The 71217-nt window shown below is 41.7% G+C and overlaps 6 protein-coding genes, 1 non-coding gene and 1 pseudogene across 9 annotated transcripts in view; 6 read left to right on the top strand and 2 right to left on the bottom strand.

Annotated features, from left to right (window-relative positions):
* The window catches only part of LOC140562020 (E3 ubiquitin-protein ligase TRIM39-like), a 5905-nt gene extending 3563 nt beyond the window's left edge, over nucleotides 1-2342 (top strand). For both annotated transcript variants that reach the window (XM_072687372.1, XM_072687371.1), the window contains one exon: nucleotides 1-2342. This exon is cut by the window's left edge and continues 1252 nt beyond it. The gene's annotated coding sequence lies outside the window, so the exon portion shown is untranslated.
* A 5956-nt stretch (nucleotides 2343-8298) lies between these two features.
* On the top strand, nucleotides 8299-9807 carry LOC140562362 (E3 ubiquitin-protein ligase TRIM39-like). The gene is made up of 5 exons (XM_072687940.1): nucleotides 8299-8358; nucleotides 8948-9124; nucleotides 9202-9297; nucleotides 9433-9666; nucleotides 9763-9807. The coding sequence occupies exons 1-5, from the start codon at nucleotides 8299-8301 to the stop codon at nucleotides 9805-9807; spliced, it is 612 nt and encodes a 203-aa protein (XP_072544041.1).
* Nucleotides 9808-17433: 7626 nt separating this feature from the next.
* On the top strand, nucleotides 17434-22536 carry LOC140562019 (zinc-binding protein A33-like). 2 transcript variants are annotated; one of them, XM_072687370.1, is made up of 8 exons: nucleotides 17434-17567; nucleotides 17741-17817; nucleotides 19075-19631; nucleotides 19708-19803; nucleotides 19939-20172; nucleotides 20269-20431; nucleotides 20630-20665; nucleotides 20910-22536. In XM_072687370.1, the coding sequence occupies exons 2-8, from the start codon at nucleotides 17757-17759 to the stop codon at nucleotides 21452-21454; spliced, it is 1692 nt and encodes a 563-aa protein (XP_072543471.1). In that variant the 5' UTR covers nucleotides 17434-17567; nucleotides 17741-17756; the 3' UTR covers nucleotides 21455-22536. The 2 variants fall into 2 exon arrangements, with proteins under 2 accessions (XP_072543471.1, XP_072543470.1); XM_072687369.1 differs by having other exon boundaries at nucleotides 20907-22536.
* Nucleotides 22537-31377: 8841 nt separating this feature from the next.
* Nucleotides 31378-34901, bottom strand: LOC140562884 (zinc-binding protein A33-like). Its single transcript, XM_072688751.1, is given in 8 exon segments — nucleotides 31378-31960; nucleotides 32202-32239; nucleotides 32438-32598; nucleotides 32695-32928; nucleotides 33064-33159; nucleotides 33237-33695; nucleotides 33697-33794; nucleotides 34835-34901. Coding segments are annotated over 8 exon segments (1701 nt in total). The 3' UTR covers nucleotides 31378-31412.
* A 6636-nt stretch (nucleotides 34902-41537) lies between these two features.
* Nucleotides 41538-44564, top strand: LOC140562882 (zinc-binding protein A33-like; annotated as a pseudogene).
* A 2456-nt stretch (nucleotides 44565-47020) lies between these two features.
* Nucleotides 47021-55309, top strand: LOC140562881 (E3 ubiquitin-protein ligase TRIM39-like). Its single transcript, XM_072688750.1, has 7 exons — nucleotides 47021-47273; nucleotides 50451-50839; nucleotides 50959-51048; nucleotides 51184-51417; nucleotides 53701-53839; nucleotides 54041-54076; nucleotides 54318-55309. The coding sequence occupies exons 1-7, from the start codon at nucleotides 47189-47191 to the stop codon at nucleotides 54863-54865; spliced, it is 1521 nt and encodes a 506-aa protein (XP_072544851.1). The 5' UTR covers nucleotides 47021-47188; the 3' UTR covers nucleotides 54866-55309.
* A 1599-nt stretch (nucleotides 55310-56908) lies between these two features.
* Nucleotides 56909-56990, bottom strand: trnas-gcu (transfer RNA serine (anticodon GCU)). The gene has a single exon. It is a non-coding gene; the product is annotated as a tRNA-Ser (tRNA).
* Nucleotides 56991-57274: 284 nt separating this feature from the next.
* On the top strand, nucleotides 57275-63446 carry b4gat1 (beta-1,4-glucuronyltransferase 1). The gene is made up of 2 exons (XM_072688749.1): nucleotides 57275-58666; nucleotides 60207-63446. The coding sequence occupies exons 1-2, from the start codon at nucleotides 57566-57568 to the stop codon at nucleotides 60396-60398; spliced, it is 1293 nt and encodes a 430-aa protein (XP_072544850.1). The 5' UTR covers nucleotides 57275-57565; the 3' UTR covers nucleotides 60399-63446.
* Nucleotides 63447-71217: the final 7771 nt, after the last annotated feature.

Raw genomic sequence — 71217 nt, 5'->3', positions numbered from 1 at the left:
ACAGATTCAAGACACCCTGTGTCAGATGCAGCAAAGCAGCCCCAGAACATAACAGAGCCTCCTACATGTTTCACAGTAGGGACAGTGTTCTTTCCTTGATATGCTTCATTTTTCTGTGAACACACAGCTCATGTGCATTGGCAAAAAGTTCCATTTTGTCTCATCTGTCCATAGGACATTCTCCCAGAAGCTTTGGGGCTTGTCAACATGTAGTTTGGCATACTTCAGTCTGGCTTTTTTATGATTTGTTTTAAACAATGGTGTCCTCCTTGGTCATCTCCCATAAAGTCCACTTTGGCTCAAACAATGACGGATGATGCGATCTGACACTGATGTTACTTGAGTTTGAAGTTCACCTTTAATCTCTTTAGAAGTTTTTCAGGGCTCTTTTGTTACCATTCGTATTATCCCTCTGTTTGATTTGTCATCAATTTTCCTCCTGCGGCCATGTCCAGGGAGGTTGACTACAGTCCCATGGATCTTAAAGTTCTGAATAATATGTGCAACTGTAGTCACAGGAACATAAAATTTCTTGGAGATATAACCTGTCTTATAACCTTTGCCTTTAACATGATTGTCTATAATTTTCTTTCTAATCTCTTGAGACAACTTTTTCCTTTTCTTCCTCTGGTCCATGTTGAGTGTGGTACACACCATGTCAACGGCACAGTGGTAAAGGTAAGGGTGCACGTATTTGTCACTGTACAGCGAAATGTGTCCTCCGCATTTAACCCATCTGGTAGTGAACACACACATGTGTTAGGGGCAGTGAGTACACACACACACACCCAGAGCGGTGGGCAGCCAACTCCAGCGCCTGGGGAGCAGAGAGGGTAAAGGGCCTTGCTCAAGGACCGGGAGCAGCTTGCTGCCCAACAGTGGCAGCTTGCCGAGCCCGGGAATCGAACCCACAACCCTGTTATCGATATCCCAGCGCTCTGACCGCTGAGCCACCACTGCCTACCTGTGACTACCTGTAGCCCTATATATAGGCCCACTCACTGATTACAAGATTGTAGTCCACCTGTGATGCTAATTAGTTAATTATTTTCAGTGGTACCATCATTTTTGTCCAGGCCTGTTTAATAAGTTTACTTTTTAAAATAATTCTGTTGAATTATTCAAAATCAGTGTCGGATTTTTATTTGTGTATTTTCATAGAATTTTAATTTATTATTATTTTTGTCAGATTCAAGTCATTTCCGTGACCATTGTGGGTTTTTCATTCATTAACCAAGGGGTACCAACAATTTTGTCCATGTGTGTATGGCTGTCATTTTAATCAGCATAATCATTAGTTTATTTAGGTTTTAAATCATTTAAGACAAGACAAGATTCACCATTAGTGTTGTACACAGATGGAATTTGGCCTTCGCCTTAACCCATCCGTATAGTGAGCACACGCACATACACACAAGTGATCAAACACACACAGCGGCAGTGACCACACATGCCCAGAGCGGTGGGCAGCCATTGCTGCGGTGCCCATGGAGCAGAGAGTGTGAAGGACCTTGCTCAAAGGCCCAACAGTGGCATCTTGCTGAGCTGGGTATCGAACCCACAACCCTGTCCTCAATATCCCGGTGCCATCTCTGCCCCTAAATTTAAATGCAGATACATACTGTTACTATTTACAGAAAAAGCATGTTTAACTTTTATTGCAGGTTAATGCAAATAAATTGCCATTGTTTTTTTCAACTTCTTTTTAATGACCTAGTGCTGGGTGGATGCCTGTAGCTTTTTATTTTCCCCAGAATTCTCCTGCATTTTACCCTTCTCTCCCACTGTCCTCCCATACACATTAGTTCCCATAAATGGAACTTATTAATGTATGGTGGTGTTGTTAAGATGGCAGTATACTCAACCCATGCTCATCTCTTCACCATGATCGTTTAAATATTTGTGCATGAATAGACCGATAGAATTGCTCAAATTTCCTGGATTAAGCTGGATTAATCTGATTTCCATTCAAAGTTAAGAACATTTTTGCCTTCCCCTGTAAAGTCACCATTTTGGAGATGCATGTTTTTATTGGACAGAGACAAGACATATAATGTGTTTATAGTATATGTATAATGTCATATAGTCAAGGTGTATATATTTAGTATTTCTATTTTGTAAATATTTGGGGTCTTACTATCATGATGGACCATGCACCTTAGTGTTTCACTCACTATTACACCTGTGTAATGTGATGTGACAATAAACGTGGTTTGCTATGATTTAATTTAATGTAAGTTTGAGCTTGAAACTGAACTTGTATAAAACACAGTATTGTGTTCTGTTATGGAGATGACAAGCTGCTGCCCAAGTCGGCTAATAAAGCAACGCCACCAGCTGATGTACCACAATTCTGTGCTCCATGGTTCTTTCTTTAATGTGTTCACAACGCAGAGCCCAGCTAGGGAGCAATGTGAAAAGGGAGAGAGTGTGTTACAGTAATGTTGGTGTTTTTTCACAACATTCCCATCACTGTCTTCAAACAACAACTGAAGACTCATCTCTTCCAAGAGTACTTGGGCGAAGAGTAGTAATTGTGGTCTCTATACTGACTTCTGTGTTCAGTAGTATCTATGCTCAGAGGTATCTTTTAGATTCTAGTCTATACAAACTAGCTAAGGGTATTTTTCCCAGTAAATAATGAAACACTTTTGTAAGTCGCTTTGGATAAGAGAGTTTGCTAAATGGAGACAACAGGACTCTCAGCACAGTTCCTATAGAGGACGAGAGTGGACAGAAGAAGTAGAGCAGCAGTGTTACTCTAATTAGCAAACTCACAGTAAATAGAAATAGAAAACAACTTTATACTCTCTGCTCACAGACACAGCTGAGGAAGGTCTTGGGGATACCTATATTATTAAGACACTCTGAAATGAGTGGAAGTGAATGACAGCTTCTCTTGAAGGGTCCTCTCATGCTTAAGCAGCTCACTTCCGGTGGCATGCTTTGGAGGGGAAAAGCTGGGGACCTGGTTAAAACCAACACTTCTAGTAGGTAGTCACAGCGGTCAGATGACCTGAGCTCTGCACTTCCAGGTATAAGAAAGTCAGACCTGCGTTGTGCTTCAAGTTTCCTCCAGAAGTTTCCTCCTTTCATTCTGAATGCTCTGTGACATTGTTTGCATGCTAATGTCATGTTCACATGCTAGTCGGAAGATCTCACTTCCCACTTTTATAGTTGGAATTACAAGTGCTGAGTTTTGGGAGTGACAGGAAAAATGACGGCTAGTGTAACAATGTTAATGTGCAGCATTAAATTAAAGAAATATTCACCATCCAGTACTGATTCTTCTTCACCATGTTTGGTGAAGGGCACCTGAACTCTGTAACTTGAGTCTCAAAATGATCTCCAAATTCGTCACTAAAAATTACAACTTTGTGTGCAACCTCCAAGTCGGGAACTCATATTTACAATAATTCTGATAGCAGGTTAGCGCAGCAAAATCCCTGATCATCCTTATAATAAACACACTAAAAATGTGCTTTTAATATCTCATAAATACATAAATACATGTTTGATTGTCATCCAGTCTGTTTAAATGTAATACATATTAATACATGCTGTATTTGAGTATGTGTGAGCACTAATTCCAGCACTGATAACAGGTGAACAGGAAGTGACCTCACATCAGGTACGAGAAAGTGAAACTGACGGAATCAGGAAGTTCAGATGGAATAACAACCTTCTTATTCTCAGTAAGAGCGGATTTAAATTGCTGGATATTCAGTAACTCTGAGAAGAGCTTCAACACATATGATTCTGACACTCCAAGAAAAAGACAAAGAGAAGAATAAAGGTATGAACTTCAGTGAAGGACTCATAGATCAGACGTTTGGTCAGTGTGAGCTTCATCACAGTGAACTACATGAGTGAACAGAGTCAGATGAAGACAGTCTGCTGACACTGGGAAAGTGATCATATCCAGAGCTGAAATATTGATGTTGAAATACAGTGTGATTTTCGTCTCCAACAAGAGGACTCATATTTCCTGCTCACTGACCGAGCTCGCCAGCTGAGCTGATGAACAGGGTGAAAGGTGGGTGTGTTGTGTTCACTGGTTAAAGCAGAGTGGGGAAAAGCGAGTGCAGTAAAAACACTCATTGAAACAGAGCAGACAGTGAGACACTGTGAACACTAGTACTGAGCTGAGACCTGTGACAGTGCTCAGTATAATGAGGAGAAGAGCTTTTACAGTCTGCAGATACACAACAGTGTGATCTCAGGAGCTCCAGAGCCTCTGTGTGTGTGTGTATACATGCTTGATATAATACTTGAGTGTGTTTAAGGCAGCAGGCAGGTGTGTGTGTTAAGTGTGTGAGCTGAGTGATGTGATTTCTGCTGAAATGTGTTCAATAGGAGGAGGAAAAAGAAAATGACAGAATTTTCATCACAACGACCAAACGAAGGCAGAAGGGGGAGCATGGATGAACCACCTGTCTGCAAGTTAACCCAGTTTATCCACACATTACTGAAGTATCTCTCTTCAAGTCAGGATGATCTTCACTCTGATCCTCTCTGTATCAGTACAGTGGAATCACAGTAAACTCAGATTATTGACTACAGAATGAAAAGCTTTACACATTCTCAGTGTCGAGTTCAGGGTTAAACAATCACAACAGCAGCAGTGTGAAGTCAGGAGTGTGTCGGGTTCAGATGAACACATAGATCATGACTCCCAGAACAGACTCAACAGGTTAATTTTCATTCCACTGAGTGAGTGTAATGTGGACTAATGCTCTACACTGTTCACTGATAACGTATGGCTCCACTAGGTGTTTTTCTACAGACTGTTCAATAAACAGCTTTTTTTTTACTTGTTGTTGTTCACTCTCTGCATTAAAAGCCCTCTTAAGTGCCTATCACCATTCACAGTAATAGAGTCAGTAAAAGAGCTCCTCCAAAAGCCCCCCACTGACCAGATGCAGTATTATTTAGGTGGTGAATCATTTACAGCACAGCAGTGGCAGTGATATGATAGTGTGTGTGATGATTGTATTAGTGTAATAGACACAGTGGTGTTATTCAGTTTCAAACATCACTGTCATTGTTCAGTTGAGTGGTCCAACACTATACATATACAATATCCAGGTTCAGATATCAAGAGTGGCTCCACTGATGAACCACTGATGAAGGGATATAGGGGATGACTAACGTCTTGTGTTCTGGGCTGTTGTTTTGGGGGGTAGTAGACACTTCTCAGCCGAGGAGCACCGCTGATGTATGTTAAACCCCAACAACACCAATGTCTGTTACACTTGTACCTGTGATTCACACTACCATTATTACCACACTACTCTTACTGCTGTGCTGAGATAAATCCACTGATTGATTAATTATTCATTGGTTGAATCATTGATTGCATTAATTTATTACTGGATTACTGCTGGTTCAATTAGTTATGACCAGAATACATGGGGCACCACCTGGGACTCTCACCCAGGACTGTAGAATTGACTTTACTGGTTGTATCAATTTGGACTCCACCATAAATAAAGCTAACCTTGATTTGCACTGGTTCAGAATTATGATAATAATAATAATAATAATAAGAAGAAGAAGAATAAGAATAAGAATAAGAATAGTACATTTTATTTAGGCGCCTTTATGGACTCTCAAGGTCACCGTACATAAAATAATAAAATAAAAACTAACTAACTAAATAAATAAATAACAAACAAAACAACACAAATCAGGACATAAAATAACATAAAATCAAGGAGCAGGCTACAGACATTCTGACCTAAATAGAAGAGTTTTAAGGCGTGATTTGAAAATATCCAGGGAGTCAATATCCAAAGGGGGCAGAGCAGCTAAAAGTTCTAGATCCCATGGTGGTCAAACAGGCTGGGGGGGACAGTGAGACTAATGGGTAAAGAAGATCTGAGAGTCTGGCTGGGTCTGTTTATGTGACTGAGCTGGGTAAAATATGGAGGGGTGAAGTGATGGATAGCCTTAAAGGTGAGCAGTATAAGTTTGTAGGCAATGCAAAATTTAAGAAGGGGCCAGTGGAGCTGCTGAAGAACTGGGGTGATGTGATGAATAGATGGGGTTCTGAAGACGATACGGGCAGCAGCATTGTCAACCAGTTGTAGCCTATAAAGGGACTCGAGTGTAGACACAAACATAAGAGAATTACAATAGTCTAGGTGGGATGTGACCAGGGAGTGAACCAAAATAGCAGTACTGTCTGGAGTGAGAGAGGGACGGAGATGGTTAATATGGCGAAGATAGAAATATGCAGACCGAGTAATGTTATTTATATGGGTTTGGAAAGAGTATTACGGATGACACCCAGACTCTGTACCTGAAGGGAGGGGAAATAAAAGTGTTGTCAATGGGAATGGAGAAACTAAATCCCACTTCTGACATAATTCTAGGGCAGTGGTGGCTCAGCGGTTAGAGCTCCGGGCTATTGATAACAGGGTTGTGGGTTCGATTCTCGGGCTCTGCAAGCTGCCACTGTTGGGCCCTTTACCCTCTCTGCTCCTGGGGCGCTGCCCACTGCTCTGGGTGTGTGTACTCACTGCCCCTAGTTCACTAGTGTGTGTGTGTTCACTACCACAGATGGGTTAAATGTGGAGGACACATTTCGCTGTACAGACAAATATGTGCACATTTACTTTGGCAAGGACAGATTTAGAACCAATGAGGAGAAAATTGGAGAAGAACCAAGACTCGAACTCCAATAAGCAATTGCAGAGGGAGGAGGTGGGTATGCTAGAAAGATAGAGCTGGGTGTCGTCCACATAACATTGAAACTGAATGTTATACTTATTAAAGATATGACCTAAAGGAAGAGGGTAGATGATGAAAAGAATAGGAACAAGGACCGAACCTTGAGGAACACCGAAGAGATGGCTCTCTGGGGGAGATGGCTGGGATGTAAATGTATATGTAAATGTAAACTGGGTTTCTTTTAAATAGCGGAGACTGCAGCAGACTTTAATGTCAAAAGGGACAAATCCAGAGGTAAGAGAGGAGTGAATAATGGCAGTTATCAAAGGCAATATAGAGGGTAAACAAGTTTTAACCAGGGGTGTTGGGAGAGGATCAAGTTGAGAAGTGGAAAGTTTAGATTTATGGATAAGATTAGATATATCAGAGATAGAGAGAAGCTGAAAGTATTAAATAGATGAACGAGAGGGGCCGAAACTTGGGAAAAGTACAGGAAGTAGCAGGAAGCAATTGCTGATGTATCCAATCTATTTTAGAATAGAATTTTTTATTAGTAAATTGCAATGATCGACAGAATAGAAGTGTGAAGGTAAAGAGTCTGATCGGCAAAGGGTGGTGGTAACCAGAGAGAACAGGGCCTGAGTTTCCATCACTAGCTCTAATTAATTGGGAATAGTACTGGGAATTTGCTGTATGGAGATTGTCTTTATAGAAAAGAAGATGATTATGATATAGATCCTTGTGTATTGTGTCCAGTAGTTTAGTTTTACGTTGATGAGGTGAAAACCAAGGAGCTAAGTGGGTAAAAGAAAGAGTTTGGGTTTTTAATGGAGTAATAGAGTCCAATAGAGAATATAGTCCAGTATTATAGTGATTAACCAATTCATCAGTAGTGTCTGAAAGGCTAAGCTTAGGAATACTTTCAATGCCTAATAAAAAAGTTTGATGAATGTTTTTAATATGATGAAATGTAATGTCACATGCTGGTCTACTGAGTCATATTGATATTGAATAAAATTAACAAATGATCAGAAACAGGGAGGTCAGTGGCAGTAGAGTTGTGGGGAGTTACATCAGAACAGAGAACCTGATCCAAGGTATGTCCTTTAGAGTGGTTATATTCAGTCTCAATTCAAATGGCAGTTCGATTGCTCCAGGGACCCAATGTCTTTGTGTACACTTACACAAGAGACACCAGAATAAAACATTTATTAAAGAAACATGTAATGATAAGAGAGATCATTTCAGTTCAAAGTATTGGAGGTAGATTTGAGTTCGGTGTAACAACACTCATCTCACAGAACATTATTCCTGAGATTGTGGTTGGAATAGTATTAAGGTGAGCTGTTTGGGAAGTACACTGACTGCTGGGTTTGATCACATGGACAGCTACTGCTTTCGGTTAGAACTGGACTGGTCTGACTGATGTGATGTCATGTTATTGGTGTGCAAGACTTAACAATGTGAATGTAACATCCCTGCTCAGGTTAAACTCTAGGCACCAGTAGTTTGCACGTAAAGCTGACCACCTTACTTTGCTGCAGGGTCTGGTGCTTTGAAGAAGGTCTCGTAGGTTGGCTCTAGGCGGGAGGTCCAGTCGAGACTAGCCTTTGAGGTGTCCGAATGCCGCGCCCCGCTTACTTCCTGTCTGCTTGGGTTGTCCCTAGCAGAGAAAAGGGGCATGTTTGAGTGAAAGGGGAGCTCTTAGCTTCCCATATCAAATATCCTAATTTTGAATGTGAGGCATTGACTAACTTACATTCTCAAATGACTCACCTTGATACATTCAAACATGCAATGACAGATTCTCAACTTCAGACAAAGCTTAGATTTACTAGATCTCACTGCCTGTTTATTCATTAAAGAATTGATGCTTTTTTTCCCCACAGTTTCTTGTGACTCCAGCGGTCTCCTGTCTGAAGACCAGTTCCTGTGTTCTATCTGTCTGGATGTGTTCACTGATCCTGTCTCCACTCTATGTGGACACAACTTCTGTATGAACTGTATTAAAACATACTGGGGTGACAGTCAGCAGTGTCACTGTCCATTATGTAAAGAGACATTCACCAAGAGACCAGAACTGAAGGTCAATACAACACTGAGAGAGGTGGTGGACCACTTCCAAAAGAAATGTGGTCTTGATAAACCTAAGGTTCTCTGTGATGACTGTACTGGAGTGAAGCAGAAAGCCCTGAAATCCTGTCTGGATTGTGGTCTGACTTTCTGTAAATCTCATTTAGAGCCTCATTATAATGTTTTATTTAAATTTAAGAAACACAAGTTAATAAACCCAGTGGAGAACCTGGAGGACTACATCTGCCAGGAGCATGAGAAACCCTTGGAGCTGTTCTGTAGAGATGACCAGATGTGTGTGTGTCAGTTCTGCACTATGACTGGCCACAAGACTCACAACACTGTTCCTATAGAGGAGGAGAGTGGACAGAAGAAGGTGAGAGTTAGTGTTAGTCTAACCAGCAAACACTCAATAATGAATGTAAACTAAACTCTTTACCTCTCTGCTCACAGACTCAGTTGGGGAAGACACAGACAGAGGTGCAGCAGATGATCCAAGACAGACAGAAGAAGATCAGAGAGATCAGACACTCAGCAGAGCTCAGAAAAGTGAGTGAAGCATCATCTGTGTTCTAGTCTTTTCAGTCTGCAGGTTTGATTTTGTAAAATGGATCAAACTGACATTAATAATATGCTCATCATTCACTATGATTTGATTGAAGAGAAAAGTTGTTCTTCCTTTAGAGAAACACAGAGAAGGAGATTTCAGACAGTGTTGAGGTCTTCACTGCTCTGATGCGCTCCATTGAGAGGAGCCAGGCTGAGCTGCTTGAGGTGATGGAGGAGAAGCAGAAAGCAGCAGAGAGGCAGGCTGAAGACCTCATTAAAGATCTGGAGCAGGAAATCACTGAGCTACAGAGGAGAGACACTGAGCTGGAGCAGCTCTCACACACTGAGGACCACCTCCACCTCCTACAGGTCAGTGTTCCTCTATCTGCTCAATGGCAATGCAGCACATCACACTACAACACTGCCCATGCTGAGGGATCTCTCCTCTCTCCTCCTGGACTGTAGATTTACCCCTCCCTGTGCAGCCCCACACACCAGCACCTGGACTGACCTCAGTATTGACCCTCATCTGAGTGCAGAGACTTTGAGGAACGGAGAAACAGAGGCGGACGTACTCACAGGATATTTTAATACAAGAACAAACAGAACAGACATGCTACAAACCAAACACTTCGATATGAAACCAGAAGGATACAGAAACAGAACAAACCAGAAAAGCAAACAGAGGCACTTAAACTACCAAACAGGACAAGCCAACAAACCATGAACAGGTGTAAACGTGAACGACTAAAAATGAAGGCACACTTACAGCACATACAGACGGTAACAAGGGAGCGTGGCTACAGAGGAAACACTGGTGGACAGGCGTGGCTAGGGCAGACACAAAACAAAAGCAGACATGACAACAAGGTCAGGACCCAGGGTAAACTGTTGACGGCAAACCAAAGCTTTCTTTCTTTTTCTTTTTGTTAATAACTTTTTTTTTTAAATAGCAAATACTCAAACCACACTCATGCATATCAACACCACAGAAGGATGGGGGGAGCATCCACGTACATCATACAGTAATACACATCTTCTTTGAGAATTTCCCCACTGCGGGACTAATAACGGACTATCTTATCTTATCTTACATTCTACAAAAGCAATTATGATTACAGAGTCTTAACATAATTAATGGCTTCAGTCCAAAAACAAATCGTTGCTGCTTTGGCATTGTGAAATCTGGCAGTTGCCCATTCTAAAATAAGAATGTCCAGAAAATATCTACACCATAACTGAGATAAAAGGTTAGGGTTAGGGTTAGGTTCTGATTTCTTGGCCACAGTCAGAGCTGCCAACATGACTTTCTTTTGTTGTACAGTAAGCATTAAAGTAGAATCATCAAGAAGTAAAAGTAAGGCTGGAGACAAGGGAATATTCACGGACAAATAACCAGACAAGATTTGTATGACATACAGCTATAAAGCCATAAAGCCAAATGACCAAAATAAATGAACATAATCTCCAACTTGACCCAGCTGACATCTCTTACAGTTTTTCAGTTTTTTTCAGCTTATTCTGAATGCACACAAGTCTCTATTCCAGAGCCCTACTGCACCTTAAGAAGAATTCTTAAATCGAATAAACAAATCATACAAATGTGAGACTAAGCCTCGGGAAGATTCATGATCACACAGATGATCCAGTAGAAAATGGTTCTTCAACTGAGTATTCCATGGAACCCCGTATGCACGTAGTGCCGAGCGTAGTCTCGGGTATAGAAAATAGGAAGTACCAAGAATAGAGAAAAGATTGCTTGAAAAGAGTAAAGCCCATGGGTGCCAAAAATATCATTCAAAATACGGATGTTGTTATTAGACCAAGTGGGAAAAACAAATGGCTTGGAACCTGTCAGAAGAAAATTATTAAACCATATTACACTTAAGAAATTTAGAAACAGAGTTCCATATCTCAAGTGAGCAAGTAATAATAGTGCCATATCTTAGAAGTGAGGTCCAATGTTTAACACCAGCAAAGGGTAAGTCTTGGAGCCTGATGGGAAAAATAAGTTGCTGTTCTATTGCCCGCCCTGATACTTTAGAAGTGGAATCAAACCATGACCTTATGGCTCTTAACTGAAAAGCCTAAAAATAATATTAGCTATTACATATATATATTATATATAATAATATATAGCTATAACAGCTAGACCACCAGATGGATTTGGACATTGAAGTGATTTTAGCTCTTTAGTTGTTCCATATGAAATGTTTGGATAACTTCTCAATATCAATAAAGAAGTTGTGTGGGGGAAGAGGGGAAGCATTGCAAACAGAAAATTTATACGAGGAAGGATATTCATTTTAAGTATGGAAATCCTGGCAGACACGGAAATTTGAAGTAAAGACCATTTTTCCATATCCTTAGTAAGTTTATTAAGGAGATGAGCCTAGTTGTGCTTCTGAATAAGGGCAAGATTTGGATATATTTTAACACCTAAATATGTAAAGTCAGATGTTTGAACCTGTATCTCCAGATGACCAGGAAGGTTTAAATTACCATTATATCAACCGATGGGCATCAGAATTGACTTGTCCCAATTTATCTTATATCCTGAAAATCAGCCAAATCTATTGAAGACCAGACCCTGATACAGTGGAGAAACCAGCCAAGAAACATTAATCTTCCGCATGAAGTTCTGCAGATGCTACAAGAGCTCAGCCTGCTACGAGACCCAGGCCTGCAGTCCGCGGTGTTTCCCGATGGCGGAGCCCGGCGGAAGTGTCATCGCAAGCGGTGCGAGCGAAAGCGGAAGCGCGGTAAGAGAGCCGGGGTTCGCGCGAGGCTGCATTTGACTCCAGTGAACGACCCAGCGTGAGTTCAGAGACTGCTGTGCTCTAGTCTTTGTGGAAACGTGGCTCAGCGACAACATTCCAGACGAATGCGCTGGACCTTGTTTACACAAACATCCGCCACCTCGCGTTCTCGGACCACATGTCTGTGTATCTGACTCCAGCTTACACACCCCTCATCAGACGCTCCAGACCAGTTCAGAAGCAGGTGAAAACCTGGCCGGCAGGAGCCATCTCTGCCCTTCAGGACTGTTTTGAGTGCACTGCATGGGACATGTTCAGGGAGGCTGCAACTGAAGGCGACTCTGTTAACTTGGAGGAGTACACAGCATCAGTCACTGGCTACATCAGCAAGTGTATTGATGATGTCACGGTCTCCAAGACCATCACCACACGCCCAAACCAGAAGCCGTGGATGACTCCTGAGCTGCGACTCGGCCTTCAGAGTGGGTGGCAAGGCGGCCCTGAGGAAAGCAAGAGCCAAATTGTCACGAGCCATCAGAGAGGCAAAGCACACACACGCCCAGAGAATCCACAGCCACTTCAAGGACACGGGTGACACGCGGCGCATGTGGCAGGGCATCCAGGAAATCACAAACTACAGGACAATGCCACCGTCCTGTGACAGTGATGCCTTTCTCCCTGATGCCCTGAATGACTTCTATGCACGGTTTGAGGCACAGAACAACACGTTGGTGAGAAAGATCATGCTCAAGCGTGACTTCAGTTCAGCATTCAACACCATCATCCCACAGAATCTCACCAGGAAGTTAAGATTGCTGCACCTCAACACCCCCCCCCCCCCCCCCCACCACCGCAACTGGATCCTGGACTTCCTGACGGGGAGGCCCCAGTTAGTCTGGTTCGGGGACAGCAGCTCCAGCACCATCACACTGAACACTGGGGCACCCCAAGGAGTCCTCTGCTGTTCACCCTGCTGACTCATGACTGTGTTGCAAAACACAGTTCTAACAGCATCATAAAGTTTGCAGATGATACAACTGTGCTGGGTCTTATCAGCAAAGGCGACGAGTCAGCATACAGAGAGGAGGTGCAGCAGCTGACAGACTGGTGTACAGTCAACAACCTTCACTGGAATGTAGACAAGACCAAGGAAATGGTTGTTGACTCCAGGAAAACAAGACAAGACCACTCTCCGCTCAACAGCAACGGTTCCTCTGTGGAGATCCTTAAGAGCACCAAGTTCCTTGGTGTCCACTTAGCGGAGAACCTCCCTGAACACCAGCTCTACAGCCAAGGAAGCCAAGCAGCGTCTCTACTTCCGGAAGCTGAGAAAGGCCCGTCTCCCTCCACCCATCCTCACCCTCTTCTATAGAGGGACCATAGAGAGCATCCTGAGCAGCTGCATCACAGCCTGGTTTGGGACCTGCACAGCCTCTGACCGCAAGACCCTCCAACGTATTGTGAGGACAGCTGAGAAGAGCATTGTGGATGACTCCACCCACCCTTCACACAGACTGTTCTCCCTCCTGCCATCAGGAAGAAGGTACCGCAGCATCCGGTCCAACACGACCAGACTCTGCAATAGCTTCTTCCCCCAAGCCATCAGACTTCTCAACTCCAGAGACTGAACTGTTTTTATTGTTCCATGCACTCTCTCTCTCTCTCTCTCTCTCTCTCTCTCTCTCTCTCAGACAATATGGGAAGCATTTTTACACAAATAACTTTACTACCTCACTGGACTCAATATTTATTGCACACTATTGCACACATTGCATAAATTGCACACTACCCCCAATTATTTATTATTCTTTGTCTGTACTGTGTTGTGTTGCACTTGTGTTTTGTATGCACTGTCTATGTTGCACCATGGTCCTGGAGGAACGTTGTTTTGTTTCACTGTGTACTCTGTATGTAGTTGAAATGACAATAAAAACCCACTTGACTTGAATAACGAGTTATATGTGCTTTTTTCCTATGTAAAAAATCCAAGCACTTTAGTTCTTTCAATGAATGGCAATCATGTAGATTAAGCATTTAAATATATTTAAATCATTTATGTGACAATTATTTTGATATGCCTAATCTACATGATTGCCATTCATTGAAAGAACTAAAGTGCTTGGATTTTTTACATAGAGAGGTCATCTTTGCTCACGTTAGTGGAGGCATCGCATGGAAGAGCAGAGGCGTCGCCAGCCTCGAAAAGTTGTTTCTTCGCCTTTTTCTTTGCCACCTTAGATTAAGGAGAAGGGGTAGACGGACTCATCTCCTCGACAGCCCTTTTCTCTGGAAGTTCCATCATCCATCATGACACATCTGGTGGTCAAAGCCAGGAAGTGCTTTGTAGATCATTTTTCTTCCGTGCATTTAGAAAACATGGCATTTGCTGTTTCAATAAACTTAATGGTTTGTTCTGAATGTCCTGAACTCCCATTGCTGAGGTGGGTTCATAAATCCAGGGTTGGGCAGATTACTCCATAAGAAAGTATGAATAATGAATAATTGTAAAAAGCTCAATAATGTATTCTATTACGATTCATAAAGCAGTGATGTATTCAGATTAAATGTAGAATATAGTCAGAACACATCCTGATTAAACACAGTGGAGAAACAATGCTGCTGTAACTCTTATTAGATCCACACTGTTGCTGGTTGGCACTTTCTATTATATGATTCTTCTGTTAATAAATCTACAGGTCTTATCTTCTACAGTTCTTCTACAATCTCCTGAGCAGGTCTTTTGATAGTCCATTTACATTTATCACAGCTCTACTCCCTGTTAGTCTCTGTCTCTGTTTGGGTGAAGCGCTCAGGGTTTTGCTGCTTTTTCCTAGTCCCACATGTTGCCCTAAGCTCTATGGTGCTGCTCTCGGTCAGCACTCAGGTGACATCTTCACCAGAGAATTGTGAGTAAGGCCTTAGTAAGGATAGAAACAGGACACCCTACAGCCTCGTGGTCCTCACAGGCATGTCCACATGAAGATGGCAGGGCAGCAAGTGTGCCGTTTGGTACTGAGCTGTCACGTCAGACAGTTACCTCCTACAATCCTCCTGAGCAATGGCAGATCTCATAGCGTTTGCGTTCTTCGTAGCTGCAGAAGTGGATGAACTAGAAGTCCCTCTGCTTTTGCATGAAATTGAACACGAGGATCAACGAGGATCAAGCGTTTATTTAATGACCTGTAGACTAAACTAGACATGCCTGTTCACTGTTGTAGGTTCAGCCCAGCGTTCCACAGTGCGGACTATAGGTGAGCACAATGTGTACAACTATGCTTCTGTAAACACTTAGTATTTAATATTTTTCCCTTTCATTCATTTGTCTTGTAGATTGGTGGGAAAAGTTTGAACACATTGTTATCTGTGGTAATAAACAACCATAAATATTAAAAAGTATTCAGCAGAGTGCACCAGGCCCAGAGCTTTGGTATTCAGCATCAAAGCCCAGAGCATTTACTGCAGAAGGTGCACGCCCTTCTGGACCACAACAACTCCTCAGTGAGAATCACTTTCTTTGATTTCTCAAGTGCATTCAACACCATCCAACCTCTGATGCTGGGGGGAAAGATGGCCAGAATGCAGGTGGACAGGTCCACTGTTGCCTGGGTCATTGACTACCTGTCTGACAGACCCCAGTATGTGCAGCTGGGATCCAACCGGTCTGAGTGCTTAGTGAGAAGGACTGGAGCACCACAGGGAACTGTTCTCTCTCCTTTCCTCTTTACCATGTACACCACTGACTTCCAGTACAGATCAGAACTCTGCCACCTTCAGAAATTCTCTAATGACTGCATCAGGATGCATCAGGGATGATGAGGATGGAGAATACAGGGACCTGGTTAACAGCTTTGTCGTGTGGAGTGAGAGGAATCACCTGATTCTCAATGTGGCCAAGACCAAGGAAATGGTGGTGGACTTCAGGAGAAAGAGGACCACGACCGGTCCCATTGCCATCACGGGTCAGGATGTGGAGCGGGTAGACACCTATAAATACCTGGGTGTCCACCTGGACAGCTCTCTGGAAGGCTTTGAGGTGGTTGTGGAAAGGAGGAATCACTGCCATTCTGGAGAACACTTCCCACCCCCTCCATGATCTACTGGTCAAGCAGCGGAGCACTTTTAGTAACAGGCTCCTTCAGCTCCGCTGCAGCAAGAAACTGTACAGGAGATCGTTTCTCCCAACAGCGATCTCACTGTACAACGCCTCGTCACTGTGCCGGGACATTATTGTGCACTGAGTGTACTAATAGAACAGTCCCACTGTTTCTCAATCAGACACTATTCTGTTCATCACTATGTACTGCCACACAGCTCTGTCATCTGCACTGTCACTTTAAAACTCTATTGTTTATCACTTATACTGTACTGATACCCCAGGATGCCTTACATTACTACATTATATTAATGTAGTTACTGCACTGTTACATTACACATAATTCATTCTGTATATTACATTATATTACAGTAATTACTGCACTGCAATCACTTTTTCTCTATGTATCTATTCATTCCCTGCAGTTCGTGCTTGATTTATTCATATTTAGACCAAATGCTCTTTATCTCGAAAAGTTCATCAAACTAAATAAAGTATTCCCCGAACCACTGCAGTTACAACATGCTTTATTGTTTACTCACCATTACTCACCATTACCGTCTTAACTACAACAGCTCTTAGTACATATAAGGTAGAATTACCTGAATATATTTAGTTATTAGTACATTTCTGATAAATCTGTGATTAGAAATAAAATAAATTAATAAAGAAATAATAAATAAGCTTTTAAAATTAAACATACATTTTTTTTATATTGGGCAAATGTATATGAATTCTCTTTACAGTCTCCTTACAGTCTTTAACCTGACCAGCTCTCACTGTGAGTTATTAATAATCTTTCAAATTATACTTCTTATAAATAAAATAATGTTAGAGGATCCAATTTTAAAAGAATACAGGACTAACTTTTGAGTCTTAAGAAATACCAGGGTAAATACCAAAGCTCTTCTAGAAACTCTTTATCTCTACAAGTTACATGTTAAACCATGTTAGTTTGAGCTCCACTCTCTCCTTCAGATGATCAATAATCAATAAGTGTCGTAAATGTGTGTTAGTTCAGTCAAACTCATTATTCAAGTCTTTGCTGCTTTGATTAAATTAATTACAACCTGTATAAAAGTATTCTTGTGTGAATAAAGTCACCCTTTGCAGACAGAAAGCAGACACTGATCTTAACCAGTGACTTACACGTTTAATACTTTCATAAAGATAATGATTTACATTAAATACACATTTCAACTGAATCTGTTACTGTGCTAATGACAAATGAACAGGAAGTGACATCACACTGGAAAAGAGAAAGTAAAACTGACTGAATCAGGAAGTTCAGATGGAATAACGACCTTCTTATTCTCAGTAAGAGCGGATTTAAACTGCTGGATATTCAGTAACTCTGAGAAGAGCTTCAACACAGACGATTCTGACACTCCAAGAGAAAGACATAGAGAAGAATAAAGGTATGAACTTCAGCTTCATCAACAGTGTGATCTCAGGAGCACCAGAGCCTCTGTGTGTGTGTGTGTGTGTGTGTGTGTGTGTGTGGACGTGCTTAATATAATACTTGTTTGTGTTTAAGGCAGCAGGATGTGATTAGGACAGTGATGGGATTTTTGCTGAATGTGTTCAACAGGAGGAGGAAAAAGAAAATGGCGTCACAACGACCAAAAGAAGGCAGATGGAGGAGCATGGATGAACCACCAGCTCACTGTAAGTTAATTTACTAGATACGTCTGCCTTGTACTTGTCAAGACCACCTACAGTCAGGGCTAAAAATATCGGGACCCCTGCATGTCTTTTATAAAACGCCCAGGGTGTTGTGGAACAACACAACAAAGCTGAGAAGTCAGATCTAATATCATTCCTTACAAAACTCCAGAAACTGACTGAACCTTTTACAAACTGGATTGTAATCATTTGATGCTTCTTTCAGTTGTATTTGTGGAAAGTATCCGTTGCTGACTATGTAGAAATCACACAAATCACACATTATGTTTAAATCTAAAAAAATGTCAAGCACATCATTGTGCCTTTTACAGAAAACAAAATAAGGTCTTAGTGGAACTTCAGGATAGTTTGGGGTCGTGTTTCTGCTTCTGGTACTAGATGACTGGAGCAGTTGGCAAAATGAGAGTGGCCTAAAATTCCAGTGGAGAAATGTAAGAAACTCATTCATGGTTACAGGAAGTGATGAGTTTCAGTGATTCCTTTGAAAGGGTGTACTACCAAATATTAAGCTGAGGGTGCCAGTAAGTTTGGCCAGTGCATTTGTGGAATTCAGTGTGGAAGTGTTTCTGATTTGACGCAGTTCTTTGTGTTGTTCCAATGCAAAGAAAACAAATAAACACGTAAAAAACAAAACATTTATAACTGCAATACATTTCTGGATGAAGTTCTGCCTTTTCTGAAAGACGAGCAGGGGGTGCCATGACTATATCTTACAGGTCCACTAAGTTTATGATTATATACTGTAACCTGTTGCTTTCTGTAACTGGAGTTGTCTACTCCAGTACTGGTCAGTTTCTAACAACAGTCCTGATGCTGACCCGATATTATTTGGTATACCATTCTCAGCACTACAGTGACACTGACATGGTTTTGGTATCAATCACAAATCTGCTCTCTTGTAGCTCCACCTTGCTGGTGTAGAGTTAGAGACTGTAGCTCATCTGATAATTAGCGATCCAGTGGCCCTTCAATCTCAACATAGCAGTGTTACTGACATGTTACACAGGAACTGCTGTGCCTGAAACTCATACCAGTACCACACACACAGACACACACACACACAGACACACAAACACACACAAACACACACACCAGTGTCACTGCTGTGCTGAGATTGAACCACCACCCAAATAATACCAAGTCAGTGATGGTCTCTTTCACTTTATTAAAAAGAAAGTATGACAGAATGGTGTGAAGCTGACCAACTCAAACATGTTCTTATTTTCTACTCATACACAGTATCTCGTGACTCTAGTGGTCTCCTGTCTGAAGACCAGTTCCTGTGTTCTATCTGTCTGGATGTGTTCACTGATCCAGTCTCCACTCCATGTGGACACAACTTCTGTCTGAACTGTATTAAAACATACTGGGGTGACAGTCAGCAGTGTCACTGTCCATTATGTAAAGAGAAATTCACCAAGAGACCAGAACTGAAGGTCAACACAACACTGAGAGAGGTGGTGGACCACTTCAAGAAGAAAAGTGGTCTTGAAAAACCTGAGGTTCTCTGTGAGGTCTGCACTGGAGTAAAGCAGAAAGCCCTGAAATCCTGTCTGGATTGTGGTCTGACTTTCTGTAAATCTCATTTAGAGCCTCATTATAATGTTCCAAAGCTTAAGAAACACAAGTTAATAAACCCAGTGAAGGACCTGGAGGATTACATCTGCCAGAAGCATGAGAAACCCCTGGAGCTGTTCTGTAGAGATGACCAGACGTTTGTGTGTCAGTTCTGCACTGAAGGAGACCACAAGACTCACAACACTGTTCCTATAGAGGAGGAGAGTGGACAGAAGAAGGTGAGAGTTAGTGTTACTCTAACCAGCAAACACTCAATAATGAATGTAAACTAAACTCTTCACCTCCTGCTCACAGACTCAGCTGGAGAAGACACAGACAGAGGTTCAGCAGATGATCCAAGACAGACAGAAGAAGATCAGAGAGATCAGACACTCAGCAGAGCTCAGAAAAGTGGGTGAAGCATCATCTGTGTTCTAGTCATTTCAGTCTGCAGGTTTGATTTTATAGAATGGATCAAACTGACATTAATAATATGCTCATCATTCACTGTGATTTGATTGAAGTGAAAAGTTGTTCTTCCATCAGAGAAACACAGAGAAGGAGATTTCAGACAGTGTTGAGGTCTTCACTGCTCTGATGTGCTCCATTGAGAGAAGCCAGGCTGAGCTGCTTGAGGTGATGGAGGAGAAGCAGAAAGCAGCAGAGAGGCAGGCTGAAGACCTCATTAAAGATCTGGAGCAGGAAATCACTGAGCTACAGAGGAGAGACACTGAGCTGGAGCAGCTCTCACACACTGAGGACCACCTCCACCTCCTACAGGTCAGTGTTCCTCTATCTGCTCAATGGCAATGCAGCACATCACACTACAACACTGCCCATGCTGAGGTATCTCTCCTCTCTCCTGCTGAACTGTAGATTTACCCCTCCCTCTGCAGCCCCCCACACACCAGCACCTGGACTGACCGCAGTATTGACCCTCATCTGAGTGCAGAGACTGTGAGGAGCACTCTGTCTGGACTTCAGAAGAGTCTGAATGAAGAACTCACTAAAACTCTGAATGAGAAGATCAGAGAATCAGGTGAGGAACTTTCCTATTCAGCATGTTCTCCACACAGAAATCTGTAGCAGAAAGAATCTTATTGAAGATGCTGGATGAAAATGAAGTGATTCATGAAGATCTGTTGTGTTTCTTCATTCTGAAGCTTTATTTGAGTCTAAGATTAGCTTTGAATCAACTGTTTAAAATCTAATGAATGTTCTTTTTTATTGTAATTAGTCTCAACAGAACTGAAGAGGATTCAGCAGTATGCAGGTACAGTGGGATTTCTGATTGGTCTCTGTCTTTATTATTTTAGGAGCTTTTCTATTGTATTCTTTTAAACTCATCATCACACCACTGCAACCCACACTTTATAAAGTACTATTACTTTTAATTAACCTCAAATAGATTTTATTCAACACTCCCTTTTTAAAGTTTACTCAGTGTGATCCACTGGATGATGAATTCAGGTATTATCTGCAGACTCATTTCACACACTGTGTGTTTCTCTCAGTGGATGTGACTCTGGATCCTGATACAGCTCATCCCTATCTCCTCCTGACTGATGATGGAAAAGAAGTGAGACACAGCGACATTGAACAGAATCGTTCAGACAATCCAAAGAGATTCACCTCTTGTGTCAATGTCCTGGGAAAGGAGGGATTCTCTTCACAGAGATTTTACTATGAGGTGCAGGTCAGAGGGAAAACAGAGTGGGATTTAGGGGTGGTCAGAGAGTCCATTACGAGGAAGGGGAAGATTACACTGACCCCACAGAATGGATTCTGGACTGTGTGGATGAGGAATGGAAATGAATACAAAGCATGTGCTGGTCCCTCCGTTCTCCTCTCACTGAGAGAGAAGCCCCAGAAGGTGGGGGTGTTTGTGGATTATGAGGAGGGTCTGGTCTCCTTTTATGATGTGGAGGCCAGGTCTCATATCTACTCTTTTACTGGTCAGTCTTTCACTGAGAAACTCTATCCGTACTTCAGTCCCTGTCCTAATGATGGAGGTAAAAACTCATCTCCACTGATCATCTCACCCGTATCAAACTCTGCATAAATATTCATCAGTAGCTGTAATGAGAGGAACAGGTAGGAACAGGTGGATGATTTCTGATTCTGTACATTAATGTATCCCTGTAGTTAAATGATGTGAAATGGGCTCATAAATGAAGTTTCTTCTCTCTGTAGTACAAACAGATGATTGTGTTCTCTGAACATCACTGGATAATCTGAATTAACCATGTTCTTCAATTTATTTTTTACACAATGTAAATCTGGCAGTGGTTCTTTAATTTGTGTCAGAATTACACGGTTTGTCCTTCCCTTTTAAAGTTGCAATTTTACCCAGATTATGGGTGACCAGACCAACATACCATTTTCCTCTATTCGGGTGATTGTTGAAAGACATACCCAAAAATGTAAAGCTTGGAGGTGCAGAGAACACCAATCCTGCTTTTTCTGTGCTATATTAAAAAGCACATAGATCCCATTGAAGCACTTCAGGTGTATTTTTCATAAATTCACCAATAAGTTCCATTTTCTCACTGCAGGAAATGTGAAAGGTTGCATTATATATCATATGATATACATGTTACACTTGAGACTTGAGTCAAGCTCAATTTACAAGGGAAAGAAGTTAGTATTAGCTAATGTTATAATATGTATAGTTCAGGTCCTAGAAACCTGAAAGGCTAAGCCATGTTTGAACCTGTTTTTTAATATGCACACACCTATGACTGCCTCACAACAACTGAATTCTATATTAATGCACCAAGTGACTAAAACCATTGTGCTCCGAATGTAAATTGCTCACATGGATCCGGTGCTGACAAATGATTTGGATGATTTGGAACTTGGATGATCAACTTTGCTAGAAGATTACTAACTTATAAACCTAACTGCTCCTTCATTCATAATAATTGTGTTTGGCTTTGGATTTAAGTGTGTTATTTCCTCATTGCTGTAAGTTGTACATTTTGTACACCCAAATAGTGATCGTATGTCCAGCAGTTGTGAACATTAAGATGAACCCAAAGGACTTTTTGTTAAATATATTATGCATTTATTTGAGTCCAGTTATTTTAAGAGTCCATTTCTGTATGCACATACGTGGATAAATACGAAAATACATGTATGCAAGGCAGTATGGTGTCCAATTTCTTCACGAGTCCCCGCATGTTCCACTGCGATCCTGTGTCGTTCCTTGCACAAATAAACTCTTGTAGGTGTCAGTGTGTGTGAAGTAACGAGGCAGGCAGCTAACACAACTCCAAAAGTAAATAGTTTGTTTACCTGTTGTTCGGTCATTAGCATGACCATTTGTGCCCAGTTTAGATGCTCTTGTGTTCTTGTGTATGTGAAGGGATGTGAGGTGAAGTGTGTCCCAATTCTGCTCTACACTCTCCAAGGCCTTAACCGTTCACGGCCCTTTTACCTGTCGTGCAACAACCTCATTAATGATTATAAATAGGTTGTCACTCACTTGACCCTTACATATCTGTTTGAACTGTAATATTCATCTATATTATTAAGTTTAAAGAATCTAAATGTAGGATATAATTATAAATTAGTGTGTCTATAAGCACTCCCATCACAACCCTGGAATACCATAACGATTGTGCAACAATGGCACAGTAACAATCTGTTATATCACATCAACTGTTTAACAACAGCATAGCAACAACTTATCAACCCCATATGATGGGAAGGGATACCAGACCAATGCTTAGCAACAGCATAGCAGCCACATGGAACAGCATAGCAACTGTCTAATATTTTATAAATTTAACATTTTATTTCATTACAGCACTCAAAGAACCATTTCCCAAGGTAAAAAAAAAAAAAAAAATATATATATATATATATATATATATATATATATATATATATATATATATATATATATATATATATTTTTTTTTTTTTTTATTTCAAAATAAACATAATTCATTATAATTCACCAACATATAATCTACACTGAGGCACTGTCCCTATGAGGGTTGTTTGTTTGAGTCCTGATAATGCTGCTAGCCATCGGCAGCTGGGGTGCCAACAGAGCACAATTGGCCTTGAGATTTGAACAAGAACGGTAGGCATTCCTTCTCAGAAAAAGCACTGTGGCTGTGTCAAGTTTGCCCAGCACCACCTGGATGCTTTAGCACAAATGCATAATGCTATATTTGAAATAAAACAAAAACATCACAACTGTTAAACATGATGCAGGGACTGTCATGGTTTGGGGCTTCTTTGCTGGACATCTTGTGATCATTGAGGCACCAATGAATTCAAAGGTCTAATCAAAACATTTCACAGGAGAATGTGAAGGCAACAGTCCATGATCTCAAGCTGTATATGTATAATTCTGTACTGTATATGTAAAATAATAATGCTTGTGTAATTTCACATTTCAAACCATCTGCACTTAAAACAAACAAAGATGGATACAGATGTATCTAGAATAAAGCAATATAGCATATTGTGTAGCATGTCATGGTGTGTACGGCCAGACAAGACAGGAAGAACACTCACAGAGATGGAACTAAGCAAGGTGTTCATTTGACCACAAAAGGGGTAACAAAACAAGGTAGAGAACAAACAGAGTGCAGCGATCTAATGGGCACAACTTGAACACAAACAGAATGTGCCAAACAAAACAGTGAACACAATAAACCTGGGACTGGGAGGTAAACTAAGGAGGGGGACAAACGAAAGCTGCAAGCCTAGCTTGGGATACCGTGGTAACTAGCCAAGAAGCATGAGCAGGGAGCGATGCAACGCACTTGCCTCTAGAATCAAATTCAAACAAGTGAGATGTGGAGATACTACACAGGATCTTCCTGACAGTCCAAAGAGATTAGATTTCTACATTGATGTTATAGGAAAGGAGGGATTCTCCTCAGGGAGATTTTACTATGAGGTGCAGGTCAGTGGGAAAACTGAGTGGGATTTAGGAGTGGCCAGAGAGCCCATTGAAAGGAAAGGGAAGATTACACTGAATCCACAGAATGGATACTTCGGATGTAGGCGTAGGTGCGGTACTGTCCCAACGCCAGGGCCAGACCAGCTAAGAAACTCCATCCCTGTGCATTCTACTCTCCCAGGCTTACCCCGACGGAACGCAACTATCCTATTGGAGACAGGGAGCTCTTTGCGGTGAAGTTGGCCCTAGATGAATGGAGGCACTGGCTTGAGGGAGCCAAACATCCATTTATTGTTTGAACAGACCACAAAAACCTGGCTTATATACAGCAGGCCAAGCGCCTGAACCCTCGGCAGGCCCGCTTCCATTTTCCATTTTAAAAAACACCAAGCCAGATGCCTTATCCCGGTGGTGGGAACCCCGGGGATCCAATCCAGAGTCAGAACCAATCATCCCTGCCTCTCAGATAGTTGCTCCCCTTCACTGGGGCATCGAGGAGGACATAGCTCAAGCCCTTCAGGGGGAGCCCGACCCCGGGGGTGATCCTCCGTGTCGGCAGTATGCGCCCTCCACAGTTCTCCTGAAGTCCGAACATTGGAGTTCCTTCTGAGACGCTTCTGGTGGCTCTGACTCCTGCCATCAGGAAGACGGTACCGCAGCATCCGGTCCAACACGACCAGACTCTGCAATAGCTTCTTCCCCCAAGCCATCAGACTTCTCAACTCAACTTAACTTCTGACCTGATGTCTTTTCTGCTACATGCACTCACTCACTCTCACTCACAAGGAAAACAAGACAAGACCACTCTCCGCTCAACATCAATGGCTCCTCTGTGGAGATTGTTAAGAGCACCCAGTTCCTTGGTGTCCACCTTGCGGAGAACCTCACCTGGTCCCTGAACACCAGCTCTACAGCCAAGAAAGCCCAGCAGCATCTCTACTTCCTCCGGAAGCTAAGAAAGGCCCGTCTCCCTCCACCCATCCTCACCCTCTTCTATAGAGGGACCATAGAGAGCATCCTGAGCAGCTGCATCACTGCCTGGTTTGGGACCTGCACAGCCTCTGACCGCAAGACCCTCCAAAGCAATGTGAGGACAGCTGAGAGGATCATCGGAGTCTCTCTCCCCTCCGTCATGGACATTTACACTGCCCGCTGCATCCGCAAAGCAACCAGCATTGTGGATGACTCCACCCACCCTTCACACAGACTGTTCTCCCTCCTGCCATCAGGAAGACGGTACCGCAGCATCCGGTCCAACACGACCAGACTCTGCAATAGCTTCTTCCCCCAAGCCATCAGACTTCTCAACTCAACTTAACTTCTGACCTGATGTCTTTCCTGCTACATGCACTCACTCACTCTCACTCACAAAGCATTTGCACTAATAACTTTACTACCTCACTGGACTCAATATTTATACACACTGCAGAATTTGCACACTACCGGCAATTATTTATTATTCTCTGTCTGTACTGTGTTGTGTTGTCTGTCCGCACTTGTTTGTGTTGCACTTGTGTTTTGTATGCACTGTCTATGTTGCACCATGGTCCTGGAGGAACATTGTTTCGTTTCACTGTGTACTCTGTATGTAGTTGAAATGACAATAAAACCCACTTGACTTGACTTGACTTGAGGTACATCCCACCTTCCATGTAGGAGGGCTATGGGCCTAAAGAGCGTTCCTGGGTTTCAGCACGCTGGATCCTGGATAGGCATGATCGTGCGGCTGGTTTGGGGTTGTCGGGTTCCGTTTGGGGGGGGGTATACTGTGAGCAGGAAACGTGTACCATCAGCCACCAGCAGGGATACAGCATACACCCAGCCAAACACAATTCCCTGTTGCACCTTTTGCGAACAGTAACAGTGGTTCTAAGTTTTGAACAGTGAAGAAAAGCTGAAGTTAAAAAAGAAAGAGTTTAAGTGATGAACAGCTGAAAAGAGGGTTTGTTGTAATCAGTGGCGAAAAGTAAAACTAGAAAAAGAAAAAAGTTTTAGTTTGAGTTGAAAGGTTTAGCCTGTCCTTTGTTTGAGAACACACCACTCCTGGTGTTTCCTTTGTTTGTTTTCCCGCCCTTTTTCCATATAGCTTTTAAACAGTTTTTATACTGCCACCTCTCACAACTGTGGTGGTGCAGTGGAAATGCACTGGGCTTCCATTTCCAGGGTTGGGAGTTTGTGCCCCGCCACAGTCTCACCAAGCACCAATCTAGTATTGACTTAAGACCTTTACCATCTGTTACACATACCATAAAATAATACCGCCCAAAAAGGGGCAGTATCATTTAAATAAATAAATCAACTGCACTTCGGATTTCATTCTGCCGCTATCATTAGTTACATCATCAATAAATATTAATGAGCCCATTCCAGAAGCAACCATGCACACCCAAGCCAAAACATAACATAACAGATGAGCTTGTATGCTTTGGATGATCAGCAGCTCATTTCTTCTTTCTCCACACTTTGACCTTTCCATCACTTTGGTAGAGATTAATCTTAGTCTCATCACTCCACAAGATTGCGTTCCAGAACCTTTGTGGTTCATCTCTGTACTTCTTTGCAAGTTCTAATTGCCTTCTGATTCTTACTGCTGATGAGTGGTTTGCATCTTGTGGTATGGCCTTTATATTTTTGAACATTTGAACTTTTTCGAACAGTGGATTGTGATACCCTCACTCCCGCACTGTGGAGGTCATTTGTGATGTTACTTAGAGATGTTTTTGAGGTTTTCTTCACAGCTCTCACAATATTTCGTCGTCAACTACTGTTGTTTTTCTTTGCCTGACCTGTTTGACATCTGTTGCTCAGTACACCAGTAGTTTCTTTCTGTTTCAGGATATTCCAAATTGTTGTGCTTGCTATGCCCAATATCTGATTGAGTTTTCTTCTGTTCTCAGCTTTAAAATACCTTGCTTGTCTGTCATAGACAGCTGTCTGGTCTTCATGTTGGTTTATCTTCTTTAACAAGAAATGCAGTCTTTATAGGTTTAAACCCAGACTTAAAACCTAGACTAGTCATACTATTTAATGTTTAAACAATCAACCTAAAAGGCAACAACTTGTCAAAAAGAATCACCAGGAGAATAACTTGTTCAGCTAATGATTGAAGGCACAAAACATGCACTGTGTTCTGTGTTTCTTTGTTACTTGTCATGCGTGTTGCTCTCACCAAGACAAATTCCTTGTATGGGTAACATACTTGGTGAAATAAAGAGATTCTGATTCTGATTCTGATTCTGATGCACGCTGTGGTTAATTTTCAGTAAAGTTACTGAGTCATTTAAGAGTTCTTTATTCTGATTTAAAGGATATTATAAAAACCCTCCACAGCAGTATTTTACCCTTAGCATTAACTTATACTTTACTTCAATATATACTTTAAATGCTCTGATCTAATGTATGACAGAACTGCAGAGCTTAGGATCAGTGTAACCATTGTGTAAGTGAGTGTGACGTCCATGAAAGAATTGCATTTAGTCAATGCAGATCCTTCACCACCAATTTCAGAAAGAGCACTCAGCAATCTCCATTCCTCAGATTCAGAGTCCAGTATCCATTCTAGGGTTTAAGTCTAGTCTGCTCCTTCCTGGTAATGGACTCTCTGGCCACTCCTAAATCCCACACATTTTTCCCCCTGACCTGCATCTCACTTGTTTTCCATCATCAGTCGTTGAGTTTGAGCTGTATCAGGATCCAGAGTCACATCCAATGAGAAAAACACAGACAAAAAAAAAAAAAAGACAAACCATGGATCATATGTTGGGTCTTGCAGGCACGTAGCTGGTGACCGGCTTTTCCACAATACAAACACAGATGCTCTCTCATACGGTGCTGTCCTTCCTCTGGCGTAAGACAAGAGGAATCACACTGCATAGGTTCAGCAGTCTCATTGTGTTCCACAGCCATCTTCACTCCCATTATTGGTTGTTTAACATATCTCTCAGTTCGGGGCTTATGGTGCTGGTGTAGCTGATGATCCAATTGAATAGCCAGCATGATAAGTTGATTTGAGCTTAGATCGTCATCCTTAAAGGTAAGCTCAGTCAAAATGTCTGGAATCAGTCCTTGGCAAAACATTATCAGGAGTGCAGCTTCATTCCATCCACTAATAGCCGCTAATGTAAGGAATTCTAAAGAATAATCAACCACAGACTGTAACTTAGCTAGTAATTCCCCACTGACTTTACCTTCATACTGCTGGTCAAACACTGTCTTAAAGTTTCTGATAAAGTAAGTGTAAGGCAAATGGTTAATCAAAACCCAGCTAGCAGTAGCAAAGCTTCACAAGTTAACCCATATGAAATGAATGAAATCTTGGTTGGAAATCTTAGCTTGATCTGAACTGGTTGGAAAATTCTCAAAATAAATCTAACACTACAGGATACTTATCTGGATCTTCACCATATTTATCTGGCTTGCTCACAGGAAAGCAACAGCACATTGGCTTCGGAACAAGCTGGGGTGCTAGTAGTTTTAGAATTTGTTGGGGTGAAACTCATACTCTGAAGTTGAATGATTAACCCCCTCATGCTGGTTACTAGTTGTACGAGTTGAGCTTGTCGCTCTGATTGTTGATGATCCAAAGATTTAAGAGAATCAGTAACACCAGACACATACCTGTTGGTGCCTTCCCAGGAATTGGCCTTGCTCTGTAAGAGCTTTCTTTAGCAAACATCACAGGCAGAATGTCCAAAGGGAAAGGCAAAAACACATGGTCGAGAAACAATAGCAAAAAGGGTCATATACAAAAACAGAACAGGATATAAACGCTCATGTGAGTCAGGTGATCAGTCATGTGATTGAGTCTGGAACCTCAGAGTCACTCAGCGGATTTGTGACACAAGAGATGCAAATCAAAATACTTTGTTTGAAGTTGTATAAATTAAATGTATAAATAATGATATATATATATATATATATATATATATATATATATATATATATATATATATATATATAAAATATAATTTCATTATAATATTAGCATGTCACCCACCCTTCCCATCCACTGCCTTTCCAGCCTCTCACCACTTTGTCATACTTTTATTGTTTTGCTTTTGTCCAAAACTTGGGTGGCAAATTCCAATCATAGAGATCATAGAGCCAGATTTACACTGTGATAATATTTCCATTTTTTTCCTGAGTTTTTTTTAGACATTTAGACAGCAAACACTGTCTGAACGAATCTGCATTAATTTATATTTTACCTTGGGAAATGGTTCTTTGAGTGCTGTGATGAAATAAAATGTTAAATTTATGAAATATTAGACAGTTGCTATGCTGTTCCATGTGGCTGCTATGCTGTTGCTAAGCATTGATCTGGTATCCCTTCCCATTCTATGGGGTTGATAAGTTGTTGCTATGCTGTTGTTAAACAGTTGATGTGATATAACAGATTGTTACTGTGCCATTGTTGCACAATCGTTATGATATTCCAGGATTGTGATGGGAGTGCTTGTAGACACACTAATTTATAATTTTGTTATACATTTATATTCTTTAAATGTAGTAATTTAGATAATTATTACAGTTCAAAAGGTCTGTGAGGGTCATAGGAGTGACAACCTATTTAAAGTCAAAGATGACCATCTGTTTAAAGACTACACACGGCTGTTTATAGCCTTCCCTTATAAAAGACCAGAGTACTAACTGGTTTCTTCAGACTGAGATGGGACACTGATTGAGATTTGACATTAAATGATACAATGTAAACATGAATTACACTCCACAACTGTAGGGGGAGCCCAGGAGCACAAAATACAAATTCTTGCAAAACACTCCTTTAACACTTATTCACTCCAAACTCAACTTAAGGCCCTGTCCTACTAAGCCCTACTCACCCTAAGCCCTAAGCCACTCCTGAAGTGTACACATTAATGAGGTTGTTGCACGACAGGTAAAAGGGGCGTGAACGGTCAAGGCCTGGGAGAGTGTAAAGCAGAATTGGGACACACTTCACCTCACGTCCCTTCAAAATACTGATTTTGCCATGATGCTGGGTGGGCCCTTCACAAAAAAGTTTGTTCTGATGGTGACTCGTGAGGACCCTTGTAGAGGAATTGGACACCATACTGCCTTGCATACATGTATTTACGAATTTAACTATGTATGTGCATACAGAAATGGGCACTTGCAAATGACAAATGACATAAATGCATAATATATTTAATAAAAAGTCCTTTGGGTTCATCTTAATGTTCACAACTGCTGGACATATGATCATTATTTGAGTGTAGAATCCATAAATGTACAACTTACAGCAATGAGGAAATAACACACTTAAATCAAAAGCTAAACACAATTATTATGAATGGAGGAGCGATTAGGTTTATAACTTAGTAATCTTCTAGCAAAGTTGATCATCCAAGTTCTACTTCTTAGGAAAATCATTTGTCAGCACCTGATGGTCCATGTGAACAGTTTACATTCGGAGCACAATGGTTTTAGTCACTTGGTGCATTAATATAGAATTCAGTTGTTGTGAGGCAGTCATAGGTGTGTGCATATTAAACATTAAACATATAACATTAGCTAATGCTTCTTTCCCTTGTAAATTGAGCTTGAATCAAATCTCATGGGAAAGTTGGGATTTTAGATGATACACTAATATAAGTGTAACATGTATATCATATGATATATAATGCAACCTTTCACATTTCCTGCAGTGAGAAAATGGAACTTATTGGTGAATTTATGAAAAATACACCTGAAGTGCTTCCATGGGATCTATGTGCTTTTTAATATAGCACAGAAAAAGCAGGATTGGTATTCTCTGCACCTCCAAGCTCTACATTTCTGGACATGTCTTTCTACAATCACCTGAATGGAGGAAATGGTATGTTGGTCTGGTCACCCATAATCTGGGTGAAATAGCATCTTTGAAAGAAAAACGTGGAATTCTCCGACAAATTAAAGAACCACTGCCAGATTCACATATAAAAATAAATTGAAGAACATGGTTAATTCAGAGTTTTCAGTGATGTTCATTTATGAGCCCAGTTTACATCATTTAACTACAGGGATACATTAATGTACATAATCAGAAATCATCCACCTGTTCCTACCTGTTCCTCTCATTACAGCTACTGATGAATATTTATGCAGAGTTTGATACGGGTGAGATGATCAGTGGAGATGAGTTTTTACCTCCATCGTTAAGACCAGGGTTAAAGTATGGATAGAGTTTCTCAGTGAAAGACTGACCAGTGAAAGAGTAGATATGAGACATGGCCTCCACATCATAAAAGGAGACCAGACCCTCCTCATAATCCACAAACACCCCCACCTTCTGGGGCTTCCCTCTCAGGGAGAGGAGAACAGAGGGACCAGCACATCCTCTATACTCATTTCCATTCCTGAAAACCACAGCCCAGAATCCATTCTGTGGGTTCAATTTATCCCCTCCCTTCCTGGTAATGGACTCTCTGGCCACTCCTAATTCCCACTCTGTTTTCCCCCTGACCTGCACCTCATAGTAAAATCTCCCTGAGGAGAATCCCTCCTGTCCCAAGACAGAGACACATTCATCAAATCTCTTTGGATTTTCAGGAAGATTCTGTGTTGTGTTTCCATGTTTCAGTTCTTTTCCATCATCAGACAGGATGATTTCAGGATGAGCTGTATCAGGATCCAGAGTCACATCCACTGAGAGAAACACACAGTGTGTAAAATGAGTCTGCAGATAATACCTGAGTTCATCATCCAGTGGATCACACTGAGTAAACTTTAAAAAGTGTGTGTTGAATAAAATCTATTTGAGGTTAATTAAAAGTAGTAGTACTTTATAAAGTGTGGGTTGCAGTGGTGTGATGATGAGTTTAAAAGAATACAATAGAAAAGCTCCTAAAATAATAAAGACAGAGACCAATCAGAAATCCCACTGTACCTGCATACTGCTGAATCCTCTTCAGTTCTGTTGAGACAAATTACAATAAAGAAGAACATTCATTAGATTTTAAACAGTTGATTCAAAGCTAATCTTAGACCCAAATAAAGCTTCAGAATGAAGAAACACAACAGATCTTCATGAATCACTTCATTTTCATCCAGCATCTTCAATAAGATTCTTTCTGCTACAGATTTCTGTGTGGAGAACATGCTGAATAGGAAAGTTCCTCACCTGATTCTCTGATCTTCTCATCCAGAGCTTTAGTGAGTTCTTCATTCAGACTCTTCTGAAGTTCAGAGAGAGCGCTCCTCACAGTCTCTGCACTCAGATGAGGATCAATACTGCGGTCAGTCCAGGTGCTGGTATGTGGGGGGCTGCAGAGGGAGGGGTAAATCTACAGTCCAGCAGGAGAGAGGAGAGATCCCTCAGCATGGGCAGTGTTGTAGTGTGATGTGCTGCATTGCCATTGAGCAGATAGAGGAACACTGACCTGTAGGAGGTGGAGGTGGTCCTCAGTGTGTGAGAGCTGCTCCAGCTCAGTGTCTCTCCTCTGTAGCTCAGTGATTTCCTGCTCCAGATCTTTAATGAGGTCTTCAGCCTGCCTCTCTGCTGCTTTCTGCTTCTCCTCCATCACCTCAAGCAGCTTAGCCTGGCTCCTCTCAATGGAGCGTATCAGAGCAGTGAAGACCTCAACACTGTCTGAAATCTCCTTCTCTGTGTTTCTCTGATGGAAGAACAACTTTTCACTTCAATCAAATCACAGTGAATGATGAGCATATTATTAATGTCAGTTTGATCCATTCTATAAAATCAAACCTGCAGACTGAAATGACTAGAACACAGATGATGCTTCACCTACTTTTCTGAGCTCTGCTGAGTGTCTGATCTCTCTGATCTTCTCCTGTCTGTCTTGGATCATCTGCTGCACCTCTGTCTGTGTCTTCCCCAGCTGAGTCTGTGAGCAGAGAGGTGAAGAGTTTAGTTTACATTCATTATTGAGTGTTTGCTGGTTAGAGTAACACTAACTCTCACCTTCTTCTGTCCACTCTCCTCCTCTATAGGAACAGTATTGTGAGTCTTGTGGTCTCCTTCAGTGCAGAACTGACACACAAACATCTGGTCATCTCTACAGAACAGCTCCAGGGGTTTCTCATGCTTCTGGCAGATGTAGTCCTCCAGGTTCTCCACTGGGTTTATTAACTTGTGTTTCTTAAGCTTTCGAACATTATAGTGAGGCTCTAAATGAGAATTACAGAAAGTCAGACCACAATCCAGACAGGATTTCAGGGCTTTCTGCTTCATTCCAGTACAGACGTCACAGAGGACCTCAGGTTTATCAAGACCACTTTTCTTCTTAAAGTGCTCCACCACCTCTCTCAGTGTTGTGTTGACCTTCAGTTCTGGTCTCTTGATGAATGTCTCTTTACATAATGGACAGTGACACTGCGGACTGTCACCCCAGCATGTTTTAATACAGTTCATACAGAACTGTGTGTCCACAAGGAGTGGTGACTGGATCAGTGAACACATCCAGACAAATAGAACACAGGAACTGGTCTTCAGACAGGAGACCACTGGAGTCACGAGATACTGTACGAGTGGGGAAAAAGCATCAGTACTTTAATGAATAAACAAGCTGTGAAAAATAACTGGCAAATCATTTTGTGATGTAATTATTTCTCATAAATTGTAAAAGTCATCAAGACCAGCTGAAACCACTCTGTCATTGTCAATGAACATAGATATTTTATATGTATAGTGTTAGACCACTCAACTGAACAGTGACAGTGATGTGTGAAATTCAGTAACACCACTGTGTCTCTTACACTAATACCACCATCACACACATCATATCACTGCCACAGCTGTGCTGTAAATGATTCACCACCTAAATAATATTGCATCTGGTCAGTGGGGGGATTATGGTGAAGCCTTTTTACTGACCCTAACACTGTGAATGGTGATAGGCACTCATGAGGGCTTTTGGTATAGAGGGTGAACAACAACAAGTAAAGAAAAGCTGTATTTATTAAACAATCTATAAACAAACACCTAGTGGGGCCATAAGTTATCAGTGAACAGTGTAGAGCATTAGTCCACATTAAACTCACTCAGTGGAATGAAAATTAACCTGTTGAGTCTGTTCTGGGAGTCATGATCTAAGTGTTCACCTAAACCCGACACACCCCTGACTTCACACTGCTGCTGTTGTGATTGTTTAACCCTGAACTCGACACTGAGAATGTGTAAAGCTTTTCATTCTTTAGTCAATAATCTGATTTTACTGTGATTCCATTTACATTTACATTAACGGCATTTAGCTGACACTCTTATCCAGAGCGACTTACAAGGTAACTCGTATTACAGAGGAGGGTCAGTGTAGTGTTAGGAGTCTTGCCCAAGGACTCTTATTGGTGTAGCGTAGCATAGTCACCCAGACCGAGAATCGAACCCCGGTCTCCCACATGGTGTTGTAACTCAGCGGCAAGTAGTGGTGTTATCTGTTGTGCCACACCAACCACTGTACTGATACAATTCCACTGTACTGATACAGAGAGAATCAGAGTGAAGATCATCCTGACTTGAAGAGAGATACTTCAGTAATGTGTGGATGAACTGGGTTAACATACAGGAAGGTGGTTCATCCATGCTCCCCCTTCTGCCTTCTTTTGGTCGTTGGGATGAAAATTCAGCCATTTTCTTTTTCTTCCTCCTGTTGAACACATTTCAGCAGAAATCACATCACTAAGCTCACACACTTAACACACACACCTGCCTGCTGCCTTAAACACACTCAAACAAGTACTATATCAAGCACACACACACACACAGAGGCTCTGGAGCTCCTGAGATCACACTGTTGTGTATCTGCAGACTGTAAAAGCTCTTCTCCTCATTATACTGAGCACTGTCACAGGTCTCAGCTCAGTACTAGCGTTCACAGTGTCTCACTGTCTGCTCTGTTTCAATGAGTGTTTTTACTCCACTCGCTTTTCCCCACTCTGCTTTAACCAGTGAACACAACACACCCACCTTTCACCCTGTTCATCAGCTCAGCTGGCGAGCTCGGTCAGTGAGCAGGAAATATGAGTCCTCTTGTTGGAGACGATAATCACACTGTATTTCAACATCAATATTTCAGCTCTGGATATGATCACTTTCCCAGTGTCAGCAGACTGTCTTCATCTGACTCTGTTCACTCATGTAGTTCACTGTGATGAAGCTCACACTGACCAAACGTCTGATCTATGAGTCCTTCACTGAAGTTCATACCTTTATTCTTCTCTTTGTCTTTTTCTTGGAGTGTCAGAATCATCTGTGTTGAAGCTCTTCTCAGAGTTACTGAATATCCAGCAGTTTAAATCCGCTCTTACTGAGAATAAGAAGGTCGTTATTCCATCTGAACTTCCTGATTCACTCAGTTTCATTTTCTTATACCTGGTGTGATGTCACACCCTGTTCACCTGTTATTAGTGCTGGATTAAACTCAGGACAGATTCCGTTGTCTGTATAAATCAGATTAGAACATTTCTAAAGGTTAATAACAGTCTTCAAGTTAATAGATTAGTAAGAAACGAACAGTATGAATAACTTTACTGTTTGAACGAGTATCTCATTGCTTCTTTGACTGTAAAGAGGGATCTGTTACCTGAAAATAAATATCAGAACAGATCTCATTTACATACATTAGTCTTAAAGACACAGTAACAAAAACGGCCTGTTTGGAAAAAGGTTATTAAAAATAAATTATGGTTTTTATGAATTATCTAATTTTGGTACATACATCTACTCTCATGTCAATCAGTGGATTTCAGAGAAAGAATCCAGTATAAGAAAACTGGAGAGTTTTGGACTGATTAGTTTTGATTTTGCCATCCAAGAGTTTTTCAGCATTTAAATGACTTTTTAAAAGGTTATGAAAGTCCAGATTTTTTTCTATAAGTAATCTGTACAATTGCAGATTTACAGAATAATTACAGTTTTAATTACTTTTACCATAATACCTTGTAATGCAGGCTTGGTGATCAGGGATGTAAACAAAGGTCTTTAATGAAAAGAGTGTAATCCACAGAAACAGTAAATGATCCAGGTGAGAACCAGCAGAGCAATCAGATACATGGGAAAGGCAGAAACATAGTCAGAACCTCGAGCGGAGGTCAAAATCATAGGCAAACAGGAGTAATAAACAAAGCAGAAGGGCTAGGCACAAAGCGAGAAACCCGAAGACAGAAAACAAGTCAAAGTAAATAAATAAATCAAGTGCAGTTGATTTATTTATTCAAATGATACTACCCCTTTTTTGGGGTTATAATTTTATGGTGTGTGTAACAGATGGTGAAGGTCTTAAGTCAATACTAGATTGGTGAGACTATGGCGGGGCTCAAACTCCTAACCCTGGAAATGGGAGCCCAGTGCATTTCCACTGCACCACAACTGCTGCAAGAGGTAGCAGTATAAAAACGGTCTAAAACCTATATAGAAAAAAGGGCAGGAAAACAAACAAAGGAAACACCAGGAGTGGTATGTCCTCAAGCAAAGGACAATCTAAACCTTTTCCAACTCAAAATAATTTTCTTCTTTCTAGTTGTCCTTTTCGCCACTGATTACAACAAACTCGATTCAGGGTGGATTCAGGGTGGAAACCTGAAGTAAGGCTGACTGTGGCTCCCATCAACTGGCAGAAGGCCATCCAAAACCGGCTGGCGAATTGGGGTCTGACACTAGGTCGCAAGGCATTCCATGCACCCTCACCACGTGCTGCAACAGCAGTTCTGCTGTCTCTTGGGCCAAGGGGAGTTTGGGCAATGCCATAAACTTGCATGCCTTGGGTCCACGACCACCATTATAACCGTGTTGCCTTTGGATGGTGGAAGACCCGTCACAAAGTCCAGGGAGACATGGGACCACGGATGAGCCGAAGTCGGCAATGGGTGTAGAAGGCCAGGAGGTCGGGACCAAAGTGCCTTGTTTTTAGTACACACTTCAGAAGAGGTGACATAGGCATGTGTGTCCTTGTCCATTCCTGGCCACCAGAAGCGTCTCCAAAGGAACTCCAATGTTCGGACCACACCTGGGTTGCCAGAAAATGGGAATGAATGCCCCCATTGCAGTAGCGCCTGGTGAACTGTCAAGGGCACATACTACGTGTCGGAGGACCACCCCCGGGGTTAGGCTCCCATCTAAGGGCTTGCGCTATGTCCTCCTCGATGCCCCAGTGGAGGGGGGCAACTATCTGAGAGGCAGGGATGATTGGTTCTGGCTCTGGATTGGATCCTCGGGGTTCCCACCGCCAGGATAAGGCATCTAGCTTGATGTATTTTTTGAACCCGGTCTATAGGACAGTGTAAAATGGAAGGTTTTTGTGGCTAGTGCCTCTATTCTTCCAAGGCCAACTTCACCGCAAGGAGCTCCCTGTCTCCAATGGGATAGTTGCTTTCTGCCGGGGTAAGCCTGTGAGAGTAGAACGCACAGGAATGGAGTTTCTTAGCTGGCCCCTGGTGTTGGGACAGTACTGCACCTACACCTACATCCGTCTATCTCAACAAAAAATGGCTCAACAACCTCACTTTAATCTCTTCAAAGGCCTTTTGCATCTTCATGGACCAACGGAAGGGGCCTGGGGTCTTTTGAGTCAGTGCAGTGAGAGGAGCTGCCACTGTCCTGAAATTATGCACAAAGCGGCGAAAAAAGTTAGCAAACCCCAGGAAGGACTGGACTTGCCTCAGAGAAGAAGGATGTGGCCAGTCCTTAACAGCCTGAATCTTGGCTCGATCAATGGGGGTGCCTTTGGAGATTCTCCAACTTGATGAAAAGACACTTCTCCAGGAGCAGTTGGAGGACTCTTCTGACATGTCCCACGTGTTCCTCCAGAGACTGGCTGTATATTAATATGTCGGGGAGGTAAACATATACGAAGTGTTCCAAGGCTTTCCATAACACATCTTTGATGAGACGCTGGAAAACCGCTGGGGCATTCATAAGGCCAAAAGGCATGGCGCGATACTCATAATGCCCTGTATGCTGCAGTGCCTCAAAAGCAGTTGACATGAAGGGGAGGGGATAGCGGTCTTTCACTGTGATTGCGTTTAGGCCTCGGTAATCAATGCCGGGGCGGATTCCACCATCTTTCTTCCCCACAAAGAAGAAACCAGCCCCAGCTGGGGATGAGGACGGACGTATGAAATCAGACTCCAACGCCTAATTAATTTAGGAGTCCATGGCAGCTCGTGACCCTGAGACGGGTCGGGGTGGTAGATGGTAAGGTAATTGGGTACATCCCAGTTGCATGGGCTCAGGAGCCTCCCGTGGGGGGGGGGGGGGGGGGGGGGGGGGATGGGGGGTGTGTGGGGGGTTCCCGTTTTCTGGCCCTCTGACATATGCAATTGTCCAGGCGAATGCACACGTTGTAGAAGTCTGTGAGTGTAGAGGGCAAATCATGAGTGGCCAGCTCGTCCTTCATCCTGCCATTGAGACTTTGTAGAAAAAAAAGTGCGTTTCGACCTCACCACCACAGTTGTGAGAGGTGGCAGAATAAAAACTGTTTAAAAGCTATATGGAAAAAGGGCAGGAAAACAAACAAAGGAAACACCAGGAGTGGTGTGTACTTAAACAAAGGACAGACTAAACCTTTCAACTCAAACTAAAACTTTTTTTCTTCTTCTAGTTTTACTTTTCGCCACTGATTACAACAAACCCTCTTTTCAGCTGTTCATAACTTAAACTCTTTCTTTTTAACTTCAGCTTTTCTTCACTGTTCACAACTTAGAATCACTGTTACTGACAGAAAATTGTGTTTGGCTGGGTGTATTTATCCCGTGCCACACAGTTGGGTCTGGTCAGCATTGATTACCGTTTGGGCTTCTGGGGCTTCTGGGGCTTGGAGTTCTTTGCTCCAGCTCCACCAGCTTTCCTACTGTACTGGCCAGGCCCCCTGCTGGTGGCTGACAGTACACGCTGCCTGCTCACAACCTGGGCTGAGATGGCTTAGAACTTCTTGTTTAGTTCCGCAACTGGCATGACACCTTTTTTGTGCACTTTAGGCTTTCAGCTCCCATTGATGCCTTGGTCTGCTGTAGCACTTGATGTAGCTGCTGTGGATGACTGGATGCAGAGGACAGAGCAAGTTTGGGAACAGACTCACCAACACATTGAAAATGTCCTGCGTCATCACACAAGGCTGCCTGATTGTCATAGGGGTAACACTCCTAACTACCTCCCGATGGACTGGGTCTGGTTGCCAGCCTGGGATTTCAGGTTGTCTGAGGGAAGTCGAAAACTGTTTCTGGAATACCTTGGCCCCTTCAAAGGAATTAAATGTATTAACAAAGTAACATATAAACTTGATTACCCTGTACAATCTTGAGTTACTAATTTCTTTCATGTCTCCCCTCTGAAACCTCTGAGGAACAGTGCTGGGGTCTGTGAGAGATGTTCTGGATCAGGGTCTGGTAAAGAACTTTCACCAGTGTCAACCTGAGCATTCAGCCCCATGACCTTGGGGTTGGCCCAGGACTCGTTCAACTGACCCACAGCGCAGGAGACCTTTCGTTCATGTCCTTGGTTGCCCCGGACTCCTTGGGGGGTTACTGTCAGGTTTGTCTTCTGGCTCCAATGACGCGCAGGACTACGTTTCCCATGATTCCTTAAAATTTCCGCAATGGTCACATTCCCCATGACTGTCCGAATATGATCAGCTCCCACAACCAGCGTGAATGTATTTCTGTTCCTCATTGTGTTAGTTTCTGTGCAAAGTATTACCATTGTTTGTTGTTAGCATGCCAAGCGTTATGGTATCTTTTGCCGTCACCGTGTATTTGACTTGTTTTCTGTCTTCGGGTTTCTTGCTTTGTGCCTAGCCCTTCTGCTTTGTTTTTTACTCCTGTTTGCCTATGATTTTGACCTCCGCTCGAGGTTCTGACTATGTTTCTGCCTTTCCCATGTATCTGATTGCTCTGCTGGTTCTCACCTGGATCATTTACTGTTTCTGTGGATTACACTCTTTTCATTAAAGACCTTTGTTTACATCCGTGATCACCAAGCCTGCATTACAAGGTATTATGGTAAAAGTAATTAAAACTGTAATTATTCTGTAAAACATCTGCAATTGTACAGATTACTTATAGAAAAAAAAACATCTGGACTTTCATAACCTTTTAAAAAGTCATTTAAATGCTGAAAAACTTTTGGATGGCAAAATCAAAACTAATCAGTCCAAAACTCTCCAGTTTTCTTATACTGGATTCTTTCTCTGAAATCCACTGATTGACATGAGAGTAGATGTATGTACCAAAATTAGATAATTCATAAAAACCATAATTTATTTTTAATAACCTTTTTCCAAACAGGCCGTTTTTGTTACTGTGTCTTTAAGACTAATGTATGTAAATGAGATCTGTTCTGATATTTATTTTCAGGTAACAGATCCCTCTTTACAGTCAAAGAAGCAGTGAGATACTCGTTCAAACAGTAAAGTTATTCATACTGTTCGTTTCTTACTAATCTATTAACTTGAAGACTGTTATTAACCTTTAGAAATGTTCTAATCTGATTTATACAGACAACGGAATCTGTCCTGAGTTTAATCCAGCACTAATAACAGGTGAACAGGGTGTGACATCACACCAGGTATAAGAAAATGAAACTGAGTGAATCAGGAAGTTCAGATGGAATAACGACCTTCTTATTCTCAGTAAGAGCGGATATGAACTGCTGGATATTCAGTAACTCTGAGAAGAGCTTCAACACAGATGATTCTGACACTCCAAGAAAAAGACAAAGAGAAGAATAAAGGTATGAACTTCAGTGAAGGACTCATAGATCAGACGTTTGGTCAGTGTGAGCTTCATCACAGTGAACTACATGAGTGAACAGAGTCAGATGAAGACAGTCTGCTGACACTGGGAAAGTGATCATATCCAGAGCTGAAATATTGATGTTGAAATACAGTGTGATTATCGTCTCCAACAAGAGGACTCATATTTCCTGCTCACTGACCGAGCTCGCCAGCTGAGCTGATGAACAGGGTGAAAGGTGGGTGTGTTGTGTTCACTGGTTAAAGCAGAGTGGGGAAAAGCGAGTGGAGTAAAAACACTCATTGAAACAGAGCAGACAGTGAGACACTGTGAACGCTAGTACTGAGCTGAGACCTGTGACAGTGCTCAGTATAATGAGGAGAAGAGCTTTTATAGTCTGCAGATACACAACTGTGTGTGTGTGTGTGTGTGTGTGTGCGTGTGTGCTTGATATAATACTTGTTTGAGTGTGTTTAAGGCAGCAGGCAGGTGTGTGTGAGCTGAGTGATGTGATTTCTGCTGAAATGTTTTCAACAGGAGGAAGAAAAAGAAAATGACTGAATTTTCATCCCAACGACCAAAAGAAGGCAGAAGGGGGAGCATGGATGAACCACCTTCCTGTATGTTAACCCAGTTCATCCACACATTACTGAAGTATCTCTCTTCAAGTCAGGATGATCTTCACTCTGATCCTCTCTGTATCAGTACAGTGGAATCACCGTAAACTCAGATTATTGACTACAGAATGAAAAGCTTTACTCATTCTCAGTGTTGAGTTCAGGGTTAAACAATCACAAGAGCAGCAGTGTGAAGTCAGGGGTGTGTCGGGTTCAGGTGAACACTTAGATCATGACTCCCAGAACAGACCTAACAGGCTAATTTTCATTCCACTGAGTGAGTGTAATGTGGGCTAATGCTCTACACAGTTCACTGATACCTTATGGCTCCACTAGGTGTTAGGAGTGTAAGAGACACAGTGGTGTTACTGAATTTCACACATCACTGTCACTGTTCAGTTGAGTGGTCTAACACTATACATATAAAATATCTAGGTTCAATGACAATGACAGAGTGGTTTTAGCTGATCATGATGCCTTTTACAATTTTACAATCACAAAATGATTTGCCAGTTATTTTTCACAGCTTGTTTATTCATTAAAGTACTGATGCTTTTTCCCCACTCGTACAGTATCTCGTGACTCCAGTGGTCTCCTGTCTGAAGATCAGTTCCTGTGCTCTATCTGCCTGGATGTGTTCACTGATCCAGTCTCCACTCCTTGTGGACACACTTTCTGTCTGAACTGTATTAAAACATGCTGGGGTGACAGTCCGCAGTGTCACTGTCCATTATGTAAAGAGACATTCATCAAGAGACCAGAACTGAAGGTCAATACAACACTGAGAGAGGTGGTGGAGCACTTTAAGAAGAAAAGTGGTCTTGATAAACCTGAGGTTCTCTGTGATGTCTGCACTGGAATGAAGCAGAAAGCCCTGAAATCCTGTCTGGATTGTGGTCTGACTTTCTGTAAATCTCATTTAGAGCCTCACTATAATGTTTGAAAGCTTAAGAAACACAAGTTAATAAACCCAGTGGAGAACCTGGAGGACTACATCTGCCAGAAGCACGAGAAACCGCTGGAGCTGTTCTGTAGAGATGACCAGACGTTTGTGTGTCAGTTCTGCAGTGAAGGAGACCACAAGACTCACAACACTGTTCCTATAGAGGAGGAGAGTGGACAGAAGAAGGTGAGAGTTAGTGTTACTCTAACCAGCAAACACTCAGTAATGAATGTAAACTAAACTCTTCACCTCTCTGCTCACAGACTCAGCTGGGGAAGACACAGACAGAGGTGCAGCAAATGATTCAAGACAGACAGGAGAAGATCAGAGAGATCAGACACTCAGCAGAGCTCAGAAAAGTGGGTGAAGCATCATCTGTGTTCTAGTCATTTCAGTCTGCAGGTTTGATTTTATAGAATGGATCAAACTGACATTAGTAATATGCATCATTCACTGTGATTTGATTGAAGTGAAAAGTTGTTCTTCCATCAGAGAAACACAGAGAGAGAGATTTCAGACAGTGTTGAGGTCTTCACTGCTCTGATGCGCTCCATTGAGAGGAGCCAGGCTAAGCTGCTTGAGGTGATGGAGGAGAAGCAGAAAGCAGCAGAGAGGCAGGCTGAAGACCTCATTAAAGATCTGGAGCAGGAAATCACTGAGCTACAGAGGAGAGACACTGAGCTGGAGCAGCTCACACACACTGAGGACCACCTCCACCTCCTACAGGTCAGTGTTGCTCTATCTGCTCAATGGCAATGCAGCACATCACACTACAACACTGCCCATGCTGAGGGATCTATCCTTTCTCCTGCTGGACTGTAGATTTACCCCTCCCTGTGCAGCCCCCCACACACCAGCACCTGGACTGACCTCAGTATTGACCCTCATCTGAGTGCAGAGACTGTGAGGAGCGCTCTGTCTGAACTTCAGAAGAGTCTGAATGAAGAACTCACTAAAACTCTGAATGAGAAGATCAGAGAATCAGGTGAGGAACTTTCCTATTCATCATGTTCTCCAGACAGAACTCTGTAGCAGAAAGAATCTTATTAAAGATGCTGGATGAAAATGAAGTGATTCATGAAGATCTGTTGTGTTTCTTCATTCTGAAGCTTTATTTGGGTCTAAGATTAGCTTTGAATCAACTGTTTAAAATCTAATGAATGTTCTTCTTTATTGTAATTAGTCTCAACAGAACTGAAGAGGATTCAGCAGTATGCAGGTACAGTGGGATTTCTGATTGGTCTCTGTCTTTATTATTTTAGGAGCTTTTCTATTGTATTCTTTTAAACTCATTATCACACCACTGCAACCCACACTTTATAAAGTACTATTACTTTTAATTCACCTCAAATAGATTTTATTCTACACTCCCTTTTTAAAGTTTACTCAGTGTGATCCACTGGATGATGAATTCAGGTATTATCTGCAGACTCATATCACACACTGTGTGTTTCTCTCAGTGGATGTGACTCTGGATCCTGATACAGCTCATCCCTATCTCCTCCTGACTGATGATGGAAAACAAGTGAGACACAGCAACATTGAACAGAATCTTCCAGACAATCCAAAGAGATTCACCTCTTGTGCCAATGTCCTGGGAAAGGAGGGATTCTCCTCAGGGAGATTTTACTATGAGGTGCAGGTCAGGGGGAAAACAGAGTGGGAATTAGGAGTGGCCAGAGAGTCTGTTAACAGGAAAGGAGGGGAGAAATTGAACCCACAGAATGGATACTGGACTGTGGTTTTCAGAAATGGAAATGAGTATAGAGGATGTGCTGGTCCCTCAGTCCTCCTCTCCCTGAGAGAGAAGCTCCAGAAGGTGGGGGTGTTTGTGGATTATGAGGAGGGTCTGGTCTCCTTTTATGATGTGGAGGCCAGGTCTCATATCTACTCTTTCACTGGTCAGTCTTTCACTGAGAATCTCTATCCATACTTTAACCCTGGTGCTAATGACGAAGGTGAAAACTCACCTCCAATGATCATCTCACCCGTATCAAACTCTGCATAAATATTCATCAGTAGCTGTAATGAGAGGAACAGGTAGGAACAGGTGGATGATTTCTGATTCTGTACATTAATGTATCCCTGTATTAAATGATGTGAAATGGGTTCATAAATGAATTTCTTCTGTCTGTAGTAGAAACAGATGATTGTGTTCTCTGAACATCACTGGAAACTCTGAATTAACCATGTTCTTCAATTTATTTTTATATGTGAATCTGGTAGTGGTTCTTTAATTTGTGTCAGAATTACACAGTTTTTCCTTCTCTTTCAAAGTTGCTATTTTATCCAGATTATGGGTGACCAGACCAACATACACTTTTCCTCCATTTAGGTGATTGTTGAAAAACATCCAGAAATGTAGAGCTTGGAGGTGCAGAGAAAACCAATCCTGCTTTTTCTGTGCTATATTAAAAAGCACATAGATCCCATAGAAGCACTTCAGGTGTGTTTCTCATAAATTTACCAATAAGTTCCATTTTCTCACTGCAGGAAATGTAAAAGGTTGCATTATATGACCTACATGTTACACTTATATGAGTGTATCATCTAAAATCCCAACTTTCCCACGAGACTTAATTCAAGCTCAATTTACAAGGGAAAGAAGTTAGCATTAGCTAATGTTATAAAACGGATAGTTCAGGTCTTAGAAACCTGAAATGCTAAGGCATGTTGTGAATTTGATATACACGCCTATGACTGCCTCACACATTTTTGCTTCTACACCCAAATAGTGATTGTATGTCCAGCAGTTGTGAACATTAAGATGAACCCAAAGGACTTTTTGTTAAATATATTATGCAGTTATGTTATTTGTCATTTGTCATGAGCCCATTTCTGTATGCAAATGCATGGATAAATACAAAAATACATGTATGCAAGGCAGTATGGTGTCCAATGTCTTAAAATTTCCTCTACAAGGCTCCTGATGAGTCCCCATCAGAACACACTTTTGTGAAGGCAGTTACCCATGTTCCACTGCAATCCTGTGTCATTCCTTGCATAAACCACAAATAAACTCTTGTAGGTGTCAGTGTGTGTGAAGTAATGAGGCAGGCAGCTAACACAACTCCAAAACTAAATAGTTTGTTTACCTGTTGTTCGGTCATTTGCGTGACCATTTGTGCCCAGTTTAGATGCTCTTGTGTTCTGCGGTTCAAGTTATTCTCTTACCCACTTTAGCCACCCACCGAGCATCATGGCAAAATCAGTATTTTGTGTTTAAGCAGCAGAGACGTATACAGATGAAGGGATTTGAGGTGAAGTGTGTCCCAATTCTGCTCTACACTCTCCCAGGCCTTGACCGTTCACGCCCCTTTTACCTGTCATGCAACAACCTCATTAATCTGTACACTTCAGGAGTGGCTTAAGGTTTAGGGTGAGAATTAGGACAGGGCCTTGAGTTGAGTTTGGAGTGAATAAGTGTTAAAGGAGTGTTTTGCAAGAATTTTTGTGCTCCTGGGCTCCCCCTACAGTTGTGAAGTGTAATTCATGTTTACATCGTATAATTTAACGTCCAATCTCAGTCTGTGTCCCATCTCAGTCTGAAGAAACAGTACAGTTTGTCCTATGGTCTTTTATAGGCATGGAAGGTTATAAACAGCCGTGGGTAGTCTTTAAACAGATGGTCATCTTTGACTATAAATAGGTTGTCACTCCTATGACCCTCACATGCCTTTTTGACCTGTAATATTCATCCATATTATCAAGTAATAAGAACATAAATGAATGAAACAATTATTAATGAATATAAAGGCAAGGTTGTCTCCAACTACTCCCATCACAATACTGGAATACCATAACAATTGTGCCACAATAGCTCAGCAACAATCTATCACATCAACTGGCCTTGAATGCTCACACCCCTTTTACCTACCGTGCAACAATTTAATTAATGTGTACACTTCAGGAGTGGCTTAGGGCTTAGGGTGAGAATTAGGACAGAGGCTTGAGTTGAGTTTGGAGTGGATAAGTGTTAAAGAAGTGTTTTGCAAGAATTTGTATTTAGTGCTCCAGGACTCCTCCTACAGTTGTGGAGTGTAATTCATGTTTACACCACTGCAGTAAACAGAAATTGTGCTGAGCACCCCCTAATGTACATCTATACTTGTGCATTCGCTGACAAATGGATATGAAAGGACTTTCTACCATCGACTGATGCAGTAGACTAATATTATGAGATTTTCCACAAATATGACTCAAGTTCTAGCAAAAGGGTCTCCTGCAGCTTCACCAAAGTTACACAGTGCAGTAGCAGCGTTTCCGCCCGGAGTGTCAATGACGGAAGCTTTTAACCATGTATTAAATTATTAACTTTTTAAGCTTTCATGCTCTGAACTGTCTGATTTATCCAGAAAAGAGAAGCATTCATTGCAGCACTAATAACAGGTACAGAAAGTCATATCAGACTGGGTAAGAGAAAGTGAAAGTGACTAAAAACAGGAAGTTCAGATGAAAGAGCAATCTTCTTCACACTAAGTTCTTTACAAAGCTTCTTCACAGAAGCTCACAGTAAGAGCTGTACACTTTCTTATTGCTGTCTTATTTGAGTGTGTAAAATGCAACAGTTAGGTGTGTGTGTGTTAAACGTGTGAGCGGAGTGATGTGATGTTCTTCTGAAATGTGTTCAACATGAGAAGGAAGGAAATGGATGGATTTTCAACAAACCAACAACAAAGAGAAGGCAGAAGTAGGAGCACTGATGAACCTGGTGACTGTAAGTTAACACAGATTATCCACACATTACTGAAGTATCTCTCTTCAAGTCAGGGTAGCAATCCACACTGTGTGCACTTATATTACATTGGCAGCCAAAGAGACCCTGAGTTTACACGTTATTGTGTAATTTATTGAGGCCCACCTACCTTATAGGTCCACTAGGTGTTTAATTACACACTGTAGGCTGTTGTATTTCTTCTGCCCTAGTCATCACTGGTCAATTTCTGACCATAGAATCAATGTTGATCATATATTATTTGAGTGGTGGACCATTCTCAGCACTGTCTCTCAAAACCCCTCTCTTGGAGCTCCACCTTGCTGGTGAACATTTGGATGCACCAGCCATCAGATTCTGACCACAGAGCTGAATTTGGCTGCATTTTATTTCATGACTCTTAGTCAGTGGTGGACTTATGGTCCTATGGATCCAACAACTGTGGACAGTGTGTGGGCAGCAGTAGAGAACACTTGGATAGCTTAATACAAGTTCTGAGTTTAGGACAAGACGGTGTGAGGAGCTCAAAATCATCCTTCATATTTGATGTTGCTGATCACTGATCCTGCCCATCAGTGAAAAATGAGTGTAAAAACATGGTTGTCTCCAACTACTCCAATCATATTACTGGAATACCATAGCAACTGTGCATTGATCTGTTATATCACATCCACTGCTTAACAACAGCATAGCAACAACCAAGCAACCCCATAGGATGGAAAGAATATCAGACTAAAATATGTGCACCTTTACCTTTTAGACCAGTGCTTAGCAACCCCATAAGATGGAAACAATACCAGACCAGTGCTTAGCAACAGCATAGCAACCACATGGAACAGCATAGCAACTATCTAATATTTTATGAATATCACATTCTGTATCATCACAGCTTTCAAATAAATATTTGCCAAGATAAAATGTAAACTAACGCAAGTTCATTCAGGCGGTGTTTTACACATTTTATTTCAAAATAAACATTTCAATTCATGTCAAAATATAATCTACACTGAAGTTGAAAGTTTTAGAAAAATGTTTTGTGATCCAGCGGAAAAAGGCGCTGTCACAATGACCAGAGGATTGTTAGTTTGAATCCAGGTCATGCTGCTAGCCATCGGCAGCCAGAGCCTGAGAGAGCACAATTGGCCTGGCACTTTCCAGGGTGGGCAGATGGAACTTTCTCCCCACATCACTCCAGTGCAATGCTGGCCGGCACTGGTGTCTGCTGGCCAATGCATCAAAGCCAGGTACATAGCACTTTCCTCTGAGCGCATTGATTGCCGGGTGACATCACATCTTTGGCAGGTTGGAAAAAGAGTTGATGGATGGCTGTGCATGTGTCAAAGGAGGTATGTCAGTCTTCACGCTCCCAGTGTCGGAAGCGCTGCATGTGATAGAATATGTATGGGTTTGGTAACTGGCAATCCAAATTGGGAAGAAAAAGGGTAAAAATCAGAGCGCAGATGGTTTCAGTTAGGGAGATGAGAATTGATCAAAAATGCTTTATGTTTATGGAACGTCACAAAAAAAGGTGGCACTCCTATCAAAGAAATGAACTGTGGCTATGTCACGTTTGCCCAGCACCACCTGGATGCTTTAGCACAAATGTACAATTCTAAGTTTGGAATCATCACAACTTCTTCTTTACTGGGCAGCTTGTGTTCATTTAGGAACCAATGAACTGAATATATGCAACAAGACAATTACTCAAAGCAAGTATATAAAGAACGGTTGAAAAAGATGACGGCCAAATCCTGATCCTGATCTAAATCTTACTGAGATGCATGACCTAAAATGGACTGCATGCAAGGCCTCCCAAAAATACTGATGAACTGAAACACATCTGCAGGAACAACCTGATGCAAATCTTATTTGCAGCTACTGGAATCAGTTGGTGGACGTTTTGTTACGGTGTGGGGTTTGGACTCAAGTGCAGTCAGAATTTGTTTTATTATGATGAAATGATAATCTTATGGTGTGTGCTTAGTGACTGTTGGGCTTGAACTACCAACCCTGGTAATGGGAGCCCAGTGTATTTTCACTGTGCCACCACAGCTGTGAGGGGTGGCAGTATAAACACTGATCATAAGCAACACAAAAAGGCGGGAAAACAAACAAAGGAAAACCAGGAATGATGTTAACTCAAACTAAAGACAACACGAATGCTTTTCTCTTTTGTCTGTTAACAACAAACTTTTCTCTTCACTTTTCTCTTTTCTGTTCACAGCTTGAACTTCTCTTTTTTCTTTTCTCTTTTCAACATAAACCCACTCTTACCGTTCGCCCCTCTACAAAGGTGCGACGGGGAAGTGTGTTTGGCTGGGTGTATTTATACCATGCCACACGGGTGGGTCTTGTCAGCATTGATTATCGCTGGGAATTCTGGGGCTTGGAGTTCTTTGCTCCAACCCCACCAGCTTTCCTACTTTGCTGTACCCCTGCTGGCAGCCGGCGGTACATGCTGCCTGCTCACACGTTTCTGCTGCTAAAGGAGGATCTACAAGTCCTTAAATTTAACGTTTCACTTACTTTTTTACTCATTGTGTTTATTGTGCTCCACAAAAGACATGCTATGTGTGTGTTATTAGTTTAGTTAGACAACGACCCAACCACATTTTATTAGTAAATTATGCAGAAATACAGGTCATTCCAAATAGGGTCCACTGCATTTCCAAACCATCTGCACTTAAAACAAACAAAAATAGCCCCACATATGTATCTAGAATAAAGCAGTATAGCATACAGTATAGCAAACGTCCACAAATACTACCTATAAAGTAATCTTATATATGTTTAATATTCAATATTTAAAAAATTACAATGCACATGTCTTCAATTTTCCCAGCTCCTACCAAAATACATTTTAAAGGCAATAAATAAACAAATAATGCACACACTCCACATAGTGGACAATTACATACTGGACTACTGGTATTCTACTCTAATATCTGACCACAGGGTCACTGTTGCCCAAATGTTATTTGGGTGGCAGACCATTCTCAGCACAGCGACACTCAGACACTGCCATGATAGTGTTCATCGTAATGTGAATGGTGGTAACATGAGAGCTAGGTAGAGAGCAGGTCCATCACCCAATAAAACATCATCTGGACAAGAGCAGCTCTAAGGATTCATCACTTTAATATAAGAGCAGTTCACTTGCTAAGATTTTGTTTTTTGCAGTGTGTTCATCATCTGATGAGGAATTCACAGAGAGACCAGGACTGCAGGTCAACACAACACTGAGAGAGCAGGTGGAGCATTTCAGGAACAAAAGTGGTCTTGATAAACATGAGGTTCTCTGTGAAGACTGTACTGGAGTGAAGCAGAAAGCCCTGAAATCCTGTCTGGATTGTGTTGCGTCTTTGTGTAAATCTCATTTAGAGCCTCATTATAATGTTCCACGACTTAAGAAACACAAGTTAATAAACCCCGTGGAGAACCTGGAGGACTACATCTGCCAGAAGCACGAGAAACCGCTGGAGCTGTTCTGTAGAGATGACCAGAGATGTGTGTGTCGGTTCTGCACCAAAGAAGACCACAGGACTCACAACACTGTTCCTATAGAGGAGGTGAGTGAACTGAAAAGAATAGCTTAATAGACCTTAAAGAAACACTGATACAAGGTAACGTTTTAAACTAAGTTTCCCTCTCTGCTCACACACACACACACACACACACACACACACAGCTGGGCAAGACACAGACAGAGGTGCAGCAGATGATCCAAGACAGACAGGAGAAGATCAGAGAGATCAGACACTCAGCAGAGCTCAGAAAAGTAGGTGAAGCATCATCTGTGTTCTAGTCATTTCAGTCTGCAGGTTTGATTTTGTAGAATGGATCAAACTGACATTAATAATATGCTCATCGTTCACTGTGATTTGATTGAAGTGAAAAGTTGTTCTTCCATCAGAGAAACACAGAGAAGGAGATTTCAGACAGTGTTGAGGTCTTCACTGCTCTGATGCGCTCCATTGAGAGAAGCCAGGCTGAGCTGCTTGAGGTGATGGAGGAGAAGCAGAAAGCAGCAGAGAGGCAGGCTGAAGACCTCATTAAAGATCTGGAGCAGGAAATCACTGAGCTACAGAGGAGAGACACTGAGCTGGAGCAGCTCTCATACACAGAGGACCACCTCCACCTCCTACAGGTCAGTGTTGCTTAATGTCAATGTCATTTTTACAACTGTTGTTGTCACAAAGCAGCTTTACATTATTAGTAAAAGAAATAACATAAGAAGACATTAAAATCCAAGACGTGAAGTGAGCAAGCCAATGGCGACAGTGGCGAGGAAAAAGTCAATCAGAGCTGGAGGAAGAAACCTTGAGGAACCAAGACTCACAAGGGGGACCGGATCCATCCTCCTCTAGTCAGAATTATTTATAAATTATTAATAAAAGTCACCAAACCATCTATACTGTTGAACTGCTCTGATCATAATTATAATATTGTCAGCCCCTCGGTATCGCGCCCTTCCCTGGGGCGATTCCAAGCTGCCGCCCACAGGCCCAAATAAGGACTTCCTCCTTGTTTGTGTTCATGTTTGGTTCATGGTGTCAATTCAGTGTCTTGTTTCATGTTCATGTGTTTCACCTGAGGCTGGGGGTACTCGACGCTTAGTTCGAGGACGAGAATTCTGTCATGGCGAGTTAGGCCAGACACAAAGGGACGAACAGAGAGGAGAGATGGATTTTAAACAAGTTGTTTATTAACAAAACACAAAATAAGGCAACAGAAGCAGCAGCTACACGGCATAAACGTGAACAAGAGGGCGAACAAGAGGGCGAAAACAAACACACCTGAGACTGGGGGTATAGCTGGGGGACCAGCTACTTGGCAAGAACGACTAGGCCCACCCAACCTGGCACTGCTGCGTGAGCGTGGGTCGCCTGGCTGGAACCAGAGTCGTGGGTATATCTTGGCTGAGAGCGAGCCTCACTGAGTCCTTGAATGGCCAGGTGGCCTGCTCGCGAACGAGGACGTAGATCAGAAGCTGGCCTTAACACACTGTGAGCAGTAACGGGAACCCCTCGGGCTGCCTCAAGGCTCAAGCATGCAATTCTTGGCCTCAAACTAAGTGTCGAGGCTCCTTAAGTACCCCCAGCCTCAGGTGAAACACCGATACCGAGGGGCTGACAAATATGATAATCATGGTGTAGTATAACGTAATATAGTCATGGCAGTGATGGTCAGAGTAATGCGAGTAATGATGGCTAATAGTGGGAATATTAATAGTGGCAGATATCAGCACTTCATTGGCTCCCAGTTAAATTCTGTATTGAATACAAAATTCTTCTATTAACATACAAAGTCCTACATGGCCGTGCTCCTGAGTAGCTGTGAGATCTTATTACATAATATGAACCATCAAGACTCCTTAGATCTCAGGGTGCTGCTTCTTACTCGTTCCCAAAATTCAGAAAACCTCAGCAGGGGGAAGAGCCTTTTCTTATAAAGCCCCCCAACTCTGGAATAACCTTCCAGATAATGTTCAGGACTCAGACACAGTCTCAATCTTTAAATCTAAACTAAAAATTCATCTGTTTAGTTTAGCTTTTGGTAATTAATGTTTCCCCTTAGATAAAAGTTGCAGGTCCAGGGGTTCGCAGACACAGGGAATTGTAGTATACTGAGAAGCTGGAGCTGTCGTCTCGCTGCTTGCATGCGAACAGTCAGGTTTGTGGACGGTGGAGCAGATGGATGCCAGTGTTTCAGAGTGCTCCCGTGTCTGTGTTACCTTCTGGCTCTCTCCTTTTAATTAGGCTGTTTAGTTCAATTACTGCATTACAGTAATCTAGCCTTGAGGTAATAAAAGCGTGCACTAGCTTTTCTGCCACCTGTAGAGATAAGGAGTTTCTTAGTTTGGAGATGTTCCTAAGATGCATAAAGGCTGTCCAGCTAATATTAGCTATATGTTGCTCAAATGATAGATCTGAATCAAATATGACTTTTTAATAAGATTTTTAGCTGCTAGACCAGGAATAATGGAAGCATCAGCCAAGTCTAACATTAAGTCAGATTTTTATTTATATATATAACGAATATATTCGTTATATATATTAAGTCAGTTTATTTCTAGTGTCTTTTGGATCTAAAAGGAGAACCTCAGTTTTGTTACTGTTAAGAAGAAGGAAGTTATGTGACATTCAGAGTTTTATATCCTTTACACAGTCCTCCATTTTCTTTAATTTAAATTTATGGTCAGGTTTGGCTGATATATAGAGCTGTGTGTCATCTGCATAACAATGGAAATTAACGTCATGTCTGCTTACAACTGAGCCCAGTGGTAACATGTATAATGTAAATAATAGCGGCCCTAGAATAGAGCCTTGTGGAACTCCATTTCTTACTTTTGTGCCAAAGGCAATGCAGCACATCACACTACAACACTGCCCATGCTGAGGAATCTCTCCTCTCTCCTGCTGGACTGTAGATTTACCCCTCCCTGTGCAGCCCCCCACACACCAGCACCTGGAATGACCTCAGTATTGACCCTTATCTGAGTGCAGAGACTTTGAGGAAAGCTCTCTCTCAGATTCAGAAGACACTGGATGAGAAGATCAGAGAATCAGGTGAGGAACTTTCCTATTCAGCATGTTCTCCAGACAGAAATCTGTAGCAGAAAGAATATTATTTAAAAAAATGCTGGATGAAAATGAAATGATTCATGAAGATCTGTTGTGTTTCTTCATTCTGAAGCTTTATTTGAGTCTAAGATTAGCTTTGAATCAACTGTTTAAAATCTAATGAATATTCTTCTTTATTGTAATTAGTCTCAACAGAACTGAAGAGGATTCAGCAGTATGCAGGTACAGTGGGATTTCTGATTGGTCTCTGTCTTTATTATTTTAGGAGCTTTTCTATTGTATTCTTTTAAACTCATCATCACACCACTGCAACCCACACTTTATAAAGTACTATTACTTTTAATTCACCTCAAATAGATTTTATTCTACACTCCCTTTTTAAAGTTTACTCAGTGTGATCCACTGGATGATGAATTCAGGTATTATCTGCAGACTCATATCACACACTGTGTGTTTCTCTCAGTGGATGTGACTCTGGATCCTGATACAGCTTCTCCATATCTCCTCCTGACTGATGATGGAAAAGAAGTGAGATGTGGAGACACTAAACAGAATCTTCCTGACAATCCAAAGAGATTTGATTTCTACATTGATGTTTTAGGAAAGGAGGGATTCACCTCAGGGAGATTTTACTATGAGGTGCAGGTGAAAGGGAAGACTGAGTGGGATTTAGGAGTGGCCAGAGAGTCCATTGAAAGGAAAGGGAAGATTACACTGAATCCACAGAATGGATTCTGGACTCTGATTCTGAGAAATGGGGATGAATATACAGCTTGTGCTGATTCTCCAGTCCTCCTCTCCCTGAGAGGGAAGCCCCAGAAGGTGGGGGTGTTTGTGGATTATGAGGAGGGTCTGGTCTCCTTTTATGATGTGGAGGCCAGGTCTCATATCTACTCTTTCTCTGGTCAGTTTTTCCTTGAGAAAGTCTATCCATTCTTCAGCCCCTGTCGTAATGATGGAGGTGAGAACTCATCTCCACTGATCATCTCACCCGTATCAAACTCCATATAAATATTCATCAGTTGCTGTAATGAGAGGAACAGGAAGGAACAGGTGGATGATTTCTGATGATACCCCCATGGAAACAGAAGTTCAGATATATGACATGCATTTTAAACCCTATGAAATTCTGGTAATCTCCAACATATATTTGTAACATAAACAGATAGGGATCGCCAGCAAGTTTCACAGCTTGTGAATAAAAACGCAGTTCCTTGCGGAGTGCTCTTTCAGAAATTGGTGGTAAAGGACCTGCGTTGACTTCTAAAAGCAATTCTTGCCTAAAAGTGAAGCAATTGCCATTTGCCAGCCATGAAACCCACCAGCGGTCCTTATCCATCTGCTTTTGTCTATGTTACAGGCTAAATTTAAGTACATTATATTGTGTGTAGCAGTCAGCATAAAGCAACACCTGCTCGAAAAATCACAGAGATTAAAATGATCAGATTAAAATGATCAGATAATCCTGCCTGTATTTTCCCTCTTTCTGATGAGACAGAAAAACACAGACATGCGTGAACCATAGTTTGTCTCCAAAGGCAAGTATCTGAGATCCTCTGGTAGATATAAAATGCTTTCCGAATCGAGAAACAAAAACAAAACCAATTTCTTCATGAAACTTCGCTTCACCCCAACCTGAAATAAGAGCCAGCATCTTTTTCACCATTTGGACCCAACTGTTATGAATGTGATCATGTGACCTTTAATCTCACTTGCTCTGTAGTAACTTTATGCAAGAGTTTTATCACTGTGAAGACATACAGGCAGGCCACCTAGTGTCTGAAAAGGTCCAGTGTTTCACTAGTAGAGGTAAAACATTCTGGTCACTGTGTAGATTAAACTAATACTCAATCACACACCATCCACAAACCTTCAGCCCAGAGCAGAGCTGTAGTCAGGAACAGACTAATGCAGGGCTAGAGAACAACAACAGAGCTGATAATAAAAGTGATGAAAATGTGTGTGTGTGTGTGTGTGTGTGTGTGTGTGTCGCAAAGTGAGCATTTATTTAAGCTGATCTGTTTGAATATGATCAACATTAATACATGCCATATTTGCGTGTGTTGTTGTGCATTAGAATGAGATGATTTGCCCTTTGTTGAAATAAAACCATTGAATTGATAATTGTTACACCGCTACTAAAACAGGAGCTACCTAAGACTGTGTGCAGTTATAGCAATGATAATCAATCACTGTATCAGTTGCCTGCATGTTTCACGAATTCCTACATGTTCTACTTCAGTAGTTATGCTTCCATCAATTTTCAACAAAAACGTGTGAAATATCTTACCCTATCAGCTCTTCCCATTTACGTAGAAATGCTGCAGCCCTTTCTGAATGGGAAATGGTTTTGTGTGCATTTACAAAATATTACAGACAATTCCCAATTTCACAGCCCAGAAACAAACTTTCTGAAGTGGTAAAAGTGGTTAAAAAAAGTCCTCCGGTTAGTGTTTCTCAACCCTAGTCCTGACAGACCTCTGCCTTGCTCATTTAATGACTTACAGCTGTAACGCACCTGATCCAGTGAATCAGTGCCCAGTTTCCAAAAAGCATCTCAGTGTTAGGATCATCTTAAGTGGTAGAGAGAGCTCTCAACTAAAATGTGTAAATATGTAAGTATGTGGAACAAATACATTTGGTGCTTATCAGTAAATATTGAGTTTTTTGAATATATTTTTATTATTTATACTATTTATCTGTCTCTCTCTCTCTCTCTCTCTCTCTCTATATATATATATATATATATATATATATATATATATATATCTAATTGATCTACTTTTTGTAACTGAGTGTCTTGGTATCCCTGAATTTTGAGCGACACTGAATTTCCCCACTGTGGGACTAATAAAGCATTATCTTATCTGAACATAATGGTTGCTCGGGTTTGTACAAATATCCTTTGTGCTCAAAGTTCATTACCAAACACTTTCTGACAAAGAGTAGTGAAAATGTCAATATCTGGACCAACACTGTGAAGCCTGTACTGCTGAGCTTCTTAAAGCCTAAGATAAATGTGGCCTTTTCTACTGTACGGACACAAAACACTGTCGACGAGGATGGGATTCGAACCCACGCGTGCAGAGCACAATGGATTAGCAGTCCATCGCCTTAACCACTCGGCCACCTCGTCTCATGTAGGGCGCTGAGAAACGGTCGGCCCTTTAAACGGTGGGCCGGTATTCATGGTTTTCATCCGTTGAAATTTGAGACAGTTTAACATTATTAAATCTTGTTGGATAAATTAACAACTTTGACGAGATCAAATGAACATAAACAGCGTTAATACTTGTTGTCTCAGCTGTGGTTCATGACAGATAGCTGGCGTTAGCGTCTTCCAGCTAACTGGCTAAAGCTAGTGCTAGCACATAAACATGCGCCGGTGCCGCGCAGGCGCAGTTCACGCAGTGGTCGTGATTTGGTCTAGTGTGATTTAAACTAGCTGGATGTTAAATGGACCTGGCGCTAAAACCCCAGTTGGAGATATGGACGTAAGTCTGAGATCAAGCAGTGTTGGAGAAATAAACGTTAGCAGCTCCTGCTGCTGCTGCAGATACACGGTGGGTTTTCGCGGAGCAGAAAGTCGGTAGGCTGCTATCTAGCTAGCTAACGGTACAGCGCTCAAGAGATGGTTCTTATTAGATAATTAGCCAGGCTGGAGATAAGCTTTCCCTTCACTGATATCCTCTAAAACAACCACGCTTTGGAATGCATTTCTCCAAAAAATGCTCCGTGTTTAAAGTGGTGCTGAGTGCCTTGCTCCTCGTGGCGCTGCTGCAGCTCATCTATCTGTCGTTTCTCTCCAAGCTTCACGGCAAGCAGCAGCGCTCCACCTATTCAGAACTGTTTGAGTCCAAGAAAAACCCACAGGGAGAAAAGAACTCCAAGAAGGAGCGATTGAGGTATTCCTTATCGAGTGGGGGTATTTTCGACAGCAGTGGTCAGTACCGCATATATAAGAACCTGATCAAAAGTGGGTTCTCGACCAGTCAGAAGCCAGGTGCTGACCCGAGGTCCCACCACCTCGCCTTGGCCACCCACACCACCATCAACAACCTCCATCACCTGGACACGCTGCTTGACCGCTGGCGCAATCCCCTTTCCATTGCCATATTTGCACATGGCCAGGATGTCCGATTTGCCACAGCCCTTGTCTATGCCCTCAGCCTCTTCTGCCCACAGGTCCAAGAGCTGGTGGACTTCCACCTGGTCTGCCACTCTGAGGAAACAGCCAGCTTTCCAGAGCAAGACCGGGAACACTTTGCTGGCCTTGAGGAGCAAGGCTGTCCTGGTGTGTTTGCGAAGCTTGAGTCTTATAGGGACAAGTACAAAAACTATGTCATGGGAAGCAACGTCTCCTACCCCAACAACCTCCTCCGCAACGTGGCGCGAACCGGCACTGATGCTGCCTATGTCCTGGTCATCGACATTGACATGGTGCCCAGTGCTGCCCTTCACCATCAGTTTGTGACGATGCTGATGAGGCACGAGCCGGCCCAGGATGAGGTCCTGGTCCTGCCCGCTTTTGAAATCAGGCACACACGCAAAATGCCAGCTTCCAAGGCAGAATTGGTTCAGCTGTATCAGGTTGGGGAGGTGAGGCCCTTTTATGAGGAACTGTGCCCGCGGTGCCAGGCCCCTACTAACTACTCACGTTGGGTTAATCTGGCCACCAAGAGCTCCGGGCCTTTGGAGGTGGCCTACACACTCAACTGGGCTGACCCATGGGAGCCCTTCTACATTGGGGCCAAGACAGTGCCCCTGTATGATGAAAGCTTCAAGCAGTATGGCTTTAACCGCATCAGCCAGGTGAGTCCTCGTAACGTCAGATGGACCTACCAGGGATGCACGATGATCTCGGATGATTTCAGTGGCCAGATGTTTAGCTCTGAACCATGCTTCAGATATTTCAAGACCTTAGTAATTTCTAACCCTACATAAATAAACAATATTACTCTATGAAGCAGGATTTAATCAAAATGTATACACTACATGTCCAAATGTTTGTGGACACCCCTTCTAATGAATGCCTTCAGCTACTTTAGGTTGCACCCATTGCTGTTAAGAGATGTGCAGATGTGCATACACAGCTTGTTGAGTCCTTGTAGAGAACCACTGACCATAGAATAGGGCTTTCTGGGCTACAGGGGTATAAAGCCCCCCAGCATTGAGCTGTGGAGCAGTGGAAGAACTGTGTTCTCTGAAATGATGGCGCTCCACCCAGTACTTTTGGGATACATTGGGGATAAGGTGGTGTGGTCATCATCGAACATCCTGATCTCACTAACACATTTGTAAACAATGCAATGCAATCAGATTCTCTCAGCAGTGCTCCGAAAGCTAGTAGAAAGCCTTCTCTGGACATTAGAGACAGTTACTCCAACAAAAGCAGGATTAACTGTATTTTAAAATGATAAATTATAAAAATGTAATAAATAAAAGTGTTCAATTTTGGAAGAAACAGTGAATAAGCAGGAGTCTCATTACTTTTATCTAAGTACATTAAAAGTGATGGTTCACCTACTGCCACCTATGCCACTCATTGACAGGTGCCACTGTACATGAAGCTAATCAGTGTTATACACGTCTCTTCACGTCACATTCCAATGTTATGGGTGATCAGTGCATATGCTGTTCTTAAGAAAAACTGGACTTCAGTCTCCTGCATCCCTAGAATCTACAGTAACATCTGCTGAGACGGTCCCATTCTTGACTTCTGTGGACGGTTCACTTTAAAAGTTTCTCCCATAAACTCTCTGCAGTGTAGTGTTCTGACCATAGACTGCCACGCCTGCTAATAAACATTTTCAGAAGTCCTTGATTGGCCCAGGCAGATGCATTGGCATTGGTTGAAGATGGCAGTTGAATATGCATGAAGGTGGTTGGTGAACACTGCTATAAACACTACTATTCAAGCCTGGATCATGTTAATATTCTACATATTAGACTAAAAATATGTATTTTATCCAGGGATATGTAATATAATGTATCTACATATAATTATTTCTCATTATTATAAGTTATTATAACTTTCTTAATTTCATTACAAGTTTTTAAACCTTAATTTTATTAGAACTTCGTGCTCTGTGTTGTACAGCTTTCTTAGTAATTTAGAAGATTTGTACATTCTGGATTTAGTTTTTTCAGTTTTCTGCTAATTATTATTACTGTGGAGGATCTTGTAGAGGTAGAGGACTAGCAATTATTCTTTGTTAAACAATGTAGCAGTTAAATAATTGAAAATGGTGATTCCGATTATTGGGGCTGTAGTAATTACTTTCTAGACATCAGGTATGTTCTTTCATCCAGCCATTCAGTCTTCTGTTTTCTCCCCCCTTTTGTTCTGCAGGCCTGTGAGCTTCACATAGCGGGTTTCAGGTTCTCTGTGGTCAGCAACGCCTTTGTCGTGCACAGAGGCTTTAAGGTGCAGGGAGAGTTCCACAGCCGCAAGGATGAGGAGAACCGTAGGAACCGGGTGCTCTTCCGCAGCTTCAAGGAGGGCCTGAAAACCAAGTACCCCAACTCCCCTCGCCGCTGCTGATGCCTAAACACACCTAAGGACTGAGGGAGTATCTGCATCTGTCGTTCATTTGGGAAACTTAAAGGCACAACAAGTCTGGAGCTTTGGCTGATTTAGTTCATGGTGGTGAGTTTGGGATGTTTCTAGGTGATCTCAAGTGAAGTAAACTGGAAAATGTTTGGATGTCGTGCTGCATCGTTTGGACGTGTCACATATTATTGGCAAGCTGCTGACAAGAAGTGTGAAAATCTAACGTATTGTTTGTTAAACCATCAGAACATCTTGTTCTACTCTGGAGAACAGGGTCTTTATATCTACTCTGGACCCTGGAAGCGAAACGCAGTGCCTGGGATCTTGAAAGATGGGCAACCTTTGGTACCATTACACCATATAAAGAGTTCTCTGTCAGACATAAACATGAAATGAACGAACAAAGACCTGGATGTGAAAGAAAAACAAGTCTTTGATCTTAAACAATAATCTTCTAAAATATTCACAGCATTCTTTTTAAGTTGATACAGTTTCGCTGCTCTATTTATCTGTTCTTACTCATATCTAGGCCATATCTAAATTCATCTCAGATAAGACATTTTGCAGAATAATTCAGATTATTCAAAAAACACTGATGCTGATGTTATAATTCATATTAAATTTATTGTCACGGTCACCCAAAAACCTTGTATCTCCAAATCGCCAACTATCACTTGCAATGGAAAAAGATTTGATTGCAGGTCATTTCAGACCATTTCTTTTAGTCTGTTCATCATGATATTTCAACACAATGTAAAGAACTTCCAGATTCAGCTTTAAAAAAGGAAAAAAAAATTAAAAAGTGAAAAATGCTTTTGTGATTTTGTGTGGCAGCAACAATATATTGCATGCAGCAAAATAAGGGTGTTTTAACTTGAGTTAAGTAACCAGACTGCCTTAAAAGGTTCTGTTTTCTGAAAGCCAGACACTGATTCTTGTTTTGTTCTGTATTAGAGGCAGCCAGGTTTTTGCTCAGATCAGATATCTGGCTTAACTTAACCTGTATCTGTCTGTAATGGCAACAGACCTGTCCCTGAAACGGCACGCATGCACACCTTAATATGTTTTTATGTGCAGACTTATCACAGCTGTTCCTCTCCTCCATTGTTTCACCATGCCGCCGGTGCTGACTGTTGACAACAGCACTAAGTGAATGCGTACAGACAAAAAGACGCATGAAATCCTATCTGACTGTTAACGATGCTGCTTGCCCACAAATCGGATAAATATGCGATCTAGGACCACGTATAAAAGTATCTAAAATCTGAAAAGATTGAATTTGACATCTTCACACAGCCCTGAAAAAAATAATCAGATCTGTGTTACATTAAGCCAAAAAAAACGAGTCACTTAAACTGGTAATGTGAACGCACAGGTTATTAACTAGGGATGCACCAGTGGGGAAATCCTGGACTTGCCTTTATATGTTTGGGATAAACTGGGACTAAATACACCTGGATTAGCATCATGTAAAATGTATACCTTAAAAAAAGGGCAAAAAGTTGAACTGATGAACCAATGTATAATTTTGTCGCTGTCTTTGAAACCCTGTATTTCCAAAAGGTAATTTTACAGGACAAGAAAAACGATTTCTTATTGGTCTCTTTATCATGAAATTAGCTACAGTTTAAAGAAATACTTGCAAATTATGTCAAAAAAGTGAAAAACGACAAAAATGGAAAAATGTAGGACAGCGAAAATATATTTGTACAGCCTTACAAATACATTATAACAAATAAAATAGATATTTTAGTGCGGTAGCTCAGTGTTCCCTGAACATACTGCTCTTCCCGAAAGCAGTGAGCACATTAGTGTTAAATATGGGTTTGAATCTATCTAATGCCGATTTAAATATTTTAGAAACAGTTATCTGCTGAAGCCGGTCATAATACCTCCATGGTTTTGACAGTAACTGGACATGGTGATAAACTAGCTAACACTAAACTAGCTACTACTGAGCAGACTTTACCCACACGTTATTTGTGAGCACTAGGACGACTGTCAGCTTGTGAGCAACTGAATGTGACCTCAATTACTCTCTTCCCAAAGTCGGTTTACATTTTTCTAAATCTTATTGCTGTTGGTAGGAATCTCAGAGGGGAGATGTGTGCTTAAAAAAAACAGAGAAAGTGGAGAGGAGGAGCAGATGGAATCATAACAGCTGGAGTTTAGTGATTGAATCATTTGCAGTACCTCAGCTACACTGCACCAATGACTGGCTCAGAAAAGAAGAGTGATTGATCAGGAGCATAGATCCCCTCTTGAAGAGAATGATGGGTTATATACGGTAGGAAGATGCTGTTGGTAATGTTGTACTTTTAAAGAAATGGATGTGTGGAAACTGTGTAATAGGTGTCTGTAGTTTGGCTTGTATTCTGGAAAGAACAGTTATTGTGTGAAAGTACAGAACTTAAGTTATGATTACTGTCTCTGAATGCCGAGTTTTACTTTCGTGATGAATCCTTGAAACCGGGGCATTGAAACCTTTTTTTGTTACTCGAAATGTACTTTATATTAAAATGTGTGGGGGAACATTACACTGATACTGACCTGAGATCAGTCAATGTTAAAAGAAGCTGTTGTTGGATTTGACACTTTTTTTTTTCTTTCTCCTTTTTCAGACTATTTTGTTATAAAAGTCCTTTGTTGTAGAGATGATGAAGACTCAGCATGACTATCAGTTTTGTGCTTTGCGTCAGAGTAATGTATGTTTTTGTTATTTCTTCTGCAGATGCAGTATTTTCTGTTCATGTACTGGCTGATGCGTGTAAGTTTGTGTGAATATTATTTTGTAACAAAAAAAAACCAACAACAATGCTATCACTGTCCTGTGAACACGACAACTGTACAGAAAACACAATGACAAATGTTGAAGGTTCAACACCACTGTATAAGAAAAGCAGGGAGTGGCAAATGGAAGCTGCTGTATCAGGGTGCTCTCCCTGCATGTTTGTCACTGTGCCTTTCTTTCCATTTGTAGCACTTTTAAAACACCTTTGAAATGAGTTGGTCAGGTGAGCTTTTATTTAAACCGATTATCAAACTGACAATAATATATTTGTAAGTATCTCAGCATTTAGGCAATGTTTTAATCTTACTGTTGAGTTAAATTTGTTTTTTTATGTTTTTAAAATAATCCGGATGTTTTATTACGCACTGAGTGAATAAAAGTGTACAAATATTGTTTGAGAGTGTGCATGTTCTTCTTCCATTGGTAGAAATCACAAAGAGCTGTGTGGAGAAATTTTGAAGCTTTGTTCTTCAAATTAGCTCACAAGATTCCAACTACTTTCTTTGCCATCCTAATTTTTTACTGTAATTATGTTTATATATATATCAGTTCTAGTGTGATCTTATTAAGAGATGATGAAGAGATGAGTTTTGAGTAATGAATATGCCTGGGTGCAAAAAACTTCCACACAGTGTGTATATACATAGCTATCCACACCTTCAATGGTAGTCTTCAGGCCATTCTAGCTTTATTTACCTGTGTTTCCCCACCCAAAGTAGTTCAAGCACAAATTTACTCAACTGCGGTAGAAACTGATTCTGAAACTGAAATTGCACCTCCACACTCACACAAATGCAGAACAGGCACAGAATCAAAAGAAGCTCAGCTCAGTGTTTTTCCTGCTTCCAATACAACTGACTGAACTAAGTGGAGTTATGACATAATTCAATTTTGCGAGATGGACCACTCCCCTCCTCCTCCTCCTCAGCCCTATATAAACCCTCCATTCATAAAATACATTTTTGGAGTGATGCTGTAAATAACGCATTCTTGGTTCCGCAAAGCTGTAATTAGTGCTTGTTAATGAGTTGAGTCAGGTGTGCTGGGAGCAAGGAAAACACTGTGGCCGTGTCTAAAACTGTGCTCTGTTCACTACTTAGTGCACTTATTTGGAGTTCAGCCCTTCTGTAGTGGGGTCTGAAATTGTAGTGCTGAATTTTCAGTGCATTGTAACAATCCCACAATGCACCATATCATAGTGTACAAACGATGCACGCTAAACAGACATGGAATATTCATAATCCATCTTGTTGGTTGGTTTATAGATTTGTGTGCAGCTGTAATAGTTCTCTATATAGTGATCTAGATTTTCACATGCAGGAGATGTGAATTGGGCACAGTTCCAGACACAGTTTAGGATGTGTGGGCCTCCGGGACCAAGGTTGGGGACCACTTCTCTAAAGAACCTTTTTTTGCACACTAGGAAGTAAAAAAAAACATTATATAAAATAAATATTAATAAAAACCTCTGGATTTCTTTAAGGATTTCTTTTCAGACATATGATTTTAAACCTTAAATAATTAAATAATTGGGATTGAGGGGGGCTAAATACATACATAGGGATTCCAGCTGCTACCATCCACAGTTATTAACTGCCTAGCACTGCCCTCCCTGATAATGTGAAAAATCTGATCCCTCACACTAATAACCTACTCAACATTTCCCAAATATATAATACTTCTCATAATAAAGCCTATAACATATAAAATATGAATGCAATTGAGCTTTTTATGATAATGAGAAAGGATTGCATTAGACAGAAAGATATATGAGGGAAGAAGAGAAAAACTGAGTGAAATAAATAATATGAATGCTTATTGATTAAATATTAAATGAAATATCAGACAACAAAAAGGTAACGGCCAAATCCTTTAAATGTAGTAAAACAGTCAACCACTAAGGGGCGCTATATACATATATACAAGGGATTTCTGCTGCTACCATCTACAGTCCTCACTTACATCCTGTTGGCACTCAACTGCCTAACACTGCCCTCCCTGATGATGTGAAAACAAAGGAGACTGTATTTCTGAGCCTTTACACAAACAACCCACTCAACATTCCCCTTATTAAAAAGGTGTCTTCACCCACACAGCCTGACTAAATGCACCCTGTGATGCGTTCTCTCACACACTGGTGCTCTAAACACTTTCCTAAACAAATGACCACTGACACCTGTGTCACATATCCCATTAGCAGCTCTTATTGGCTGAGAAATCTGAGTGACAGCCAGAATATATGCCAGTGGACTGCAGGAGGACACAGTAGACAGCAGTAGACAGATAGGGGGCAGCATGGTGAGCCGCAGCGTACTGACTAATCTCTTTAGTGCAGGTTACTGTTGCACTGTACTGTCTCAGGTGTGTTTACACTCGACCTTCAGTCAAATACGTCAGTGCCACGCTCTCACAGTACAATCTCACCACTTCAGTGCTACATTCATCTAAAGAATAAGCTACTCAACATTTCCCTTATATATAACTTCTCATAATAAAGACAGATAATATATAATATGAATGCTTATTGATTAAATATTAAATGGAATATCATACACAACAACAAAAAATACTATACAAAAGACTACACAGGTGAATAATGTTGATTATCTAGTTACAGCAGCACCTGTCAAAGGATACATTAGGCAGCCAGGGAACAGCCAGTTCCTAAAGTTGATGCAAAGTTTGAAGCAGAGAAAATGGCCCAAGTGTAAGATGTCTAAGGAGAGCCACTCTAACAGGAACCAAACCATGATGACTAGACGATAGGGTGTCATAGGGTGTTCCTGGTATGCAGTGGCCTAAGAAAATGTGGTCCATGCTTATGGAGGCCCCTTCTTGCAACCTACAGGACTTAAAGGATCTGCTGGTAAGATGCCAGATGTCACAGAACACCTTCAGAGGTTTTGTGGTGTCTATGTCTTGACGAGTCAGATCTGTTTTGGTGGCTTGAGGAGGACCTACATGATATTAGGCAGGGGGTTTTAATGGCATTTCGGCACCAATAAGAATCCTTGGACAAGACTCCTAACACTACAACCACCTACCAGTGTAACACAGTTCAAATACCAGCTATTCTGGGTAAGAGCATCAGCCAAACACCCTAATTGTGTCTAAATGATATGAGCAGATAAATACTGTGGTTTTGCAAATAATCTACTGCTCAAGATTTAGTTCCAGCTGGGGGTCCTGGGGGCAAATACATTTGCAAATCAAAATAATATCAGATTAAATTGTATTATATAAACATTATACAAATAATAGAATAATACATTTATAATAAGTTGTATGATTAACAAGGGATGGCTGAAAAGGAGGAGGAGACTGAGAAATAAAGGAGGAGTGTATGATCTGATAGAGCTGGCCTTCATTTGGCTGCTGGGTGTCAGCTGGACACGTGTGTGTGGAGGCACCTGGTTTTGTGGTGATTAGCCCACTCTGATTAGATCTGCTTTAACGAGGCTGGCAGCATCCGCACACAGCAGCACGCAACGGCAAGCAAACACACTTCAGTTTACTTAAAGTGATAGCGTGATAGCGTGGCGACTTAGCCCAGTTCTTCAGCACCAGTCTGGTGTCTGAAACTGGCGTCTTTTGCTTTACACAGTAGCCAAAAGACTGATGAGGCTAATAGCTAACAGGCAATAGAGGCTAGAGATAACACTGCAACTCCACACAGTTTGAGGCAAGTTTGTGCAGATTTAGGCGTCTAGTTTTCCCAGTGCTAACTGGTGCTCCTCAGCCTCATAGCTCCAGTGCAAAACACCCAGACACCAAACATGTGCTGGCACAATGGTCAAGTCATTCTGTCAGTCTATCTGTTTATTTGTCTGTATGTCTGTCTATCTGTCTGTCTGTCTGTATCTCTGAATCTATCTGTCTGTCTGTCTGTTTATCTATCTGTCTGCCTCGCTGTCCATCTGTCTATGTAGCTGTCTATCTGCCTCGCTGTCTATATCTCTGTCTGTCTATCTATCTATGTCTGTCTATTTATCTTGCTGTCTGTCTATCTATCTATCTATCTATCTATCTATCTATCTGTCTATCTATTTATCTATCTGTCTGTCTGTCTGTCTGTCTATCTATTTATCTATCTGTCTATCTATCTGTCTGTCTACCATTCTATCGTTCTGTCTGTCTTTCTATCGATCCATCTATCCAGCTAGCCGTCTCAGTCATTAAGCCTGCATTACGCTTTGTGTCTTCACCAACTCACTTCTTTCTGTCTTCATCTATCCCCTCTCTCTCTCTCTCTCCTCACGCCCTCCCCTTTAGGTCCAGGACCAGAAGGTGTGTGTTGTGCAGGGTTGGATGGAGGGGGTTAGGGGGGCTGGTGTGGATAAGGAGCCTTATTAAGCAGGTTTGGTGAGGCAAAGTGGGGTTTATCCTGGCAGCTTTGGGGAGCAAGGCTTATTTGGGTCACAGAGCTTTACGACACAAGCAATTAGCAGCGGCCTCCCTCTGGATGCTAGCGGGAGGCAGCCAGCCTTCAGATTAGCCGCCCTGAGTGCAGGGGAGGGGAGCCATGCCCTCGGATGGCGGTCTCGGCCGGCTGGGACCTTTTAAGCAGGTTTTGGGTTAGTTTCATGGTTCAGTGAACTGATCAATGGTTCTGCGAAACAATACATAACATCATGTGTAGACAAATACAGCACTTTCAGGTGTTACATCTGACCTCCTCATAAACAACAACGAGCGATCGGTTAATTACAGGGCCTAACATGGCCAGCAGCAGTTCCGTGAAATGGAAATCCTATTCGATCCAGGCTATTAACCAGATCTTTACAGTGACATGTTTAAAGTATTTGGATCTTCTCTGGCAGAACACACATTCCTTAAGGCATTCCAAAAGGCGTTCTACTAAACCTTGAAGCATTGCTTCCAGGATGTTGGATGATCACCAACCCACCTATCTTCAACTCCCCAACTCATCCCAAAAGTACTGGATGTAGCATCACCATCATTCCAGAGAACACAGTTTCACTGCTCCACAGCTCAATGCTGGGGGGCTTTTTTTTACCCTTCTAACACACATGGCTTTAGGCATGGTACCAATACATTCAGGTTTATCTGCTCCAGGGAGTCCTATTCTATTGGTGTGTGCACATTTGCACATCTGTGTCAGCAATGGGTGCAACTTAAAGTAGCTTAATGCATTCATTCGAAAGGGGTGTCCACAAATATTTGGACATATAGTGCGTATTGTGTGTGTAATGTGTGTACTGAGTATTGCTTTGAATGTAGTTCAGCCAATCACATTACAGAACTCAACTATCTGTTGTATAACACTAGCTTCGATGTAGCACAGATTTTCGGTTGATATGATATGGGCAGTGGTAGCTCAGCGGTTAGAGCGCCGGGTTATCGATAACAGGGTTGTGGGGGTCGATTCCCGGGCTCGGCAAGCTGCCACCGTTGGGCCCTTGAGCAAGGCCCTTTACCCTTTCTGGGTGTGTGTGTCTGCCCCTAACACATGTGTGTGTGTGTGAGTGTGTGTTCACTACCAGATGGGTTAAATGCGGAGGACACATTTCGCTGTACAGTGTACACTGTACAGTGACAAATACGTGCACCTTTACCTTTTATTGCCTAGATTCACTGCTGTGGAATCAGTCCTCCTTCTCGACAGAGCTTACTCACAGCTACATGGTGTGTGATCGTAAAACGAGACGAGGTTTCAAGCAGGGATTTGTGTTTGTTTGCTAAATGGCTCCCTAGTGTATGACTAATTGATTGTAACACAACCACAGCATGAGCCATGCTGACCAGATCAAGCTTTTACCATAATCCACTAGTAAACAGGTCAAGTAGGCCTCTGCCTCACCTGAACCTTTAACGAAGCTACAGAGTGGTCTTCTATTAACGAATCTAATGTACCTCAGATAGAAAGTCCTGCTTTAATATCAAAAAAGTGTTGTTGTCTGATGTTGACGTCATCAGACTGAGTCTTAACAGGAGCCTCAACAGAAACCACTGCATTCAATGCCCAAGTAGAACTCATCTGTAACCTGGTAGTGAGGCTATTCCAGTCTTTGGTACACGACTATGGTAATGTGTTTGTAACAGAAAACGACCAGTCGGCTGTTGAGGGGCTTCAGGTTGTGACACATTACTGTCAAAGGAAGCATTATTGATTAGTTCAGGCAACTAATAAAACTGATAAGACAGCAAACATACTTTATTTATTACTGTTCAGTGTACTTACAGCTTCACCTAGCCTAGCCTAAAATTTATTTATATATAATAAATGTTTTGTTTTCTAAGTTTTAGAGTTATATATAAAAGTTATATATATTTGTAATTATTCCATCTATGCTTGGTGTATTTGGCCTGGCGTCAGCTTTTGCGTCGCTAGTAGGCTGAATGTATGTCAATTTTGGGGATGTAAATTTTTGGCATCACAGACTATGAACAGCTGAGAGACATTAGTATGGAACTATGAGGTGGTGATGCATTCATTTTTAAACACTGTTTTAAAAAAATAATTAACATTAAATGAAAAATCTACAATAATGTGTGAAAAGTTTGTAAGATATTGAGCTTTGCTGTCGCCGGTCTCGCCTCTCTTCATCATGAGACTGGATAAGCTGCAGAACACGTCTGCTTCAGAAGCCTCTATGGTTCATGTTTAGAAACCTGTTGATCGGCTCTAATAGAGTATTTTATCAACCCCAATCTAAAGTTGACAACCCTTGCTGTATAGCATTAAATATGAAGTTACAATAAAGACAAGACCATTTATATCATTTGTGACATTTGTGACAAAGACGGAATTTGGCTTTAGCCTTTAACCCATCCGTTCACACCAGTGAAACACACACAGTGGACAGTGAGCACACGTGCCCAGAGAGGTGGGCAGCCATTGACAGGAACCATGTCATTAATAGCCAGGAGCTCCCACTGCCCAATAAACCACCACTGCCCAATAAACATATATCCCACATTTAAACAGTAGTAGTCAAACATTGAGGCTGGTAACATATATTGTGTTGACATTACATGAAATTCTGGTGTCTAGTTTTAACCATTTCATTCAACATGATGTTCTTCCCTGAATCCTCAGCAGGGTTGAACGTCCCTCTTTACATCTACATGTCCTTGAAACCACATGTATACAAGTTTCATAACATTTCCAAAACAAAGATGCCAATAGAAACTAGAAGAAGTGTTTTCGGGTCCCTAAAGACCTTTCAGTGAACAGTGGAGATGTTTGCAAATATGTAGAACCTCCATATAGGTTCTGCAACAATGGAAGGTTTTCTGTACTTCCAAGACGAGAAACATTCATAGGCCGCCCTCGTATGACAATATCTAACGAATCTGAAATCAGCGAGGTAGCAAAGATCCGACCACTCTCCACTTCACCTTCTCCTCTCAGTGGGAAGCTGCCAGACACAGTCAAAACATTCAGCATTATCTTGTGATCATTACACGCAATGGTGATGACACTGAGACATCTCCCTGGTTACTTATAGACTCAACCCTATTACTCTTTACTCTTCACCATCCGTCTTAGTTAATCAAGCCAGGGCTTAGAGGCCGCCCATGCCAGCTCGGGAGCGGATTACCTGTCTGTGCTGGAACCGGGGAATCGGAGCTGCAGCGAGCGGAGGCACGCATATCACTGGGCCAGTAAGACGTGTGGGCTTGGACGGCCTAACAGCCTGTGGTTTAAACCCATCCTACTAAGGTGCTACCCTCCGGGACAGCTCTAATGAGAGACGACAAATCGGGGAAAGAGAGAGAGAGAGAGAGAGAGAGAGAGAGAGAGAGAGAGAGAGAGGTTACTTTACCTCTCACTTTAAGTTGGTCTGCATTAAAATAATCCACACATCAATGACACTGTTTAGATTTGGTGTCACATGTAAAACGACTTATAAAGAGGGAATCAGAATAATTATGAAATTCCGGCTATGTTGGATCGGATAGAGGATGAGACTATCATTACTGATACTGTTTTACAATCATGTTCATTATTAACCCCTTAACACTCCAATGCTTATTACACACTAAGGTGTATTA

This window comes from Salminus brasiliensis, chromosome 9 (assembly GCF_030463535.1).
Source record: "Salminus brasiliensis chromosome 9, fSalBra1.hap2, whole genome shotgun sequence".
Classification (NCBI taxonomy): Eukaryota; Metazoa; Chordata; class Actinopteri; order Characiformes; family Bryconidae; genus Salminus; species Salminus brasiliensis.
This window is presented reverse-complemented; position numbering and strand designations above follow the sequence as displayed.

Coding starts and splice junctions, on each gene's coding strand:
- b4gat1 (XM_072688749.1), top strand. CDS start 57,566: ATGCATTTCTCCAAAAAATGCTCCGTGTTTAAAGTGGTGCTGAGTGCC. Junction 58,667..60,206: donor GCTTTAACCGCATCAGCCAG/GTGAGTCCTCGT, acceptor TTTGTTCTGCAG/GCCTGTGAGCTTCACATAGC.
- LOC140562019 (XM_072687369.1), top strand. CDS start 17,757: ATGGCGTCACAACGACCAAAAGAAGGCAGATGGAGGAGCATGGATGAA. Junction 20,173..20,268: donor ACCACCTCCACCTCCTACAG/GTCAGTGTTCCT, acceptor GCTGAACTGTAG/ATTTACCCCTCCCTCTGCAG. Junction 20,666..20,906: donor GAGGATTCAGCAGTATGCAG/GTACAGTGGGAT, acceptor TGTTTCTCTCAG/TGGATGTGACTCTGGATCCT.
- LOC140562881 (XM_072688750.1), top strand. CDS start 47,189: ATGAGAAGGAAGGAAATGGATGGATTTTCAACAAACCAACAACAAAGA. Junction 47,274..50,450: donor CACTGATGAACCTGGTGACT/GTAAGTTAACAC, acceptor TGTTTTTTGCAG/TGTGTTCATCATCTGATGAG. Junction 54,077..54,317: donor GAGGATTCAGCAGTATGCAG/GTACAGTGGGAT, acceptor TGTTTCTCTCAG/TGGATGTGACTCTGGATCCT.
- LOC140562362 (XM_072687940.1), top strand. CDS start 8,299: ATGCCGCGCCCCGCTTACTTCCTGTCTGCTTGGGTTGTCCCTAGCAGA. Junction 9,125..9,201: donor AGGAGAGTGGACAGAAGAAG/GTGAGAGTTAGT, acceptor CTCTGCTCACAG/ACTCAGTTGGGGAAGACACA. Junction 9,298..9,432: donor ACTCAGCAGAGCTCAGAAAA/GTGAGTGAAGCA, acceptor TTCTTCCTTTAG/AGAAACACAGAGAAGGAGAT.